This window comes from Gossypium arboreum, chromosome 10 (genome assembly GCF_025698485.1).
Source record: "Gossypium arboreum isolate Shixiya-1 chromosome 10, ASM2569848v2, whole genome shotgun sequence".
In the NCBI taxonomy this organism is placed as follows: Eukaryota; Viridiplantae; Streptophyta; class Magnoliopsida; order Malvales; family Malvaceae; genus Gossypium; species Gossypium arboreum.
Window position 1 is genome coordinate 43,662,086 of NC_069079.1, and position 72,089 is coordinate 43,734,174.

General features: G+C 34.7%; 1 protein-coding gene and 1 long non-coding RNA gene across 7 annotated transcripts; both read right to left on the bottom strand.

The window, feature by feature from the left end:
• Positions 1–29,685: 29,685 nt before the first annotated feature.
• Positions 29,686–43,510, bottom strand: LOC128282448 (uncharacterized). Of its 6 annotated transcripts, none has more exons than XR_008272717.1 (5): positions 43,015–43,510; positions 38,433–38,499; positions 37,601–38,335; positions 35,430–37,445; positions 29,686–30,086 (listed from the first exon to the last, which is right to left on the bottom strand). It is a non-coding gene; the product is annotated as an uncharacterized LOC128282448 (long non-coding RNA). The 6 variants fall into 6 exon arrangements; XR_008272719.1 differs by having other exon boundaries at positions 37,959–38,335; positions 43,015–43,504; XR_008272718.1 differs by lacking the exon at positions 37,601–38,335 and having other exon boundaries at positions 43,015–43,500.
• Positions 43,511–46,335: 2,825 nt separating this feature from the next.
• On the bottom strand, positions 46,336–51,248 carry LOC108486921 (peptidyl-prolyl cis-trans isomerase FKBP62-like). The gene is made up of 13 exons (XM_017791085.2): positions 50,764–51,248; positions 50,552–50,638; positions 49,313–49,573; positions 49,138–49,212; positions 48,972–49,052; positions 48,704–48,898; positions 48,495–48,581; positions 48,168–48,343; positions 47,958–48,080; positions 47,717–47,863; positions 47,508–47,635; positions 46,972–47,128; positions 46,336–46,685 (listed from the first exon to the last, which is right to left on the bottom strand). Exons 1-13 carry the CDS (start codon positions 50,954–50,956, stop codon positions 46,575–46,577), a joined length of 1,821 nt encoding a protein of 606 aa, XP_017646574.1. The 5' UTR covers positions 50,957–51,248; the 3' UTR covers positions 46,336–46,574.
• Positions 51,249–72,089: the final 20,841 nt, after the last annotated feature.

A 72,089-nucleotide genomic window follows, 5' to 3' on the forward strand; every position in this document is an offset into this window, starting at 1 on the left:
TGTCATAAACTTGTTGAAAATTTTGATACCATGAATTGGATAGTTTTGTGTAGTTTAAAGGTTGAGAAATTTTCGTAGGTGAATAATCAGATAAATGGAATTCATTTGAGGCAAAAAAGATTAAGTATGAACCGAGATATTTGAATCTCAAGTTTGCTATGTCGAAGGTTTCGGTTACAAGAAAACCTGGCTTAGGCTTATGTTTTTGATTGTTTGAGGTGAGTTTTTAGCTAATTGTTGGTTGTGTTGTTGTGTGATTTATTTTGTTGAAACTTTGGATTTGTTAGGACCTTCTATGAGTTAAGGAAAGACTAGTGTGAGCTTTTGGTGTCTAGGCAAAAACGTAATTGGTGAGTGTTTAGAATTGCTTCTTGTGGAAACGATTCATTGCATTCTTGGGAATTTAGAAGTAGCCTAAATCTGTACTCTAAATTCCAAGTGTAAGATTTCTCATAGTCTTGATTTAATATATGATTGTGTGTTGTGAATTATGGATTTAAATGTGATACTGTCATATGTGAAATAAGATTATGATAGCTATTGAGAAAGAATTGATTGTGGGTGTGTTATACATGCCAAGTGATAGTGATTATGTTGTGCTAATAATGTGAATATGCAGCGAAAAAGTACAGAAAATGGTAAGTAATATGTGTGTTTAATAACAAATGTTTTGGCCTTGTGATCTTTGAGACCGTTGGATATAGTTGGCATTCTATAGGATTGTGAGTACTCACTTATATGTGTTGTGTATTTTGGGCATTAAGGCTTGAGACAGATTTGGAGAGATAAAGGAATATGAGCTAAGCTCCATTCACCAAGACATGTTTGGTGTGTTGGAGAGTTTTAGCCATATACTTCATTTTAGGGATATGTTCAACTCTATGAGTCATTTGGTCTGTTGAAGATCTATGAATCCGATGTGTGGTGATAGAGCCCACTTTATGTTTCATAAGTCAAGTGTCAAATTATAATAAAATGTAAATATGTGTAATGTGAAAAATACCTAAATGAGTATGTGGTTACTATGTAAATAAATCAATGAATAATGCATGAGTAAGTAATATGGTATTAAAGGTTGAGATTTTGTAATTATGTTATATAGTTGTTTCAATAATGCATGGTGACATGTTTGCGTGGTAGTTATTTTGATCATTCACTAAGCTTGTAAAGCTCACCCACTCATTTTTAAACCATTGCAGATTAGTTGTGTTCTGGTGTGAGCGGTGTGGTTTCAAGGGAGTGATTCAAGTAAGACTTTAGCATTATTTCCTAGGTGTTTATTTATTAATTTTTTGTTTTGGGAAATAAAGGCAATGTGGTAGACTTTTTGCTGATTTTTGCCATGATATCTAAGATGTTTTCATGAATTTATTGATTTATATTTTAAGGACTTGAAATTTGTTGTGTTGATACTTTCTCGGACATGTTTTCGGTGTTTTAAAACTGTTATTTTAGTCATTTTGATGAAGGTTTGATGAAGTAATAGATGCTTGTTGATTAGTTTTTAATTATAATGGATTAAATGGCTTTGAATGTTGTATTTTTGTTGTCTGAAATAGAGGTATAGATATTCGGGTTTTAAAAATGATGCCTCCATGATTTTCGAAAGTGCAGGAAGTCAGTATTGCAATTTGGTATCGATACCATAACACAAGTATTGGTATTCAGGGTAAAATAATCGATACATTAAGAAAGGTATCCATAATTTCTTAGGTTTGAATTTTAAACGAGAAACAGAATGTTGTTTTGGTATCGATTTTGCAAACGGTACTGATATCATTTAGATAAATTATTGATACCTTAGTTTCAATATCGATACCTAAGTGAATTGTATTCAAATTTTGTTGAATGGTTCATATACATGTTATAATTGTGCAATAAGCTCAGTTGATGTTTGTATGGCTTAATTTAACCCTACTTGAGTATTCATGACTTAGGAACTTTATATATACTAAAGATTAATAATGTGACATTAAACGTATGTTTATTGAGATGTTTAACTATGATTATTGATAAGATAGTGGCGTGGCGTCTTAATATCCGGGCTCAAAGACCGGGTCTGGTATAGGGTGTTACATTTGGTGGTATCAGATCCTATGTTCATTAACACTTAGATCTAGGTGATTTTGTATGGATTGGGGTTGCAAAACCCAAGTGTTTAAGTTACTTTGACTGCTTGAACTGTTTGAAATATCTCTGATAGAATTGTATGCCTTTAGTTCTAAAGTTTGCTTGCAGGAACATGACTTGGATCATTTTCCTGCCACTCGCACCTTTGTTTGTGTATATTAGATTAGATTCGATATGCCTCATAGACGTGTTAATGTGAAAGTTAATGCTCAAGTGGATGGTACATCCTCTGTACATCTTGTGCCGCTGCATAAAGTAAACATACCTAATAAGGGTGTTGGCCCTTGGATAGAAGCTATATTGGAGCATTTCAACGGATTGCTAATGCTAACCCTTTTCCTCTACCTGTCAATCCTATACTTGTTAATTGAGGGTTGCCACTTGAGTACTAGTTTGAAGAAGTTGAAAAGATCCTCGAGCAGATGTCCTATTTTGACGAGGAGAAGTTGGGTTGTGCTATGTCCCTACTCGACGATGAGACTCATTGTTGGTGGAATACGATTAAGAGAGGTACTATTGCTGATCGCTTGACTTGGGATTATTTCCTTGAGTTCTTTTAGAGGAAGTTTATGGACGAGCAGTATATGAAGGCTCGTAAACATAAGTTTTTGGATTTTGTTCAGGGAGATTTGTCAGTGGCTGATTATGAGGAAAAGTTTGTGTAACTTAGTCAGTACGCTCTTGATATGGTTATTTTTTAGAGAGACTATTGTAAGAGGTTCCATTTTGCGCTAAATCACGAGATTCAGGTTTATTTGGTGGCCCACGATGAAAAACTGTTTGATGAATTAGTTGAAAAAGCTAAAGCAGTTGAGGAGACTTTGACCAAGCCACCTGTTCAGTGGTTGCTAAATCTGGCAAGAGGACTGTTGATTGTACATCTAGTCGACCATCTAAGAGAAGACGTGATAATCATAGTTCTGGTAGAGGTGCAAGATGTGGATCTCTACCGAGTTAGTCTAGATAGTAGAGCAGTGTTGTGAATAGTACTGGTAGTTTGATGAGTGGTTCCGGATAGCCACTTTGTGCATATTGTGAGAGTTGGCATCTTACTGAGTGTCATAAGATGATAAGTGGTAATTTTGTGTATGGTTCGAAGGAACATCTTTTGAGGGATTGCCTAAACAGAGTTGAGGTTTCATAGACTCAGAATTCGACACCTGCTTCTGCATCTGCTAGAGGTCGTGGTTGTGGTTGAGGTAATGGGAGACCAGTTGGGCAACGATTGTTGCACTTAATGTTGCTACACAGGTTGAGTCTAAAGGTCCAGCTTGGGTTTATGCTGTTAGGGAGCTAGAGGATCAGGATCTGACTAATGTTATCGTATGTACTTTCACTTTGTAGTTTAGTCCATTGTTTTCTTTGGTTGATTCTAGTTCTACGCATTCGTATATCTTGAGTGAATTGGCTTGTTAGTTAGGGATTCTTGTAGAAAATATTGATTTGAGTATGATAGTAATTAGTCTTTTCGGTGATAGTGTGGCAGTGAACAAAGTTTATCGTAGGTGCCTCCTTATGCTTCAAGGGCACGTTCTCTCTGTTGATATAATGGAATTGTTGTTTTATGGTTTTAACGTGATTCTTGGTATGGACTTGTTGACTGAGCATAAGGCTAAGGTAGATTTTGAAATGAAGCGAATTACTTTGAGGAATATTGGAAATTGTTGTTATGGGTAACAAACTAGGATTTATTTCTAATGTGGTTTTGGCTATGAAGGCTATGAAGGCTATGAAGTTGATTGGAAAATGTTGTGAAGCTTATTTAGCTTATGTGATGAATTTGGTTAGTAAGGAGTTGAGTGTTCAAGATATTCGCACCGTTAAAGATTTTCTTTATGTGATTCCTGAAGAGTTGTCGGGTTTGTCACCAAAACGTGAGGTTAAGTGTGGTATTGAGCTTTATCCTAGCATTGCACTGGTTTCTATTGTTCCCTATCGTGGTGAACCAAAAAATTTCAAAGAGTTAAAGATTCAGTTGCAAGAGTTGCTTGACAGGGGGTTCATTCGACCGAGTGTATCTCCGTGGGTGCATCATTTTTTTTTTGTAAAGAAGGATGGTTTGATGCGGTTTTGTATTGACTATAAGAAGTTGAATAAGTTGACTGTTAAGAACAAGTATCATTTGCCTCAAATTTATGACTTGTTTGATCAGTTCTGAGATGCAATAGTGTTTTCGAAGATTGATTTTAGATCTGCGGATTATCAGTTGAAGGTGAATGAGTCTGATATCCAAAAAATGGGCATTGTGAGTTTTTGGTCATGCCGTTCAGTTTAACTAATGCATCTCTTGCGTTGATGGATTTGATGAACCAAGTATTCCATTCGTACTTGGATCAATTTATGGTTGTCTTCATAGACAATAGCTCCGTGTATTCTTGTTCTGAAGAGGATCACGACGCATATTTGAGGATTGTGTTACAGATTTTGAAAGATAAGAACTTGTGCGCGAAATTAAGTAAGTGTGAATTTATGATAAATGCACGGATGGGGTGAAATTTATTAAATTTCAATTCACCGAAGCTGCCAATTTTCAAGATTAGGAAATCAGCAGAGTTGCGATGACTTTTTGGATGATATCCCGGAATTTCTGGGTTGAAATGTCTCATGGAGTTCAAATTTTTATCTCATAGCTTCGAAACACACTTTGAATCACTCGATTTTGAGTTCAGGAGCTTAAGTTGTGACTGTTTTAGTAAAGACTGAGCGAATAGAATTTCTGAATAGGATTATGATGGGTTTCAAGTTTTTAATTGGAGTTTAAATCATATCGGGCTTTTATTATATATGAGCCCAATATTTTATTTATCGACTCTTATTATTTTATTATTTTATTATTCCAAATTTTAATAATTATTAAGTAATTTAAGTTATTTAGGAGTTTTAGTCAATAAGAAATTTTAGTTTAAAACTACTTCTTATTTAAATTAATTAGAGTTCTAATATACTTAAGAGTTTTTTTTAAATTTATTTAACCAGCCTATATATAAGTCTTTGAATTGGACACAATTCAGACAATTGTTTTTATTAATAAAGTTTTCAACTCTTGAAGGTTTTTTCTTGTGCAATATTTTTTTTTTGTGATTTTTAGAAGCAGTTTTTTTCTCTATTTTCTTTAAGAAGTCGTGGGGATTCATTTTTCACCTTTCAATTTTCCAAGGATTATTTCTTGGAGGGTTGATTAGAGACATTAATTAAGTTTGTTAGGATTTATATCTAAAAAGGTTCAATAGGAAATTTATCCTTCTATCCATCATATCCATCGGTTTATCATTCCATCTTCTACTTTACTTTAATCTATCTTTTCTCTATTTAGTTATTTTTTTTAATATTTATCCTTTTTTTAAATTTTTCTTAATTTTCTTATTTCCTTTGTTATTTTCTAAATTTATTTGGTTTCTTCTTTTCAAGTCACATCCAAATCTTTCCTTCTTGAGTCAAACAACTTAAATTTGATCCTTCTTCTGCTTTCTCCACTCCAATTTCTTATCATTTGGTATCAAATTCGGGTGTTTTAGGTGTTCTTTGAATTCTTATAAACCGATTTCCAACAAACAATCTCAAAACAATTTTTTTCTTTTTACCTAGAAAGTTTTCAGAAAAAAATATTTTTCAGTGGGTAAACGCTTTTCAAACAATCTGAAATGTTACATACTGATTCTTGGCACTCTCATAGAATATAAAAAAATATTTCCAACAAAAAAAAAGTGTTTGAAAAAAGAGCAAAAACAAAAAAGAACGAAGAAAAAATTAAAATAAAAAAATATTCTGTGGGTTAAATTTTGTACCAAAAATTTCCAAATCCAATCTACATCATTTTAGGAGACTCCAGTTTAAATTTCACGATTTTTGGAAATTGGGTACACCTTAAACGAAAAAATTCAAGTTTTTTTCTCCTTTGTTTCGGGTTTTAAGTTGAGTAGTTTATTTTCTTTGATTCTAGCATTAGGGTTTCTTTTGTTTTAGTTTTTCTTATTTTATTACGCATCCAATTCATTTTCTTTTCTTGTGTTAATAGGTATGAAAAGAGTTGTCTCTCCTTTCTCCTCACAACTTACTTCATTTGGATTCGAGTTTTTCTTTGGGTTCTTAGAGCCTTAGGTCAACTTTGTTAAAGAATGGTCCCACATCTTTTCGAATATTATTGAGTTTGATTACTGTTTAAAAGTTATAAGTGAGAAAATCTTAATTTCTTTTCTTTGTCTTTTAGAGTTTTTTTTATTGCGAGTGTATAATGGTGAGTTTTAATTTTCTTTGATCAACATTTCTTTTTTTATTATTATTTTTAATTTCAACCTCTAATAATTATACATAGACATAGTATGCAAGAGGTTTTGGAATCTCCTATTGATGGGGACTATTTGCTTGACTCCCATTGTCTTGTAGTACGGCAATCCTCTATCATTCAAGTAAGGGACGATTCTAACGAAGTGAAAAGGACTAACATCTTCCACTCAGGGGGCTTGATTCAAGCAAAGCTGTGTTCTTTTATTGTTGATAGTGGTAGCTGTGCCAATGTTATGAGTAGTTGTTTAGTGGATACTTTATCTTTACCTTGTCAAAATCATCCAAAGTCATATCACTTACACTAGCTTCACGAAACTTCAAAAGTTAAGGTAGTTAAATAGTCCTTAATTACATTGAGAATTTGAAATTATTCTGACGAGGTTTGGTGTGATGTAGTTCCCATGCATATCACCCATTTGCTTCTTGGAAGACCATGGTAATATGATCGTGATGTGGAACACCATGGCAAATTGAACCGTTACTCCATTGTGTTTAAAGGGCCAATTGAAAATGATGAAATTATGTGAGATGGTTAAGGGGAAAGAAAGAATTGAAAAGATAGAGAAAAAGAGACTTTGAGTGATAAAAGTCTAATTGATGGTCCACTTTTGGTGAGTGAAAATAAATATGAGGTAAAATTGGAGAATTCTCAAATGGGAAAAGAAAATGAAAGGCAAGAAAAAATCCATCCAAAAGTGAGGAATAATTTGTTATAACTAACCATAGCTCGAATTTGTTTAGTAGTGTTTCTTTGTTACAAGATTTCAAGGATTCATTGACGAACTTCCAATTACATTACTCTACTATCAATAGGCAATTTTACTTGTGGGAGAAAGGTAAGTTCAATATTGATAATTTTCCACAAGTGCTACAAGGTAAAAAAAGTAAAGATACATTGGAAATTGAAACATGTAGACATACCTTGAATTTTTTTATAAGTATGCTATTGATTTTAAGTTTCCTTTTAACATGTTTTCTAACTGGTCAATGTTCAATAAATTTTGGTATAAAAATTCAATTAATTTTATGGGCATATCTAGATTTGTAAAGTTTAAAAATAGTAATTATGTTGCATTAAATAGGTTTATTAAAGCATTTTATACATTTACTCTTGCAACAAAATTTTCTATCTTAACCTTTAATGATGAGTTTTTACATAATAATCTTAACGTTTTTGATTTTTATTGTTATGTGAAATTATTGACTCATCATTGGAAATTCTTATAGATGACTGTGCATCTTCAAAGAAAAGTACAGGTTATTTTTTACTTGAACACTCATGTACTTAACATTTCTTTGTTTAGTTTGATACATTGTCTTTAAAGGAGACGTACATGATTGAAGCAGATTTGAAAGATCAAAATAATGTCTTTGATCCTTAAGATAGTTTTGGTGCACAAGAAAGCTTAGGTTAGTACTTTTTTTCATTTTATTTTTATTTATTGTAATCCTTTTTATTTTTGTTCAGCTAAAGATTCAAGGATGAATCTTTGTGAGGAAGGGGGAATGATGCGAGTCTCAGGGCCCAATTTCAGACCCATGGATTTGATGGGCTCACACTACCTCAAGGCCAAGAGCAATGTCAAAGGCCAAACAAATCAAATTAGGATTCGATCAAAGACAAGATTTGTTAAAGATTTGTAACTGAAATTCTTGTTAAAATAAAATACAATTGGTAAGGTACGGTATAGGCTGCATAAGTGAAATTTGTATAGAAGTATACTGCTTCTATTTTATGTTGAATAGAATAAGGTGTTTTAACCATACTATATTACTTCTATTTGAATTTTATTAGAATATGGTTTTACAAACCTATAAGTAGACATAGTCGTCTCTCTTCTTGTATCATTCGAATTCGACATAGTGAATTTTCTTCTCATCTGCCCATGGTTTTTTCCCGAAAGAATTTTCACGTAAAAATTTTGTGTTCTATTTTTCTTTCTTTTCTTTGCTATACATTGACATTATCGACACTCTATTTTAACAAGATTCGAGGATGAATTTTTTTGAGGAAAGGGGGAATGATACATGCATGGATGGGGTGAAATTTATTAAATTTCATTCATCAAAGCATCCAATTTTCAAGCTTGGGAAATCAATAGACTTGTGACGAATTTTTGGATAGGATCCTGGAATTTTTGGATTGAGATGTCTTCATGCATTCGAAGATCTATCTCTTAGTTTCGAAAAGCACTTTTAATCACTCGATTTCAAGTTCGGGAGCTCAGGTTATTACCATTTTAGTAAATACTGCGTGAATAGAATTTCTGAATGAGATTATGATGGGAATTATGAGTTTCAGGCTTTTAATTTGAATTTAAATCATATTGAGTTCGAGATTTAGGCTTAATTTTTTATTATATATGACCCCAATATTTTATTTATCATCTCTTATTATTTTATTATTTCGATTTTTTAATAATTATTAAGTAATTTAAGTTATTTAGGAGTTTTATGTCAACAAAAAAGTTTAGTTTAAAACTATTTCTTGTCTAGATTGATTTGTAACACCTCTATCTGTGTCCGTCGCCGGAATAGGTAAAGGGACATTACCGGACTTGAAACTCATATCAGAACAGTAAATTTTTTTTTTTTTTGAAATAAGGAGCATTCCTTTGGGTAAATACTAAAGACAGCTAGGAATACAATTTAAACTTCTATGAGTACACATTTAAAAGATGCCATTTTCACATGGCTTATATACATTAACCAAAATATTCTTCGGCCACTGGTCTATTCTTTACATGCCATAAAATAATTCAAAACGTAACAGTAACAAGCAGTGGATAATGATAGTGTGACTAATTGCTGACGATCCCCGAGTCTGTAGCTTCCAAATGAGATCTATAAAACAGAGGAAACAAAGTAAACGGAGTAAGCATTACAATGCTTAGTAAGTTTTAAGCAGTGTCAACAGATAACAATCAAATTATAACATAGTTGTTCGTATTTTTATTTCACTCTTCCTTTGGGCATACCATCCCTCTACCGAATATGCACATCTCATCATATACAATAGACAGATAAACTTTCACATGAAAGTGAGCTCATGTGACATAGATATATTGTATAATTTCACATAACCTCTCACGCCGATCCGATGTCACATAGTCATAGGAATAGTCTCATAGATTGCTCACGTATGCATCACATAACTATCTTATGATTTAGTTCAAATCAAGCTCACATATAAACTTGGAGTACATACCTGTTTATCCTTTCGCATTGAATAAATTTATAAGTAATTCTTATTGCGAAGTCTTATAGCTTTAAACTCTACTCGGATTATCGGCGGGACCTTTAGCTCAGATGAAATCTCCACACGAAGTCAGTGGTCTTAACCTGCACATAGTCACCACATATGGTCATCTGGTCTTTAATCCTGTGTTTACATCATAGAGTTTCATGCATATTTATTCACATGTTACAACATTCACATCGACTATCATATTTGTAATTCATTTACCTTATCAAATATCTAATAAAACACACCCTCCACCGTTTGTCATTTGGCCACAATATATATATACACATCTCATACATATCTCACATTAGCCATTTGGCTTTACCACATATCCATCTCATACACGTTTCGCATTAGCCATTCGGCTTTACCTCATATCTATCTCATAAACATTTCGCATTAGCCATTCGGCCTTACCACATATATACATGTTCACATTCATCACATTGGCCATTCGGCCTTATCTCATATATGCATGTTCACATTCATCACATTGGCCATTCGGCCTTATCACACATACACATGTTCACATTCATCACATTGGTCATTCGGCCTTATCTCATATATACACATTCACATTCATCACATAAAATCCTAAATCAAAATATAAATTTTCATGTATTCACTTCACAATTATCCAAATATACTTCACATACCACATATACTTTCATGTATACACTTTGTCTTGGCTGAATCTACATCTATCATTTTCCGATGAGTAATTCAATTTCAAGCCATACTATCATTTCATATTCGAATACTTATAAACTTACAATTTCACAAATTTTAATATCAAAGATCCATCTAACACTCATATATCATTTTATAACATCACAATTTAGAATTCACGTATGAGTTTAATCAATAGCTTATGAGCAACTAAAACAAGTTTTATCCATGTTTACAACATGACCACAATTTCTCTACAAGCTGTTTTCTGAGCAATAGTCGTTAAATTATTTGTAACTAGGGCTACGAAATTCCAAATTATGTGCCGTTAATTTTCCTGAAAATAGACTCGTATATCCTCTATCCACAAAATTTTAAGAATTTTGGTTTGGCCAATCAATACCAGATTTTTCTTAAAGTTTCCCTATTTTACCGCTTGACTACTCGACTACTCTTCACTAAGAATTTAATTTCTCATTGTACGAATTCAAAATATGTTTTCGTTTATTTTTTTTTGAAACTAGACTCATTAAGGAGTCTAAGCATAAAATTTTATCTTATAATCATTTTTGTACGATTTATAATGATTTTCCAAATCTGAACAGAGGATTTCGAGCCATTCGACTGTCTCACACAACTTTGAAAATCTCATTATCGACAACCCCTTTACTTACACGATTTATTTTATACGAAACTAGACGCGTCAAGCTTTAATTACATAATTTATCCAGCTTTTAACTCAACTCCCACAATTTATGGTAATTTTTCCAAAACACGCTACTGCTGCTATCCCTAGCAGATTTATACAATTTACTCCGTAAAGTTCTCATTCACATATTTAAAACATAATATCATATATGCCGTCATTTAGAAAAGTCATTGACCTTAACGTATATACATAATTCATATTCATCCCGTTTTAAAACTTAAGACTTACAAAGGAATCAAACTCAAATACTTAAGAACTTACCTTAAATGTCGTCGGACAACTACGAATCGACTATTCCATTTGTTTTGCTTTTCCCTTTTCCGTGTTAAGTTCCTTTCGCTCTTGAGCTAGGTAAAATAAATTGGTTTGTTTAATTACTTAACTAATTTATTTAGATTCAAACATTAATAATTTTTCTTAATAAGAAACATACGACAACTCATTAACAACTATTCATTCACATCTTTATTCTTGATTACAATCGGCCATTATAACATATACAAATGCATATTAACCACTTTGACCGATTGTCCATTAACCACTAATTCATATACATAAATTTTACAACTCAACTCACCCTTCTCCACATTATTTACCTTAATTCACATTCGAAATCATAGAACACATACTAACGATTTAACGTTACAATTCAAATTTTCACACACCAATAAACACATTCAAGCAAAACTTCATTTCAATTTACTTTACTAAATTATTTCTTGGCACCTTTATCACATTTTCACAATCGGCAAAACCGTGTTACCAATCTAATACATCAAAATTTACTTATCCAAGACTACATTCAGCATATATATATATATTCACATAAACACAATAGCCGATCGTTATTTATCATCTAATTCGACTTTCAATAACCTCAAATTATAAACAATATTCAATTCCCTAATTAAGATATCAATTGACAACTTCACAAACAAAGATTAACAAGCTTAGTGCTCATCTAATAACCATTTATAATTTAAAACTTCAAAAGTTCAAAATCTAACATTTTACTCACATGGCGAATACATGCTTTGCCTCGACTAAGGAAATTTATACACTCACAACTCCATCAATTCATTAACATTACACTCATTCGGCCATTATACAAGCAAATTTAACATCTAAACAACACCTTCCAAAAGCTATCAAATTATCACAATTTAAGAAATTGCCGAATGCACATATGTTCAATAATTCATGAATTTAAACCATGGGTTAACTATACAATACACTTATCAATTTAATTTCATAAACAATTACATAAAAATCACATTAACATACCTTTGATTTATGAAATAAGCATGGCCGAATGCCTTGGCTTCTTCTTCTTTTTTTTCTTTCACTAGTTACGGCAATGGGGAAAAGAAAGATGAACATACCTTGTTTCTATCACTCTTTCCTTCTTTTAATTATTCTTTCTTTCATAATATAAAGCCATTAACTATTATCATGCTAAAATAAAATACATATAATATCTATCAACCATCATTATGGCCGGCCACTAAATTAAAAGTGGTCCATTTGACATGCAAGTCCCTCATGTCAATAACTCATGCATTATTTGGCCACTTTAAATTTCACCTATCACATTTTCAAGTCTTATCACATGGGTCCTTTCTTATAAATTAACACCTAATTGATAAAATCAAGGCACGAAATATTCACACATACAAATTCCACATACAATAAGCATAGAATATAACATCTAATTATTTTTGTGACTCGGTTTTGGGGTTCCAAAACCACTTTCGACTAGGGTCAAATTAGGGGTGTCACATGATTAGAGTTCTAGTATACTTAAGAGTTTTATTTAGATTGATTTAGCTAGTCTGTATATAAGCATTTGCATTGTACATGTCTTCATCAATAAAGATTTCAACTTTAGGAGTTTGTTTCTTATGCAATATTTCTTTCTTATGATTTTTAGAAGTAGTTTTCTTCTCGATTTTCTTTAAGGAGTCGTGGGAATTCATTCTTCACCCTTCAATTTGCCAAGTATTATTTCTTGGATGGTTGATTAGAGCCATTAATTGAGTTTGTTGGGATTTATATCTCAAAGGGTTCAATTGGACATTTATCCTTCTATCCATCATATCCATCGGTTTATTGTTCCATCTTCCACTTTACTTTAATCTATCTTTTCTCTATTTAGTTATTATTGTTAATATTTATCCTTTATTTTTAAAATTTTTTCTTATTTTTGTTATTTCCTTTATTATTTTCTAAATTTATTTGGTTTCTTCCTTTCAGGTCACATCCAAATCTTTCCTTTTGAGTCGAACAACTTGAATTTGATCTTGATTTGCTTCCTTCGCTCCAATTCCTTATCAATTTTGGCTTAAAAAAGTGGCGTTCTTAGGTCATGTTGTGTCGGATGAAGGGATTCAAGTGAATCCAAAGAAGATTAAGGTGATTTTACAGTGGAAGTCACCTAGGAGTGTTACCGAAGTTCAGAGTTTCTTGGGTTTAGTTGGCTATTATCGTAGATTCGCTAAAGGGTTTTCCTTTATTGCTACACCATTAACGAAACTACTTTAGAAAAGCATGGTGTTTGAATGGACTAATAAAAGGTAGAAAAATTTTGAATAGCTTAAGGTAGTTTTGACTGAGGTACCTATGTTGATTCAATGAGAGTCCAGAAAAGATTTCGTGGTTTACAGTTACGCTTCATATACAAGTCTCAGTTGTGTACTGATGCAAAAGGGTAAGGTTGTGGTTTATGCTTCGAGACAGTTGAAGACTCGTGAGCATAATTATCCTACTTATGATGTAACAACCTGAATTATTTAATTTTGTTTTGAGAATTTTGATATAAATAAGTGTCTACTTCAGTGGTTAAGTGATTTGAGTATATGTTTGAGTCTTGGGTTCAAGTCCCATTTTTGGGAAAATATGTTATTTTTGGTCATAGCCTTATCCCTTTTTGGTGGGCTTATATTATATTCTTGGTAAACTTATATCAGAATGAGCCTGCTGGTTCAAGTGGTAAGGTGTTAGCTTACTTTAAGATCTCGTGTTTGACTCCCCATATGAGCGTGGATGATAATTTTTGCTCGGTTGTGTAAATAGAGTTTCGGTGGAATTGGAATTCTGAGGTAGTTGGATGAGGTTAGTGGTCAGATTTAATGGGATTGGTAGTCAATGGGGTTGTGGGGAGTTTGGATTTTGGTAGAATTAAATTTTAATTTTAATTCTTTTACTTTCCTAAAATTGTTTTTCCTTCTTTCTTTTCTCTGACGTTATTTCTTCTTTCTATTCTTTTTCGTCTCTTCTTTTTCTTTCCCAATTCTGGTCGTCTTATGTACTGTTGTATCGCACTTTTGGGGTTCTTTGATTTGTTCCAAATAGGTAAGCTATTGAATGGTTTTATTTTTCTATTTTGTGTTGTAAGGGATGGGGAATTTGACTATGTTTAAAGAAATCCATTGATAATGATCATATTTCTCAGTTAGGGGAAATACAAGAAGCGGCTATTGTTCCTCCAGAGATTTGAGTATTAAGTGGTTTCTATACGTTGGTGGTAAGTGTTTCGCAAGTAGTTTGGTTTTGAGAAGCCTTAAGTTGAGATAAATTCTAGTTTAAATGCTTTAATCAATTGCTAAAACGGTGTTTGGTATACTGTTTTTAGGTTTTGGAAGTCTCGAGATTGCTTTCACATAAAAAATGAACCAGGTGTGTAATGAATACACGAGAAAATAAAGTTTGGCAAAAGCCAGAAAAGTGGCCTATCGACAGCACACAGACATGTGCCCAGCCACGGCCGTGTGATAGGCGAGTGTGTAGCTATGGGGGCCATACAGGCTAAGCTAATTTGAGTACATGGGCCCACAGGGCATGGCACACAGGCATGTGAACTATGGGCCAGGTCGTGTAGGCTACACAGATAGGGCCAATTTGGGCATGTGGGCCTACAAGGACATGTGGGCCCAAAATTCTAAAATTTTCCCTAAGGTCACATCGTTCCAATTGACTATGGGCCTTCCATAGGGTCGGTAAGGGAAATACAAACCCTAGTGCATTACATCTGCTATTTTGATAGACTAGTTTGAGCATTTAGAAATTGATATGTATGATTTGAGTAATTCATAATAACACGTATGTTATCTGTATATAAGCATGTGGAAGATGTTAAGTCTGTTATATCTATTACCTGTTATTCGTATCTATGTATGGGGTGGGATCTGTTTATTGGAGGAAGTATTCTGAGGCAATAATTCACTGTTATTCTGGCAGCACAACTACAATTTTTTTTATAAGTTTCCTATGGACACTATGTGGTGTGTAGGGTTGGGTGGGTGTTTTAAACCCCACATGGTGTGTTGGGATGGTCAGAGATGGTGTGTAGAGGATGGGGTTAGGACTTTGTATATTTGTATGATTTTGTTGAGGACTATGTCTGTATCTGTATCTGTTCTGTATTTGAAAAACCTGAGTTTATGTGCATGTATGACTCTATTTAGTTGCACACTAAGTTTATGAAAACTCACATCTATTTGTTGGTTTTATTCAGGTAACCCTCAAACATAGGCGGGTCAATGCGACGGAGTCTCAATGGTAACCACTAGTTCATGAACTGGTTTAATTATTGGTTTTATTTAAATTTTGGATTATTTTGAGAGTTTGTAATTTTGGGGACTTTTTAGATTGTGGGTTCTAATTTCAGGATTTTAAAATGGTTTATATTATTATTCCCCAATTTTTAAACAACACAATTTACGAAAATAATGGTTTACGCAAACAAATATTTTTCTGTAATCAAGCTCAATTTTCAACTATAACGTCTTATAAACTCCCGCTACAAAATTTATGTTACACTTAAAAGGGAAATAAATAACGAATTTGTTAAACAGGATAATAATAAGTTTTTCTGAAAATGTGATATCTTTTAGAATAACTTATACGAGAAGTTTTAACATGAAAGTCATTGTTTCAAAACCCTTCTTCGTAACATTTCTAGATTCAGCCATAACGTTTGGGTCGGGTCTAGGGTGTTACACATGATTTGGAGTTAGCTGTTGTGGTATTCATGCTTAAGATTTGGTGCCATTATTTGTATGGAGATAAGTGCGTTATCTATACGGATCATAAGAGCCTTAAGTACCTTCTCACTCAAAAGGAGTTGAATTTAAGACAAAGGTGATGGATTGAGCTTTTTAAGGATTATGATTGTGTGACAGAGTATTATCTTAGCAATGCAAATGTTGTTGCTGACGCTTTGTGAAGAAAGTCGATGATGGAGTTGAGAGCTATGTTTGCACGCTTAAGTTTAGCTAGTGATTGTGGTTTGTTAGTTGAACTTCAAGTGAGGCCGACTTTGTCACAACAGATTAAGTAGAAACAACCATTTTATGGGGATTTGTTAAAGAGGATTCGATAGGTTGAGCAAGGGGTGAAGGGAGATTTTGATGTTGACAGTGATGGTGTATTAAATGTTCAAGGTAGATTGTATGTGCCGCGTGATGTAGATTTGAGGCAAGCAATTCTTACTGAGGTGCATAGTAGCCCTTGCACTATGTATACCAGTAGTGGTAAAATGCATCATGATCTTCGAGAGATTTATTGGTGGTCTGGTTTGAAGCTTGATGTTGTGGATATAGTTGGCGTGCCATAGGATTGTGAGTACTCACCTATATGTGTTGTGTCTTTTGGGCATTAAGGCTTGGGATAGATTTGGATAGATAAGGGAATATGAGCTAAGCTCTATTCATCAGGACATGTTTGGTGTGTTGAAGATCTGTGAATCCGATGTATGGTGATAGAGCCCACTTTATGTTTCTTAACTCAAGTGTCAAATTATAATAAAATGTAAATATGTGTAATGTGAAAAATGCCTAAATGAGTATATGGTTACTATATAAATGGATCAATGAATAATGCATGAGTAAGTAATATGATATTAAAGGTTGAGATGTTGTAATTGTGATACATGGTTGTTTTGATAATGCATGATGACATGTTTGCGTGGTAGTTATTTTGATCATTCACTAAGCTTGTAAAGCTCACCCTTTCCTTTTTAAAACATTGCAGATTAGTTGTGTTCCGGTGTGAGCGGTGTGGTTTCAAGGGAGTGATCCAAGCAAAACTTTAGCATTATTTCGTAGGTGTTTATTTATTATGGGAAATAAAGGTACTGTGGTAGACTTTTTGCCCGTTTTTGCCATGATATCTAGGATGTTTTCAGGACTTTATTACTTTAAATTTTAAAGACTTGAACTTTTTTATGTTGATACTTGCTCTAACATGTTTTTGGTGTTTTGAAACTGTTATTTTAGTCATTTTGATGAAGGTTTGATGAAGTAATAGATGTTTGTTGATTAGTTTTTAGTTAGAATGGATTAAATTCCTTTGAATGTTGTATTTTTGTTGCCTAAAATAGAGTTATCGATATTCGGGCTTTAAAAACGACGCCTCTATGATTTTCGAAAGTGAAGGAAGTTAGTATTGTAATTTGGTATCAATAACATAACATGAGTATCGATACTCGGGGTAAAATAATCAATACATTAAGGAAGGTACCGATAATTTCTTAGGTTTTAATTTTAAGCGAGAAACAGAATGTTGTTTTGGTATAGGTTTTGCAAACGATACCAATACCATTTAGATAGATTATCAATACCTTAGTTTCAGTATCAATACCTACATGAATTGTAATCAAATTTTGCCAAATGGTTCATATACATGTTGCAATTGTGTAATAAGCTCGATTGATATTTGTATGGCTTAATTTAACATTGCTTGAGATTCGTGACTTATGAAATCTATATATACTTAAGCTTAATAATGTGACATTAAACGGATGTTTGTTGAGATGTTTGACTATGATTGTTGATGAGATGGTGGTGTGGCATCATAATAATTAGGCTCGGTGATCGGGCTAATTATAGGGTGTTACACAACCCGGTTTGTGATATTTACAGCAATAAAACCTTAGACCGAAATCATACTTGTGTTTTCAGATAAACGGATCCTTGACGTTTTCCAACTTTCAACCAAATGATCTTCTCCGCTATTCTCATACCATGAACTACTTCGAGTGTAGGCTCGAACTAAAAGAATCAAAACACAAAACTAGAAAAAGTTTTCTTTTCTTTTAGAGTGAAAACGAAAATTCTCTCTTCTAAATAGAAACCAACATAATTGTTATTTTGGAAAAAAATATATATAATAGTTGAGAATAAATTCTCTCTATTTTTCGGCAGAGTAACAATTTCTCAAAGTTGTTTTAAATATCTCTACTGGTGCCATCTATTTATAGGAAGAGAAAGTAGAACCTTTGTTGAATTGTAAAGGATTATTTCAAATATAAAAACAACTTCTTAGGCCAACTAGGAGAGAGAAAGGGGCTAATAGGGTATACTTCCCCTCATATGTGCTTTGAAAAGGATTCAGGTCTCTCTCACATTGGGTCCAATTACGAGTACTTCCTCAACCTTTTGACCAAGTACTCTATAATGTGATCTAAGCCCATTTGATTTTTTTATTTTCCAAAATAAAATTTAATATTCTATATTAAACAATTTTCACATCCTTATTTTACCCCTAGTAAAATTTTGATGATTTTACCCTCGGTAAATTTTTTGAAGAATTTACCTCTAGTAAAAGTTTGAGAAAATATGTTCAATATTTCATAACTCAACATGTTCACTGTGACCGAATAGTTTATTTTCATTTTTGGGCTTCAAAACAGCTCAAAACTATAAACTCATTCATTCGATCTTTTTTAAGTAATTCATATAGAACTGCAAAAGGATCTTTTCCATTTTCATTACCATTTTTGGAAACCTACGTTCATTTCCAAACCATTTTTCCATTTCGAGAAACACCATAATCATTCCTGAATGTTTTCCATTTCTTTTTTCCTATTTATTATGTTCATTTCTATTCAAACTCGCAACTCATTTCAGTAAAATCTTTATTAATCTAAACTGGCTCAGATTTCAAATTTTCAATTTTCCACTATGATTAAAAACCGTTTTCTAAGCCAAATTTTTCCAAAAGCTCAAGTGGTAAGGTAGTAAATATTAATTTTGTTAAGCTGTCACCTAGGCGACACAACCTGTGACTCAGGCAGTATTGAAACTATTCACAATTTTGAACATTCTTCAACTTTAACTAATTTCTTAAGCCTTCACCAACTACACTATAAGAAAAACCAAACGTTTAGATCTAAAAATTCACTTTTTATTAGTGTAGAAAAATGCCGAATCACCTGCAAATAAAAATTTTACAAACCATGTTCAAAAAATAGATTAAAAAACATAATCTATGCTCATGTAACGTGTTCAAAATGGGGTATAACATATCATCACAACCAAGATATTAAACTAGCCTATTAAGTCGATATAAAATCGCCCAAAAACCAATATAAAGCATGGAAATCCAAGGCTTGTAAAGATACATTCAAAAGATATAGAATTTGGCTTGAAACATTACAACCAATAGTTATATGAAACATTTATATATGAATCCCTAGATGACTTTTCTAGTATATTACATTAGGTACCAATTGAAAATACAAAACTTTAATACCTTTCGATGTTGAAAATGTTGTTTGCTTGCGATCCTCAAAAAAGAACAAAGCCTTGATTTAAAAGACTTACACGTAAAAACAATAGCGCATTAAGCATAAAGCTTAGTAAGATAATATAGAAATTTCCTATATACTTACATTTTATACGATGATTCAAACTTTATACAATAGTTTGTAAAGCATTTGAAAATCAATACTCATAACATCTAATCAACAATTCAAAAATCAGAAAAACTAATTGTTTGGTAATGTGTAAATAGTAACATTTGTCAGCTTCAAGAAATCATTTATACAATGACAGAAACAGTTTAAGTTCAACCCATAATAAGTGTAGATGAATAAAGAGGGGATACTAGGGCCTAGTGGGTCAAAGCCAAAACAATAGCAATGCTGGAACATGGGTGTTTAAAACAAAAGCTACTAAAGTACTAATAACAGAAGTATCATATTACTAGTAATAGATGTCCCCTATTGGCATGTCATTCATATTCAAACCGTTAAACTAAGCTACTAGGGTCTTGTTTCAAAATCTCTAAAATGTTAATGTTAAAAATCTTCGAGCAAGTTTATAGTTTGAAATAATTTCTGAGGCAATAAACACTGTATCATGGTATAATGATTTCAGTCATAGAATTAAGCTACTAAATCAAATTTGAAACTCATATTCACTTCTCTTCAAGAGACTTAACTTGACAATCATTTATAAAATTGTTTTATTTTCATTAACCACACTTTCATAGCATTAGGACATCAACATCCCATAACATATTCAAACTGATAATTATAAAAATTCAATTAGAAACAATATTAATTCAAAGTAAGTAAATTAATGGATTTTCTAAATACTATACCACACTAGATATTCAAAAGTTGTTGGAGAAGTCTATATCTACCTCAATCCACTAGTTTTTTTATTTCCCCTTTCTTCTTCTATTTCTTCACAAGCTATCATAAGTACCACAACATCAAAAAACCATTAATATGGCTCACCAACACCTAAAACTTGTAATAAATATGCTTTCATGCATGAATGATATGAAAACTACAAAACTTATACATTAACCACATCCCTTTTCTCTCCTAACAAACTTTCTCACATCAGGGCTCAAACCTTAAACACTTGGATGATGGAGATGATAAAGGATTATGCTCAAGAAAGGTATTAATGATGGTTTTACAAGGAATTTATAGGAAGTGATGAAAAATGGTGGAGATGTGGGAGAGAAATGAGTAGAGTTGAGAGAAAGATGAAGAAAAAAAAAGTTTCTCCACACTTTTTGACCGATCACTTTTGAGGAAGAAGAAGATATATTTATTATTTTATTTAAATTTTTACAATATAATATTCAATTGGAGAAGTCAACAAGTTAAAGGTACTTTTATCATGTGTTAAAAATTTCATTACAACACTTGAAAATTTCAATAAAAATGTCTCATCATCATCTCATCACCACAAATCACAATTTTTTTCTAATACTTAATCTCATGTTCCTTTTAAATGTATAAAATACCCTTGATGGAAACAATTATTACTTTACCCTTACTCTCATATCTTTACCTGATTCTGCCAGTAACACTTAGATTAGCTAAAATTGTCTTTTAAAGGCTTCCCAATAAATTAAAAATAATTCAATCCCTCATAAATTCTAATTTTTTCGCATCAAAATTCTAATTAATTTCTCGGTATGTCGGTATACGATAAATCATAAATTTTGGGGTGTTATAGCTCTCCACTCTTTATAAAAATATTGTCCTCAAAATTTACCTGAATAAAAAAACTGGGGATTTTGTTCTCCCATAACTTGCTCACTTTCCCATCTAGCATATTCAACCTTATGATTGTGCCAGAATACTTTCGCTAATGAAACCCTTTTATTCCTTAGCTCTTTAAGATCTCGAGCTAAAATTTTCACTAGTACCTCTTTATACGACAAATCAGGCTAAATTTATATCTCCTCAAGGGTGGTAACATGCGAAGGATCAAATCTATACTTCCTTAAACTTCCTCAAACATAAAGACATGGAAGACATTATGAATCTTTAACAGCTTAGAAGGTGATGCCAGACGACATGCTATCAGTCTTACACATTCCATAACTCATACGGTCTAATAAATCTTGGGCTCAAATTTCCCATTTGTCCACGCCGAAGTACTTTCTTCCAAAGGGACACTTTCAGGAACACTTTGTCTCCCACATTAAATTCAATATCCTTTCTCTTCAAGTCTGGATAGGACTTTCGGCAATTCGAAATAGCTTTCAGAAAGTCACGAATGATTTTTACTTTATCCTCGATTTCTTGAACCAAGTTAGGTCCCAGTACTTTACTTTCATTCAATTCAATCCAACACAACTACCATCTATATAACGCTTCATAAGGTGCCATCTAAATGCTAGACTGATAACTATTGTTGTAGGAAAATTCAACTAGCAGTACATATTTTTTCCAAATATCTTAGAGAATTCGAATCACACTTTTTAATTAACCATACATTTGAGGATGAAATACAATACTATAATTTAAACGTGTAACAAGAGCCTCATGCAATTTGCTCCAGAATCTTGAAGTAAATCTTGGGTCCCAGTCTGAGGTAATAAATAATGGCACATCATGTAGTCTCACAATCTCAAGAATATATAGTTAAGCAAGTTTTCTTGAGTATTCAACTCTTATAGGAATAAAATGAGTTGGCTTAGTTAATCTATCAATAATAGCCCAGATTGAATCCTTTTTCTTTTGTGTCAAAGGTAGTGTAGACACAAAATCCATGGTGACTCATTGCCATTTACACTGAGGAATCGAGATAGGTTGCAATAGTTTGGAAAGAACTTGATGTTTTACATTGACTTAGTGACATACTAAACACTTCGATACAAACTCTATTATGTCTCTTTCCATACTTGGTCACCAATAATGTGACTTCAATTTGTTATATATCTTGCTTCTTCCAAGGTGTATTGCATAAGCACTACTATGAGCTATCATTGAGAATGACTTGCTTCAACTCAACATTGTTTGGTACACATAATCTTCCTCGGAATTATAAACTTCCATCCTATGTTGGGTAGACATAGTCTCCATTTTTGCTTCCAACTTAGCATCCCCTAATTGATTCTCCCAAATCTATTAGTTGAATGTTGGTTTAACCCTTAATTCGGTTAAAATTGCACCATCTTTTTCCATCACCAAATGTGCATTTATAGCTCTTAATGCTACCATTGATTTCTGCCTCAATGCATTAGCTATTGTATTAGCTTTACCCAGATGATAGTCAATAACATAATCGTAATCCTTAAGCAAGTCAATCCAATGCTTTTTTCTCAAATTCAAATCCTTCTGATGTGATCTATAAATATGTAGGATTGTTCTCCATATAGGTATTGCCTCTGGATCTTTAAGGCGAAGACAACTGCAGTTAACTCTAAATCATGAGTAGGATAATTCCTTTTATGTGACTTGAGTTACCGAGAAGCATAGACCATAACCTTACCTTCTTACATTAATACGTATCCTAATCCATTATGAGACGTATCATTGTAAACTACATATTCTTTCCTAGTTCTAATTTTGTCAAGATCGAAGCTTTAGTCAATATAGCTTTCAATTTATCAAAACTCTACTAGCACTTATTTGTCCACTCAAACTTAACGTTCTTTTGAAGCAACATAATCAATAGAGAAGAAATTCTCAAGAATCCATTAACAAAAAAATCTTTGATAGTATCAATGATCTTGCCCAAATCCATTCGAATATAATTAGGAATTTTCTTATAATGTGTAAGTCTACACAATCACTCACAAGTAATATAGTAGTAAATGCTAGAACTATCATCCCTATAGGGATTCATTTTAAAAAATAAATTGCAAATTAACAAATGAAAAATTGGAAAGTAAATAAAAAATTTGCTTGGATTCAAATAAATATGCAAAACAATTTAAAAATTGCAACACAAATTAATAACAATGAATTGAAGAGCTAGAATAATTATTTCCCCCTAATATGCAATTATCAATAGTGATGTTGCAACAATGAGACAGTTTATAGGCTTCTCTCGAAGTCACGAAGTTCAATCCTATCACTAATTTAACATTTGTCTATGCCAAATTAATGTCAAAATATAATTTCAAGCACCATTCCTATAGGATTATGCATGGTAACAATATATGTCAATATCATTACACATTTAAAATCAAATAAACTAAACATGCAACATTCAAGTTTTACGTCCATTAATCACAACCTTCTCAGAATTAAAAATTAACTCAATTACCCACTAATTTTGATCAAGAAAAAGCAAGTATTAAACATTAAAAACATTTGAATGATTAAACCTCATATTGCAACAAGAATCCTTAACAAAGTACCAATAATTTTATATTATGGTTCCATAATTATTCTAGCTAATAAACGTTTAGCCCATAATTATCAAATTAAAAAAATTAAGCAAAACTCAATCATGGTTCAAGATAGCAAAGGAAAAGAAATAAAAGGAAAAGAGAAAGCTGAAGAGATAATGAGTTGAATGAGATGGTTCTCCTCCAGTCGTTCTTCTCTCTTTCTTCCTCTTCAAATCTTCTTCTTCTCTAACTTGCTTCCTCCTAAAAATTGATGTTCTTTTCTGTACTAGGCGGCTTTCTTCTTCTTCTTTTTTCTCAAAGTGTGATTTATATATTCCCCTAAAAGGCTGTGGACTAGGTCAACTCCTTTTCTTCTTTTATTTTTGTCCTCTTAAGTGTGTTCGGACATTTACATTTTCACATAGCCTATTCTTTTTTTATTCTTGGTAATTATCAACACTTGATTAAGAGATGGGTTAGGCTTAAAACCTGATGTAATGTTCTTTAAATGTGCTTCCCAATCTTGTCCCCTCAGGCTTGATGTTGCGGAATTGCTACAGCATTGGGGTTTAAGATGTCAAAATTTAACATATTGTTTTCTCCACATTTCCAATGTTCTATTAGCCATCTTCAAGAATAAATTTTCACATTTTCAATATCTAATTTGGAAAAAATATATATTATTAAAATAAAAGCTTTAAAACTTAGCTACTTAACATAAAAATAACTAAAACAATTACGAAAATACTTTAAATCACTCTTAACTTGATTGACATATAAGCTTAAGACTAATGAAATAACTCTATATCCTAGAGTTATCAAATACCTTCCATTGATACTACATGACCTAAAAAGGTCACCTTACAAAGCCAAAATTCACACTTACTAAACTTAGCATACAATTGCCTCTTTCTCAAGGTCTACAGTGCAATCCTCAAGTACTTATCATGTTCTTCCTTATCCTTTGAATACACTAAAATGTCATTTATGAATACTATTACGAGTCGATCTAAATAAGGTTGAAAGATCTAGTTCATGAGGTCTATAAAAGTGGTTGGTGCAATTATGAGCCCAAATGACATCAATAGGAACTCATAGTTATCATACCTTGTCCTAAAAGTTGTTTTAGGAACTTCAGACTCCTTAACTTTCAGTTGATAGTAGCTCGATCGAATATCAATTTTAGAGAACACATCGACTCCTCTCAACTGATCAAACAAATCATCTGTCATTGGAAAATGGTACATATTCTTGATAGTGGCTTTATTAAGTTATCGATAATCAATACAAAGTTTAAAATTCCATCTTTCTTCTTGAAAAAAAGTATCGGAGCTCCTTAGGGTGATACGTTACGCCATATGAACCCTCTGTCTAGTAGTTGTTGTAGTTGAGTCTTTAGTTCTTCTAACTAAGTTGGTTTCATCTTGAAGGGTGCAATAGAAATCGGTGTTGTACCAGGAGCAAACTCAATAACAAATTCTACTTCCCTATTAGATGGCAAACTAGGTAATTCCTCAATGAATACATTAGGAAATTCTCGCAGTGTAGGCATTTCCTCTAATTTTGATTCAACAGTTCTAATATCAAGTATGTAGGCCAAATATGTTTCACGTCCTTTTCTCACCACTTTTTGAGCCTCAAGAGTTTATATCACACTACCAACACAATTTGCTCTAATTCCCAGTATCACCACTTCTTCACCATTGGATATATAAGAGAAATTCTTTTTCGTTTACAATCAACAACGGTCCTTTGTTTAGATAGCAAATCCATACTCAAAATGGTATCAAATTCTTGAAATAGAAATGACATAAGATCGATAAAGAACTCATGGCCTTGCACTTTCAGTGGAGACTTGTTAAACACTTGGTTTACTACAATACTTTGCGCCAACAAGTTAGTTACTAAAACATCAAACTCAATAGACTCTATCGGCAAGCCCTTTTTCTCTACCAATGTAGTGTAAATGTATGAATGAGTTGACTCAGGGTCGAATAATGCATGAATGGGCAAGTCAAATAAAGAAAATAACAAATAATGACATTTAGGGTAACCTGCTCCTCCTTCATACAATATTTTGTAAAACATTTGAAAAACAATGCTCTAACATCAAACCAAGAATTCAAAAACCAGAAAAAAATAGTAACAATTTTTCAGTTTCAAGAAATAATTTATACAACAAAAAAAACAGTTCAAGTTCGTCCCATAGTAAGTCTAGATAAATAAAGAGGGGATACTAGGGACTAGTTGGCCAAAGCTACAATAACAGAAATGCTAAAACGTGGGTTTTTGGAGACAAGATCAGAATCTCATCAAAGTGTCAATAACAAAAGTAACGAAGTACTAATAACAGAAGTAATGTATTACTAGTAACAAAAGTCTGTTATTGGCATGCCAATCGTATCCAAACCATTTAACTAAGCTACTAGTGTCTTGGAACGATGGAAATGTGCAAGTGTACACAATTGTATCAAGTAATAAAGTGACAAGTAATGTCGAGTTATCATACCCATAAAAACTGTGCAATAAAATATTTATGAAATGCAAGTTTAAACAATTTGGTGATGAAAATTTTGAAGAGGTGTTGTAAAAACTAAAAATTAACCAAGTAATTTAACTAAGAAAAATAAAAAGTAAAAATATTCCAATGCACGATTTCTAAAAGATGAGTTTAACCAATATGACGTAAATGTGTTAGATCAATTGTATTCTTTAACTTAGAATAATTAGAGTTGTGTTCATGTTGTTACAAATAATTTCACGACAACTCGATAAATTGCTAACTAATTAACATAGTTACCTATTAGAACCATTTAATCTCTTGACCATATCTCTATATCTAAGCAATCGATTAATCAAATTTTAATAAGAAAATAAAAGATTACGTGAGATAACAATATATCTTTATATTGAAACAATTTAATCACATACAAGGTTAATTTATGTTTAATACTGTCGCTAATTTAACCCTCAGCTACGTTAGAAGATTAAACATGTACCAATTAAATATTGCGTTCATTAATTACAATTTCAATCTGTTTAAATAATTAATTCAATTGTTGTCTTACAATTAAAATTCAAGCATAACATAAGCATGGTTTTATTTAATTGAACAATTTACTGAGACCTAATAACAACACAAACACATTTTTAATAATCTAAACGGATAGAATGCAATTAATCTAACACGAAAGAAATTTAAGTCATTTTAATTAATTGAAGAACAACAACACAAAATGTAACACCCCAAACCCGGTCTAGACGTTATGGCCGAATATAATGATGTCACAAGGATTGAGTTATGAAAGCAGTGTTGTTTCAAAAAATCATCCAAGTTTTATAACCAAAACGTCGCCATGCCTACGTCGATCACACGCCTGTATCTCGTACACGGCCTACCACACGGGCAACCACATGCTCATGTGGCATCGATAGAACAGGTTTTTGGCTTTCACCGAAACTCAATTTTTCGCGATTCGGGTACACACTTGATATCGTTTTTATGCAAAAACCCTCCCAAGACCACCAGAACCTATAATCGACATACCAAAGCTCAGAATCAGACTTAATCCACGATTAAATCGAAACTACGAAACCGAAAACAATTCCAATCAAACAACCAACACTTACCCCTACACTCCGAACGGTTTTGATTACAATTCTACAAAAGGAGAGCCTCGTACTTCACGATTCGCTGCTGTGAAAATAGAGAACTAGGCTTTAAACGATAATTTCAAAAATGAAAACCTCATAAACACAAACCCCATTTACCTATCAATTGAAAGAAGGTAGGACAATGAGACACAGAGATTTGTTGACAGACTGAATAATAGAAAGAAGTAGCAAAACAGATGAGAAGCAAAAGAGTAGAGCAAGGCCAAAACGAAAAGTGGACGTCAACTTTTACTGGAAAGAGAGGGGATTTTTTTGAAAAAAAAGAATAAAAATAGATAATACCAGATTAGCTCCCCAAAATCCCTCAAATCTCTCTCCACTAACCCATTAACAACCAACTTTCTCAGAAACCCAACTCCACCGGAACTCTCACATGCAACTAAGCAAAAATAATACCTACGCTCGCGTACAGATTCGAACACAAGACCTCCAACACACCACCTCCTTACCATTTAAACCAACAAGCTCATTCTGATATGATTTTACAGGAAATTTAATATAAACCACTGAACAAAAATAAGGCTTGGATAAAAAATAGCCAAATTTGCCAAGGGTGAGACTTAAACCTAAGACCTCTCACACATACCCAGAACACTAAACCATTAAAACAGATACACAGTTGTGTCAAATACTTAAAAAACAGAAATAAGAAAGTCAGGACATTACAACTCTACCCCCTAAAAGAAATTTTGACCTCGAAATTTACTTGATCAGAACAGATGAGGATACTACTGGCGCATCGAATCCTCAGGCTCCCACGTGGCCTCCTCAGTACCATGATTCCATCATAAAACCTTCACTAAAGGAATAGACTTCCTCCTTAGAACCTTAACATCTCAATCCTGAATCTGAATTGGCTCCTCTTCAAAAGTTAAGTTCGGCCTAACCTCGATTTCCTCAATAGATACAACATGAGATGGATCCGATCGGTACCACCTCAACATCAAAACATGAAAGACATCATGGATACGATCTAACTCCAGAGGTAACTCAAAATGATAAGCAACTGGTCCCACACGCTTCAGAATCTGATACGGCCCAATGAACCTTGGGCTCAACTTACCCTTACAACCGAATCTCAGAACTTTCCTCATAAGAGAAACCTTAAGAAACACGAAGTCCCCCAAAGAGTACTCAATATCTCTCCTCTTCAGATCCGCATAAGACTTCTACCTATCAAAAGTCACTTTAAGATGATCCCGAATCAGTCTAACCTTGTCTTCAGTCTCAGAAACCAACTTACGACCCAGAACCCGAGGCTCTCCCAACTCAGTCCAACATAGTGGAGTATGAAACTTACGACCATATAAAGCCTCGCAAGGTGCCATCTGAATGCTGATTGGAAACTGTTATTGTAAGCAAATTCAGTTAGCGGCAGATAATCCTTCCAACTTCCTCAGAAATCAATAACACAACTCCGAAGCATATCCTCCAGTATTTGAATCACTCTATAACACCCTTTACCTGTGTCCGACGCCGGGACAAGGTACGATGCATTACCGTTCTTAAACATACACATACATGTAAAAACCAAGCCATAAAATTTCTTTTAATTTAAAATTTTTCAAACACATGCATGTCGTCCCTTATTTGGGTCTACGAAGCTCAAAACATACATCGGGATTGATTCAGGACTAAACTGAGAACTTTGAGAAGTTTCAGGAAAACTTAGAAAACTTTCCCATGAGACAAAGTCACACGCCCGTGTGGACTCAGGAACACACCCGTGTGCCTTCTACACGCCCGTGTCCTCTAGTCGTGTAACTCTCTGACGATGATGTCATCGACTAAATTAAACCACACGGCAAGCCACACACCTGTGTGCTAGGGCCGTGTCCCCCACACGGTTGAGACACACGGCCGTGTCTTAGCTCATGTGGCTAACGCTTAGGCTATTTTCCAAGCCTTTATGTTACCCTTAATCCTTCACATCTTTATACCCACCAAGGACACATATCATGACATCATTTTAATGATTTAGCATTCTATATTAAGACACATTCATAACATTAACATGTTATCGTTCACACATTTCACATACTCATATAATATCAAGTCAAGACACAACAATACCTAGTCATTAGCCTTGTCATTTAATGACCACTTTTACCAAATTTTCATAATCATCATGTTATTTCCATAGTACACATTTAATTCATGGCCATGATCATTTCGATTGGTCATAAAGCATTCATCATGCACATAATTCATAACACCAACCATATATGGCCAACAAGCATAATCACATCATCACATCACAAGCATTAGAACATAGCATAGATAGATAAGTTCACAAACCATAATCAATATGAGTCACACTTCATGGCCATATACAAATAACTCAATATAGGCCAATACATTTGGCTAACCAAAATAACTCATATCATAAAACTCAGCACCTATACATGCCTCTCACTTGAAAACGCTAACATATGTATCAATGCCCCAAAGGTGATAGCTTGATAGTGTGATGATGCCTCCAACGATCTCCAACCCCGAGCTAACCTGACAACACTAAAGAAATGGAAATGAGAGGTAAGCTTTATAGCTTAGTAAGACCATATGAAAATAATAAGCAATTTATCAACTTGCTTCTCAAGGTAATTCAACCCTATTTACATTTTTACTTATGTTCTAGTCAAGTTGTTTTCTCGAGTCATAGTTAATAAATTATTTATATATAGATCTACAAAACCCTAAATTAAGATCCACTAATTTTTCCTGAAACTAGACTCACATATCTTCTTACCACAAAATTTTCAGAATTTTTGGTCCAGCAAATAAGTACATTTTATTCCTTAAAGTTACCCATTTTTCGTTGTCTGATAGTTCTAACCCCACTTCACTAAAAATTAATTATCTCATAATACGGGACTCGAATAATGTTCCTGTCTATTTCTATTCAAAATAGACTCATTAATAATTCTAAGCATATAAATTATAACCCATAACTATTTTTTACAATTTTTAATGATTTTCTCAAATCAGAACAGGGGATTTCAAAATCATTTTGACTCTGCCACACAACAATTTAAATATTTCATAATATGAAACTCCTTTACTTACACGGTTTCTTTTATGTGAAACTAGACTCATTAAGTTTTAATTTCATATTTTATTCAGCCTCTAACTCAATTTCCATAATTTCTGGTGGATTTTAAAATTTGGACTGCGGCTGCTGTCCAAAACTGTTTTAGTGTAAATTAATGATACTAAGTTTATCACACCTTATTAATTCATTTTCACCACCTTGGGAGAAATGCACGTTTATACATCATAAGTACAGACTTATAATCACAAGGTCATCAAAAAATCATTCTCATAGGCATGACTTACCTATTTACATCCTCACCAAATGTGTATCATAAACCGAAATCATTTTTCATGAGTTTGATATACATACCTATGTTACTCAACATGCTCATATTCATTCCTTATTAATCATACAACATGAATTGAATTCACATCTCATTAATTTCATGTAAGTACCTGTACTACTCACAACATAGCCATAAGTTTTATCATTTCGACTTAAATCGTAAATTTCCCTTTGAACCATTTGGAATACCACAGTATAATCACTAAGCCTCAAACATAGTGTACGATACTAATGCCATGTTCCAAACATGGTCTTACACTGGCTCACATATCTAAGTCGATGCCATGTCCCAGAGAGGTCTTACACTGCCTCTCATCTATCGGTGTCAATGCCATGTCCTAGACAGGTCTTACACTGACACATGTCAAGCCGATGCCATGTCCCAGACAGGTCTTACACTAGCTTGCATATCTCGAGGCCGATGCATGTCTCAGACATGTCTTATACTGGCTCTCGTCTCAATGTCGATGCATGTCCCAGACATGTCTTACATTGGCTCTCATAATGTGGCCGATGCATGTCCCAGACATGTCTTACACTAGCACACATATCACCCAAATGTTATGGCATGATTATTCAATCTATTCCTAAGGTTCAACTTGGAGTTTATCAAGATAAGTCTCATCATACCATTACTCATAGTCACAATCAAACAATTTATGCTATATCAATTTAATCACACATAATAACCGTGTAGTTGTATTATTTACACCCAACTTACTCGTTTCAATGGAATATCATATTCCATCAAATTTCCAATGCATTCAATCATCACATACATGTTATTAACATTTGGCATCACTTTCTCATATACAATACCTTCAACATAAAATTCAATACAATAATAGCAAGATAAATTTCAAATATATTAACAATAACATGGATATCATACTTATTTAATCACACGGACTTATCTCGAATGCAATTTCAGCTAATTACTCCATTTTAGTCCATAACCTCGTACTTTCCGATTTAAGCTCAAATCTAGATTTTCTTAATCTAACATGATGAAATTCACTCATTTAATCATTACATTAATTAAAACATTCTATAATTCATAATTTGGCAAAATGACCGTTTTGCCCTTAGACTTTACAAAAATAACGATTTTGCCCTTAGGCTCGTAAATCGATTTTTATCGAATTTCCTCCTTTACCAAGCCTAGATAGCAACTCACAATTTCAATCATTTCATACATTTACAACTTATTTTACGAACTTTACAAAATAGCCCTTTTTAGGTGTTTTCATGCAAGCTCCTTTCACAAAAGTTGTTTATTACACAACCAATACTCATTTTCTTCCATAAAAATTCAGTAAAAAAACATAAATACTCTCATGGAAAAACCCTATACTTTCAACCATTTTGCAAAATGGTCCCTTCATTAGTTAGCTCATGCTTCAAGGGTCCCAAAAGTACAAAAATTACCAAGAATGGCTATGAAATTTTAAAGCTTCAAAAACCCCCTCTTTGCTGGTATTTTCGATGGAGAAAGAGATGAGAAGAATATGATATCATTCCCTCTTTATTTTATTTTATTTTTAGTCAAATAAGCCACCAAATTCCACCTAACTTTGAAAATTTTCTTATCTTTGTCTCTATGGCCATCCAGCCTATATTTAAGGGTATATTTGCACTTTAAAGACCTCCAATTATGGTTCTCTAGCTATTTAACACATTTGGCTAGCAAAGCAAAACTTTTGCCCCTTATACGATTTAGTCCTTTTTCGTAATTAAGCTCACAATCGCTAAAATTAATTCACCAAAATTTTCATGCACTTATATAATCATGCTATGACACATAAAATAATATTAAAATAATTTCTCCAGCTTCGGAATAGTGGTTCTGAAACCACTGTTCCGACTAGGCCCAAAATCGGGTTGTTACACACTCTCTCAAATTGACCATCGATCTGAGGATAGAACGCAATACTGAAGTCCAACCTCAAACTCAGAGCCTCATGCAACTTCTTCCAGAACTGCAAAGTGAAGCGAGGATCCCTATCAGAAATAATAGACATAAGAACCCCATGCAGTTTAACTATCTCGGAATATAGAGCTTCGCTAACTTCTGCAGAGAATAATTAGTCCTAACTGGAATAAAGTGAGCAAACTTGGTCAATCGATTCACGATGACCCAAACAAAATCCTTATTAATGGGTGTTAAGGGAACCCACTAACAAAGTCCATCATCACTCCTTCCCATTTCCACAAGGGAATCTTAACTGGCTATAATAGACCTGAAGGCAACTACTGCTCAGCCTTAACTTACTGGCACGTCAAACAACGAGCAACAAAATCAGTAACTTCATGTTTCAAACCCGGCCACCAGTATAGCTCACGAAGATCGCGATACATCTTATTACCACCAGGATGCATAGCATAAGGGCTACTATGTGCCTCCCTCAAAATTGACTGGCTTAAATCAGAATCATTCGACATACAGATTCAACCTTGAAAACACAGAACACTATCATTATTCAGCCAAAAATTCAAAGTCATGCCACTCTTAATATGACGAAACCGTAAAGCCAAAGACTCATCTCTTAACTGCTTATCTCAAGTCTGATCAATCCTAATCGGTTTAACTTACAACTCGACTAACAAACTCCCATCATCAAACAAACTAAGGCCAGCGAACATCACCCTCAAATCTGATATCGCCCTATTACTTAGAGCATTGGCCACCATATTGGCCTTACCAGGATGATATTCTATCATGCAATCATAATCCTTGAGCAATTCAATCCATCAGTATTGCCTAAGATTTAACTCCTTCTGAGTAAGGAGGTACTTGAGGCTCTTGTGATCGGTGTAGATGATACACCTCTCACCATATAGATAGTGCCTCAAGATTTTCAATGCAAAGACCACAACAGCCAACTCGAGATCATGCATCAAATAGTTCCCTTCGTGTGTCTCAAGCTGACGGGACGTATAAGCCACAACATTTCCATATTGCATCAATACACATCCCAAATTAACATGTAATGCATCACTGTAAACCACAAACTCCTTACCGGATTCAAGATGTATCAAAATAGGAGCCTGATTCAGAACAGGCTTAAGCTTCTCGAAGCTCGATTGTTGCAAATCAGTCCAGACAAATGGAACACCCTTACGCAGAAGCCTTGTCAAAGGACCTGCAATCAAAGAGAACCCTTCGACAAACCGCCGATAATATCTTGCCAAACCCAAAAAACTACGGATCTCAAATATGTTTTTAGGTTGTTTCCAATCCAGTATAGCCTCTATCTTCCTTGGATCAACACGGATCCCCTCAGAAGAAACCACATGCCCCAAAAAAGTCATTTCATGCAACCAGAACTCACACTTGCTCAACTTAGCATAAAGTTGTTTCTCACGTAGAAACTGAAGCAGTACCCTAAGATGCTCATCATGTTCATCCTCAGTCTTAGAGTACACCAGAATATCGTCGGAAGACTATGACGAACTGATCTAGATACGGTTGAAACACTCGATTCATCAATTTCATGAAAGCAGCTGGAGATTCGTCAGACCAAAAGGCATAACTAGGAACTCGTAATGTCCTAAATGTAGTCTTATGAACATTAGCTTCCTTAACCCTCAACTGATGATACCCAGAATGAATATCTATCTTAGAGAACACTGAAGCCCCTCGGAACTGATCAAATAAGCCATCGATCCTCGGAAGTGGATACTTATTCTTCACAGTCAACTTATTCAACTATTGATAATCGATGCATATCTTTATGATCTCATCCTTCTTTTTAACAAATAGAACTGGTGCCCCCCACGGAGACAGACTAGGACAGATGAAACCATGATCCAGAAGTTCTTGCAGTTGAGCCTTAAACTCTGTAAGCTCTTTCGGTGCCATACAGTATGGAGCGATAGACACCAAAGCTGTACTGGGAAGGAGCTCAATGCCAAACTCAACCTCTCGATTCGGAGGTAAACCCTATAACTCATCAAGAAAGACATCTAAAAAATTATTCACCGTTCTGATATCTCTGATAGAAGAGTCCCCATAATAAGAAACACTGACGTAAGCCAAGTACGCCTCACACCCTTTCCGAATAGTTTTTCAGCCACAAGAGTGGAGATCACATTGGACAAATAATCTCGACACTCACCAATAACAACCACTTCCATATCATCCTTGGTCCTCAGAATGACCCTCGTAGATGCGTAGTCCAAACTGACCGGTGCTCAACCAACCAGTCTATACCCAAAATTAAATCGAACTCTCAAATGGAAGCTCCATCAGATTTGCCAGAAAAATAGCCCCTTGCACCACTAACGAAACCTCCCTTAGAGTTTACTAACCCGAACAGACTGCCTCAACAAACTTAGTACAGTAATCTCACTAGAAGTGCTCTCAACAAAAATCCCCAAGTTTTCAAATACAGTGCTAGCTACATAGGAGTAAGTAGAACCTATATCTATCAAAGCAATATAAGGCACATCAAATATAAAGAACGTACCGGTGATGACATCAGGAGCACTCTATCCTCTCGGCGTTATGTAGTATAAACCAATGCAGGCTACCTTGCCTCAGTCTGACCAGTACCTCTGCCCGGTGCTCTCTGCCCACGACCCATATCATTACCACCCCTAGCCTGTCCACGACCCCTAGGTTGCTGCTGATCTGCCCTCTGAGACTGCGCAGAACCCGGTCCCAAAGCTTGCATTTGATCAGCCCTCTGTGGACACTCTCGAATACGGTGCTCTAAATATCCACACCTCAAACAAGCCCCTATCTTCCTCCAACACTCGCCCGGATGGCGTTTACCACAATCACCACACAATTGAATCCCAGTAGGAGCAACAGGAGCCCCCACTCTAACCGGCCCATCAGGTCTGGCCTTTTTCTTAGGCCTCTGCACAAAACTAGAGGGCTCTGAATCCCTCTTATTCTTTACCCTCTCTCAAACCCTATTCTGGTGCTCTACGGGCTTAACATCCTTGGCGATCTCCGCCTTCTCAACTAAAACTGTGAACTCCCGTTCCCTCTATGGAGTAATCAAAACCCTCAAGTTATCACTTAGACCGTCCTCAAAGTAGACACACCTCTCATATCAGAATCTACCATGTCTCGAACGTAGCGACTCAGGCTCAGAAACTCGACCTCATACTCGGTCATAGATCTATCACCTTGCGTGAGATTCATGAATTCACACCTGCGAGCATCCACATAGTTCGCCCCCACGTACTTACTCTGAAAGGTGGTCTTCAAGTAATCCCAATTCAAGCGATCAGGCTGAGTACCCTCCTCAACCATCAACCACCATTGATAAGCCTTATTGCGAAACAAAGAGACTGTACCCTTCAGTTTCTACTCAAGAGTGCAGTCTAGATCATTCATGATCCTCTCGGTGGCCTCCAACCAATAATCGGCCATATTAGGGGCGTCTCTAGTGACACCTCTAAGTAGCTCATCACCATTAAACCGGAGTCATTTAGTTACCGACCCTCAGCCTCCAGCTCTAGAATGGGGTCCAGCGACCCTCTCCAAGATCCTCAACATGGCTTTGGACAGTGCGTCATCCCCAGCCGAATGACTTTGAGACCCAGTCTCAGTAGCAGGTGAAACTGGTGTCTTACTCATATCTAAGTTTGACATACTACCCAGAGAGGAAGACTCAGCTCAAGCCCCCTACGGCCTCGAATGCCACGTCCGGGAGTTCCACGAGCGCTCATTGTAAATTTTAAATTTTATCTACATTAAAAATTTTATGTATCAGTTCCAGTATTTATTAGCAGATGTTTTATGTATAAATTATCAGATGTTTTATGTATAAATTATCAGAAGTTCAAAATCGTTTTAAAAGGTTTCAGTCTCTAACTACTCAGTACAATTCTAAAAGGTACCATCTATAGTGTTTCAGAGCAGTTCTAACTAAGTTAGAAACACTTATAAGATCGGTGCCAGAAACTCGATGTACCACATACCTTCTCAAATTATTCATATTATTTAAATGATTTCAAAATCAATTCTTTTTAAAACATAACTTTGGAGCCTAAAATTCACAGCCGAATTTTGCAACCTAACTCTGATACCACAAAATGTAACACCCCAAACCCAGCCTAGATGCTATGGCTGAATATGGTGATTTCACAAGGATTGAGTTTTGAAAGTAGTGTTGTTTGGAAAAATAATCCAAGTTTTATAACTATTATTGAAAATGTTATTTAATTATTTCATTTTCCAAAACATAACTTATAGTAGAGGTTTTTAAAACCATTATATTTTGGAAATCTAGTTCGAATTTTCATAAAAACCTTTAATTTCGTAAAACTGTCATTTTAGTCAAACGTCGCAATAAAAGTTAAAACATAACCAAAACCAAATAAAAATTTAAACAGTCCAGAGAGTCTAATAATTACAAAACTTCTAGAAATAATTCGAAATTAAATAAAACCATTTTTTAAAGTCAATTCACAAACTTGTGGTCACCATGAGACTCCGTCGCACCGATCCGTCTAAGTCTGTGGATTACCTAACAAAATAGACAATAGATGTGAGTTTTCGAAAACTCAGTGTGTAAACCAGTAGAATTAAGCATGCAAACATATAGAATTATAAGCACAGTCAGAAACAGATACAGTTTTAGATTCAGAATCAAATTCAGAAGCAAATATGCATAAATCATACCCCCTCCTCTACACACCATCTTCGACTGTCCCATCACACCATGTGGGGTTAAAAACACCCACCCATCCTTACACACCATATTGTGCCATTAAGACACATATCATAATATATGTAGCTAAGCTGCCAGAATATAGGCGATTAACGCCGAACAAAATACTTCCTCCTTATATATAAATCCCACCCCAAATCAAATACAGAAAATCAGATATAGATTTATCAGATTAAACATGCTCAACAGGCTTTTATATAAATAACAGATATACATATGGCAGTACAGTCAGGCATACATTTAGTATCCTATTCAGATTAGTCTATAAGAATATCATAACATTCAAAATAGGGTTTAAATATCTCTCACCGACTTTATAGTAGGCTCACGGTCTATATGAGCGACCCATACGACCCTAGGGAAAATTTCATAAATATGGGCCCACATGCAGGTGTGGCCTGCCCGTGTGGGCCCACACGCCCGTGTGGCCCATGTGCCCAACTTGGCCTAGCCTGTGTGGCCCACATGGCCACACTCAAGCCACCACATGGCCATGTCTTGTGCACTGCCATGCCTACATTGATCACACGGCTGTGTCTCACACACGGCCTACCACACAGGCGACCACTTGCCCGCGTGGCATCAACAGAACAGTTTTTTGGCTTTCGCCAAAACTCAATTTTTCATTATTCAGGTATACACTTGGTATCATTTTGATGCAAAAACCATCCCGAGACCACCAGAACCTATCTTGACATAGCAAAGCTCAGAATCAGATTTAATCCACGATTAAATCGAAACTACGAAACTGACAACAATTCCAATCAAACAACCAACACTTACCCCTGCACTCCGAACGATTTCGATTATAATTTCGCGAAAGAGGAGCCCCATACTTCACAATTCACCACTGCCAAAACAGAGAATTAGGCTCCAAAAGGCAATTTTGGAAACAAAAACCTCATAAACACAAACCCCACTTACCTATCAATTGAAAAAAGGTAGGACAATGATACAGAGATTTGTTGACAGACCAGAATAATAGAAAGAAGTAGCAAAATAGATAAGAAGCAAAAGAGTAGAGCAAAGCCAAAAAGAAAAGTGGATGTCAATTTTTCCTAGAAAGAGAAGGGATTTTTTTGAGAAAAAGAATAAAAATAGATAATACTAGATTAACTCCCTAAAATCCCTCAAATCTCTCCCCACTAACCCATTAACAACCAATCTTCTTAGAAACCTAACTCTATCGAAACTCTCAAATGCAACTGAGCAAAAACAATACCTATGCTCACGCACGAATTCAAACACAAGACCTCCAACACACCATCCCCTTACCATTTGAACCAGCAAGCTCATTCTGATATGATTTTACAGGAAATTTAATATAAGCCCACTAAATAAGGATAAGGCTTGGATAAAAAAATAACCAAAATTGCCAAGGGTGAGACTTGAACCCAAGACCTCTCACACACATCCAGAACACTAAACCACTGAAGTAGATACACAGTTGTGTCAAATACTCACAAAATAGAAATAAGAAAGTTAGCATTACACAAATATTCATGTTCATGATCAAAACAAAACTAAAACAAAGATTAAGAGAAAGAAACTAGAAAAACAAATCTTAGTAGTTTTCCAAAGCCAGACTAGTGCGCTTCTCTCTTCTCTGCTCGTTCTACTGATCCAAGGCCTTTACGAATACTCAATTTCTACTACTCCAAGAGGTTTGCAAGCTCTTTTTCAAGAGGATAAATCAAAAAGAGAAGAAAGGAAGTGAAAGACAATACAAAGGGAAAATGAGAGAAAATGTGTGTGAGAGATGTGTGAAGTGAAGGATGAGAAATGAGGGAGTGAATGGGACTTTTTATAGATGGAGATGGCTGTTAAAAATAGAATCCAATCCCCTCATGGTAGGAGGGGTGGTTTGACTTGAATTAGCTATTTTTAGCTTGTGGCTAAAAAAAGAAAGCTTGAAAAGAGGAAAGGTTTGAATGGAATTAAAGACAAGTTCAAGGGCTGATTTACAATTATAAAAATCAAGTAAAATAAGTTGATTGGGTCAGCTACATGGGACAATTTGGGCTGCCAAATTTCTTGGTGGATCATTCCTCTTCACTTAGCACAACTGCACCTCTTTCTCTTCATCAAGCTTGAAATTAATTTTAAGCCAATTTGTGTTGGATAAAAATTAATTATAAATTTTTTTCAATATTTATTATTCGACCATCCATGGCTGGAAAAAATAACCGGCCATACTCTTGGGTCACTTGATACAAAAATTGCCTCAACGGTTCAAGCTTCTCAAGGTGACCGCCAAGTCCATTTTCACCCTTTGTGCAAAACTATCGAAAAGAAATCAAATTTGTGTAAATTTATTATAAAAATAATTAAAATTCAATATGTTCTTAATTTGATTATAATTTAATTATTTTATAATTAAAACATGAATTTCAACAAAAATTAAAAAGAAATTGCATGAATTAGAACTCAAAAGGTGCTGAAAAAGTCTATATATTTTTGTGTTTCCAAGCCTTGTTTCATAATCTCTAGAATGTCAGTGTTAAAAATATCCAAGCAAGTGTATAGTTTGAAACAATATTTGAGGCAATAAACACTATATCATGGAATAATAATTTCAATCATAGCATTAAGCTATAAATCAATCTTCAAACTCATATTAACTTCTCTTCAAGAGACTTAACTTGAAAATCATTTATAAAATTATTTTCTTGTCATTAACCACACTTTCATAATATTGAGACATTAACATAGCATACCATAAGATATTTAAATTGATAACTATTACAATTCAATTAGAAATGATATTAATTCAAAATAAGTAAATTAATGGATTTTCAAAATATCTTACCATAATATATATTCAAAAGTTGTTGGAAAAGTCTATATCCACCTCAATCCAATAGCTTTTCTTTCCCCTCCCTTGTTCTATTTCCTCACCATTAACAAAAATTTCATAAATACCAAAACATTAAATGGCCATTAATATGGCTCAAAAACATCCATTTTTTTTTAATAAGTCTGCATGAATGAGATGAAAACTACAAAACCTATACCTTAAACACATCCTTTTTCCCTCCTATCACACTTTCTCACATTAGGGCTCAAATCCAAAACACTTGGATGATGGAGACGATGAAGAATTATGCTTAATAAAGGTTTATTAATGATGCTTTTACAAGAAATTGATAGTATCTGATGAAAAATGGTGGAGATTTAGGAGAGAAGTTACTAGAATTAAGAGAAAAATGAAGAAAAATAAAGAAGCTTCTCCACACTTCTTGACTGGTCACTTTTTGAAGAAGAAAAAAAGATATTTCTTCTTTTATTTAATTTTTTAGAATATAATATTCACTGGGAGAAGTCAACAAGTCAAAGATAATTCTATCTTGTGTTAAAAATGTCATTATAACACTTGAAAAATTCAATAAAAAGGTCTCATCATCATCCCATCACCAGAAGTCACAATTTTTTTCTTATACTTAATCTCATGTTCTTTTTAAATGTCTAAAATACCCTCGATGGAAAAAGTTACTATTTTTCCCCTACTCTCGGATTTTTACCCAATTGGGCCAATAATAGTCAAATTAGTTAACATTGCCTTCTAAAGGCTTCCTAATTAATTTAATTTAATTTAATCCCTCAAAAATTTTAATTTCCTCATATTAGAATTCAACTAAATTTTCGGTGTATCAATATATGATAAATCGAAAGTTTCGAGCTATTACACTTACATTCCCATAATCCTATTACGAAACATAATCTTACATTCCTCCAACCAAACACCCTATTAAGTAATAATGAAAGGGGACTTTCCCAATTTTCCCATCTTATTACTCACAAAAAAAACCCCATCTTTGGGGGAACCCATGAACCACAGAAAATTCATCTCCTTCTTCAACAAGGCATCATTACACGGGCTCCACCAAAGGCCCTTTATATACACATTTATGGAATAAGGACAGTAGACTGAATCTCTACCACTTTTCCCATCCTATTACTCATGGGAAAACCCCATCTTAGAGGATCTAATAAACCATGGAGATCTCATCTTTGTCTCCATCAAGCTATAGGCTTCCTTTTCCTTTTGTGCACATTATCAAGACCCTTAATCATATAACTCTCTTTATCTTTCCTCAAACCCCTAAACCCAAATCTTGTATTAACAAGTACCAAAATTAATATCAAAGGCAAATATAAGTAGCAAAAAGTATATTTACTCTAATGGATTACATGTTTAGATGTTAATATGGAATAAAAATAGGTTTAAGAATCAAGTTGAAAAAGAAATTTATCAAGTTTAACGACTTAATGTTACTTTATGCCTTTAAAACCATAGTATTTTATATTTAAATATTATCATGTGTAGATACTTCTAAGTTTCAAAAGGCATAAACATTCTTATAATTAATTCTTAAGTTCCTTGTGTAGGAAAAATCCGATTAAGAAAACAGTTTAAAGTTATAGTGAAAGTATAGTATTGTTCAAAATTGAGCCAATTTGTGATATTTATAGCAATAAACTCTTACCAAAAAGTACATGTACTTTGTGCAAGACAATTTTATCGCAGGTTTAATAAACATGTGCAAGTGTACACAATAGATCACAAGTAATAAAGTAGTAAGTATAGAGTATCGTCTCTACAGTGACTAAATTTAATTCAATAATTGTAAAATTAACTAATGGCAAAATGGAAGTAAATCAAATTATAAATGAAAATATGTAATTTGAATCTAACTAACTATGCAAACCAACTTTAAGACAAAACCAAAAAAATCAATAACAAATTAAAACAGTGATGTGAGAATAAAGAGCAATAAGATGACAAGTTAAAACGATTATTTCCACATAACATTCAATCATTGGAAATGATGCTAAAGAAATGTTGCAAACAATCTGCGTCAATGTGATCATTTATTAATCCAGACTCCATAAGTTGTAGGCTTCTCTCAAAGTCACTACATTTAATCTATTGATTAATTAAACATATGTCTATGCCTATTAACATTAAATTACTATTAACCATCCCGATCCTAAGGATTATGAAAGGTAGCAATATATGTCTATGCCGTTACAGAATTAATATTAGAATATTAAACATATACCACTCAAGTCTTTTGTCTAGTAATTATCGACCTCCCAGGTTTAATAATTGCCTCACTTCCTCACTAATGTTAGCTACGTAATAGCAAGAGTTAGACATGAATTATACCTGAGTGAATAAACGACCAATTGCACAAACAATCATAGCAACATACTAATAATTAAATAATAGGTTTCCATAATAAATCTAACAAATGTATTTAAGCAAACATTGTCAAAGGCCACAGTGAAGCTAGTTGCAGACATGGTTTTGAACAATAGAACAAGTGAAATAGCAATTAAAGAGAAAGATTAGATGATTAACCAAATTTCAGTGGTTCTCTGTGGCTTGCTCAAGTCGTGCTCCTCCTCCTTGCTTCATCTTCCAATGTTTGAATGCTCTCAACCGCTTCTTGGTTCTCTCCTCTTTTTGTGCTTCTTACAAAGACTCACGCACAATTGATTTTCAACTGATGCCAAAATCGATGTCCTTTCCTTTTACCAAGCTCTCCCTTTTATAGTGTTAAATCCCTTTAGAACCACCCAACTTCTCCTGGATTTCCTAATATGTTCCCTAATTCTCTCCCGTTGATATTTCTTGATTCTCTCTAGGTGGTTCCTTCATTTTCTCTTCCTCCAAGCTGCTAGTCGGCTAAGTTCTCTATTGAAGAGTGAATCGGGCCTCCTTGTATATCTTAGCCCACATTGTCTGATTATGGGTCATTTATAGCACTGGTTTGAGAGGTGATCGATGCCCAATAGATGTTGTGGTGCTCCTAGGATGTTGGCTAGCTTGTGACATTGTTGTGGCATTGAGTAAACTTCAATAGCCACCTTCAAGGACAAAATTGCCTATTTTAGCATGGAGGTTGACCAAAAATATAATATTCAAGTAAAACCTTTCAAATATCGGATATTCAATAGAAATATAACAACAATAGCTACTAAAAAGTTATCAATCCCTCTTAACTCACCCAAAATATAAGCTCAAAAGTACTTAAATAATGTTATGTATTAGAGTTATCAAAATTTGAGTCGACCGTGACTTTCAACCGAATGATCTTCTTCACTATCCTCATACCCTGAATTGCACCAAGTGTGGGATCGAGCAATACAATCCAAACACAAAACAGGAAATGATATTATTACTTTCAGTACAAAACTCTCAATAGAAACTGGTAAAGATTGTAATTCCTAAAAAATAAAATTTACTCCAAGTAAATAAATTACCATTGTTTTCTGGAAAAATAATGATAACTTAACAATCAAAAAGTGTATGTTTTAGGTCAACCGGTACCATCTATTTATAAGGAGAGATAGAACAATCCTGATTGAATAAGGCTTAAATAAATAATATTTATTTAATAGAAAACACTCTCCTAGTATAACTAGGAGAGGGGTGGGTGACACACTCTAGTAAATATTATTGGGGTTGCAACCCCTCACTTATCATATAAGAGGAATTGGGTCTCTCATATATTGAGTCCAATTATATGTGCTTCTTAAACTTTTGACCAAAGACTTTATAATTTAATCCAACCTAATATTTGTTTTCTATTTCTCAAAATAAATATTATTAATTAATTAATTAAATTAACTAAATTAATTTTCTAATTATATAATTTTCTCGACCTAATTCTAATTATGTTGAAGTCATGAAAACTTTATCGTAAAAGAATCTATGAAGAAATATATTTAATTTTCATATTCAATGGATTCATAATGACTAATTTATTTGATTATATTCTCAAACTTCAATTTTTAATTATAATTAATTAAATAATAATTCAAAACCTTAAATTAGTTCTCAAGTCATTTTTATACTTAGTAAGAAAATGAATTCAATTGTGAATGCGACCCATTTCTCTAACTTCACCATTTCCATTAATTTCTATTCATTTGGTTCCACATGTAATTCATTTCTGGTTTCAACGAGCTAGCAAAGAGACCTGTTGGACATATATAATTAAGGCTCAAATAATTTATTATTAAGTTTCAATTTTTTGTCTATTAATTATAAACTTATTTAATTATGAAGTCATTCCATTGTAGTATTGTGATTGAGCTCTCCCTAATTACATACCATTACAAAAGCAACTTAATAATTGTTTGTCTAATGACCTTGTGATAAGTTTGTTACCCTTATAAGATATTCTTAATCTCTTTGGGATAAATTCGTTTTCCTAATAAGATCAAATTTTATCTTATGATAATCATTACATCTTCCTTCTTAAAAAGTTAATCACTATCAAATAGTAATCAAGTCATTTATCATAAAGACAAATGACTTGTGGTCACGTTTACTTTTCATCTATCATGTAATGTCAATTAGAAGATACCATTTACTCATTAGTTAGGCTAAGAATTTCATTATTGTGGAATAATGTTACACACTGGAGAAGTTATATACCTAATGCACCAACTTTCGATTCATTATTTATTTGAACTCAGACTTTTACATACATCAAAGTATACGAGTCATACATATATAGTCAATCACCCACTCAAGATTAAGGTATGTCACACTATGAACATCACAAGTGAATAGATCTATAAACGGGTCTAGGATCTATTTTACTTGGGCCTTTTCTGATGTACTGCTACTCCAAACAATCACATATGTGTCTATATCTTTTTGGAATCAATCACTCCGATACTCAAGATAAAACATCTCCGCAATTGGACTTGATGGACGATATATTAGTCTTTCAATTGATTTGGTGATTTTCGATAAGATTAAGGAAATGTTTAGATTTATCTACTAATACAAGTTGTTTTTCCTATTACGATTCAACCACGTAATACCGCTTAGTATTAGTTAAACATTAGATAACCAATGAACCAATCTATTTTGCTTTGCATGCAAAAACATTGGGGATAATATACAAAGAATATTAATGTAATCAATGGATATTTTATTAAACCAATTTATTCGAAAAATAAAAATATACATAGATAAAAAACACTACACTTAAAAATACTAAATCCAACACTTTAAGCTTTAACCCTCAAATCCACGATCTTGACAATAGTAAGTTGACCCAGAGCAAGAGGAACAACATACCTCAAACTCACGACCATCCAACGTCGAAGCTAAGGCTTTGATTCAAGTTCTAGAAAGAAAAATATGAACTATAAAAGTTGAAGAGGAGAAGATGGGTTATCATTTGGTGTCGTGGTAGAGCGACAACAATAGCTTATGAATAACTTTTTAACCATTTATTTCTAGATTTGTCGAAGAAAAAGTAGAAAAAGAAAGAAAGAGACTAAAAAAGGAAGGAATTTTTTTTGCAAGGTCGTTCATGCCTGCTTAGACCTTTAGATTTGACCCACACTACTTCACACCTTTTTAACTGTCCACCATTAGATCGAAGTATCTAAAAGTTGGTTGAAAAAAAATACAAACAGATTTTTTGCCATCATTACAAATAATAATAATCGATTCAATAAAATAATAATAACGATGTAAAATTGTATTAATAAGAAATATATAATTAATGCATTGTTTTTAATTATATTTAAAGAAAATAGAAGTGCATATTTAATATAAAAACAAAATGATTACAATTACAATCTTTAAATTTCTCACAAATCCCAAATACCTAAATTAGAAAATATTACAAAATTAAGCGCACTCAGAACCCGCTTTGAATAAAAATTGTTCATTTTATAACAGTGGGGGCTTAATTACAATCGTCATCAATTTCATCACATAAAAGTTATCCAAACAAATTCTTGGGTCATGATACAATATTATAAAGTACGACTCCTTATCTTTGAACTTGAACATGTTTACACAAAGTGGTTTAAGACTTTTGAGATCATTTTATCTTTGGTTATTTTCAGCTGCAAATACATGCACTTAAAGGGCGCTATCTTTGAACATCACATAACTACCCGATCGACAAGGGGATCTGACCATTTTTGCCAAATCACGGCGGCAATCACAGGAAGTATCAGAAAGATGCAAACCAAAAGAACCGGCAATCTGCAAACCTGCTAGGAGTACAAAGGCAAAGATTCTTCATTAGATGCATCAGAGACCATCATCAGCATCATACATGACTTTTCACACTCAATTCTTGCCACTATCTGAACCCTTTTAGTCTTTTATGGTTGTTTGTGTGTGTGTGTATGTGTGTGTGTGTGTCTGTGTGTGTTATGTCAGAACAAAAACTTCACCTTCACTCTTGTATAACATGAAGAAGGAAGAAAGGGAGGAGGGATGGGGGATGGGGGATAGGGGAGCAGAAAGGGGATTTTCAGGCAAATGCTATCAAACCTTTCTACCAATGGTTATGTGCCTTGACTCCTTTTTGGTTGCCTTTGCTTGCTCTAACTTGCTCATCTTTGCAATTATGTTGCCATAGAACTGTGCATCCTTCTTGTTGTACTGTCTAATTTTCTCCTGTAGAACTCGGTACTCAAGTTTCACATCCCTGTTACAAACATGACAGTAAATTAGCTTCAACTGCAATAATAAGTCCATATTGATTGGAATAAAACAAATCGTGGGAGAAAATACGAGAAAAAAATATACTGCAACCCTGCAACATGATTTCTTATCCAACATCTACTTTCCACTTCAGTTTTTGAGTCCTTGTTTCTACAACATCTCAAGTGCAAAAAGGCACATATTCACCTAGAACATTTGTGCAAGATAAATTCTTACCTGGCTCACATCCCACCACTCATAGAGGTAGGATGCAATGACTATCAGCTAAGATAAATCATAGAAGTAACATATTCTGGATGCTATGTTCAAAAAAAAAAAAAACATATTCTTGGTACAACCAACATTTTGCAGTAGACAAATACCTGTTGTCGGGGTCAATCTCCAGGGCCTTTTTGATATCTGCCTCAGCCAAATCGAAATCAACAAGTTCCATATATGCTTGAGCCCTCCTATATAGTGCTTTCACATTTCTATCATCAAGTTCTAACACCTACAAAATCATACATGCCTAATTGTCAGCATGAGTGCATTAACATTTACAGTTCATCAAAAATGCCATTAAAGATGCAACCTCAGTACACAGTTTCTTAGCCTTCTTGTAATCTTTGAGTTTCAATTTGCAAGCTGCATTGTTGAGATTGCAAGTTACTTTTAGCAACTTAGCTTGCTGCTTCTCCTCGTCACTGAAAGAAGAGTCATATTCTATGAACCTAAAAGCCTGCACAAAGGAATTGTTGCGAAATAGTCAAATCACTAGTAAAAACAGTCACAACAATTGCACGAATGACAAGGTGCATGTTACATAAGCATACCTTCTCATATCTTTTCGATGCTCTTTCATATTTACCTGCCTTGAATAAAGCATTCCCTTCTTCTTTCTTCTTCCCAGCAGCTTCAATCTTTTCCTGAGCATTCATGTCCCAAGATTCTTTCTCCTGCAATCAGTAGGCCTGTAGTCACCACTACACCCACATGCGGTGGACAGATCTACTAAGGGGGTAAAATGCGATATAAGCACTAACCTTCACAAAAGAGACCATCTCAACCTCATAATACACAGTTGAGTTTGCAGGAACAACAGCCAACTCCTGCTGTGATTCGGACGAACCAAACGCGTATTCTGGCTGAATAGTGATAAGTGCAAGTTCTCCTTTCTTCATGGTCTTCACAGCTTGATCGAGCCCATCAATAACTTGTTCTGTAACAAGTGTCATCTACATTAGAAACAACTTTCAATGAAGACAAAGTATGAAACAAATGCCATTATGTCATAAAATCTTATTGAGAAAGAAAGATAAGAAGACACAAGTCCAGAAAGAAGCAAATCAGGATCACAAAACTATTATTACCTTCATCAATTTTGAACTCAAAAAGTTCATCATCATGTCCCTTCTTCACAAAAATCTTCCCATCCTCCAGCTTTCCAATAAATTTAACTAGCAAGCAGTATTAAAATGAGCTATAAATACACTGAAAAAAAATAGATAAAATGGAAAACCTAGCAACCAACCGAACAATTATAGACTATAATGAAACATAAAATTCCAAGCCATCTTACCTTGAACTATTGTTCCATCATCCGGTCGTTCATAACCCTCTCCCTCCTTCAAGATCTTCTTCAAGACCTTTTTGTTCTTTGTGACATCCGAAACACTCTTCCAAGAAACCAGCTCAAGAGTAACATGAAGGGTAGCATTTGGAGGAACAGCACCTTCACTGCCCAATGCTGGCCTACCATCCTCACCAAATGCATCTATAAGCAAACAGAAGTCAATTAGGTTTCATAGTCTGCCATAACCAATGAAGCATAAAGGAATCTAACTTACACTGTGGCTTCACTATCAAAAGAACTTTCTCCCCTTTCTTCATTGTTTTGACTGCCTTCGCCAATGCAGGGCAGAAATAGCCTGCATGGTACAATCTCATTGTCATATTTAAGCTAGCAGAGATCATTCTAGACAAGTGAGTATAATAGAGGGGAATAATGCTAACCATCTCCAACAGTGAACTCCAGTCCACCAGATTGTGAAATCAGTGTGCCATCTTCTAAACAAGCTTCATACTTAACTGTCACAAAAACAGAAATTCACAGTACACATTAAGCACACAGTCACATAAGATCTCTGAATAATTAAAGCAGCAAAAGAGGAAATTAATTTATATTTACCAAATACTTCATCCAAGTCTTTAGGATTCTCCCATTTCTCCCCTTCAACAAGTATTTTCTTGAAGATTCCTCCATCTTTGCATATGTCCTTGAAGCTAGTCCAAGAAAGCAACTCCACATCAAATTGAAGTGTTGCATTAGGAGGAATAGTTGGAGGTGATCCAGATTCACCATATGCCAACTCAGGAGGTATGGTGAAAATGGCATTTTCACCCTTCTTCATTGTTTTGATACCCTCATCCCAGCCCTTGATTACTTGTCCTGAAGTTTAAGGAGAGAAACAAGTGAGCAAATCCCAGTTCATGCTATTACAGACAGATACTCCAGAAACAATAATAGTTGACAAAAATGTCTGTTGAAATTTGGAAAAATTCACTTATTATTTCATTGAATTAGGTAGCTATACCACCCTTTACTCTCTCTTTTTTCAGATGAAAAATCTCCCTGTTTTCTCAATGCTTCCAGAACACACATTCAGTATCATACCATTTCACTTATTATTTCATCAAATTTGGTAGCTATAACCTTCCTTTTCTCTTCTCTTTGAGGACAACTAACCTTCCTGTTCACTCAGTGCCTCCATGAAACACATCCAAATATCACACTGGTCAGTAACCCTTTTCTCTTTTCTCTTTGGACAGGTAACCTTCCTGTTCTCTCAATGCTTCCATGAAACACATACAAATATCACACCAGACAGTGCTTTATTTTCAAGGTTATGATTTGAAGTCAGACCTTAGGTATCATACACCAAGAAGGATCTTAACAGGTCACACCTATGACCTAACTACAGATTTTTATTAGAAAGCATAGTTAATGCCAGCATTTTTCCTAGAAAAGAAGCACTTAAGTAATCCACGTATCACCAATGAGACCTTGGCCGTGTTAACAAGGTAGAGGCTGGAATCTTGAGTGCCAAGGTTCGAATCTTACCCCATATATAAAGCATTTCTGGGCTCTATCTAGACTTATTCATAATTAAATCTGCCGCATTTGTAATGATTAATTCTGCTTGAAGTGATTAAAATATATTCTCTTAGTAATTTTCAAGCACTTCTATACCTTCTCAAAGAAATAAAAAAGTGATTCACATGTCATTCAACTCAATGTTTCATGATTACCATGAAATTCAACGGTCTTATTAAATTCATTACATTGTTATTATTATAAAAACACCAGATTTAACAGAGAAACTAACTAAATTCATCAAAAAATGAAGCTGAACATACAATTATTTACCTAGGCCAAGCTTGAACTTAAAAGGAGTCCCTCTATCGCTGCTGGAATCAAACTTGGTTCCATCAAGCAAAGTTCCAGTATAATGCACTTCAAAAGAAGGAAAACAATAATCAAAATCAACAAACCCAACAACTAAAAAATCTCAAAGAAAGTCAAACAAAAGAATAACCAAATCAAGGAATGAAGAAGAAGAAAAAGAAGAAGATCATTACCTTCAACTTCATCACCATTGGAGGGAGTCTCCCATCCTTCACCTTGCTTAACCAGTTTTTTCTTCAACCCGTTTTTCCCAATCTCTTTCTCCTCGCCGACTTCGAGAAGTGAGTTGACTGGGTCATCTCCTAAGATGCCCATCTCGTCTTCCTCCACGTTGTTGGCTGTTGGGAAATCGAAGTCGTCTTCCATGGGGGCTTTTTGCAAGACTACTGGCTAGCTGAGATGAAAATGAGAGATTTTTTATGAATTAAGAGAAGGCAAATTGTCAAATTCTTGAAGGATTTCGTTGGTTTTGCTAATTTGATTGATGCAAAATAAGTCTTGAGACAAAGGAAATTTTAAAATAGCGAGACAGAGTCTAGAGAGTTCTAACAGTCGGATATAGTATACGCGAACACTTATTCAGCTTATTTTATTTTCTTTAAATGTGCTTCAATAGATCCCGCAAACAATGTTACTGAACCACATTCGACTGCCTACTCATACAGCTTGGATTGAAAATCGGGTAGTAGTTTCAAACCTGTTAAAAAATTAGTTGAATTGGTGCATTCATTTTTAATAACTTTTTAATTTTTTTATTAAATTATTTAAATTTATTTGATCTATTGCATGAACGAATTAATGAGTTGACCAATTCGATTATTTTCCAGCTTTAAAAATTTTGCCCACAAAGATTTTAGCGTGCATTCTTTACAAAGAGCTTCCCATAAGCTCCCGTTCACATTTAATAGAAAAGAAAATTTTAAAATGGTAAGTTATGAACATTTCTAATAATTTATTAAAATAATTAAGAATTTAATCAAATATTTAAAGATTTATCAAAATTTTTAAGGTTATACAAAAATATGTGAGGATTTACCAAAATTTTATATGTTTACCAAAATTTATAAAATTTAACATTTTCGGATACTAATATTTCTAAGGATTTACCAATATTTCTAGGGATTTACCTAAATTTATAAAGTCTTACCAAAAAAGTATAAGAATTTACCAATACTTTTAAAGATTTACCAATATTTTTAAAGATTTTCTTGGTGCCTCAAACTCGATTAACTCAACATTTTGGCATACCAAAATTTCTATGGATTTATCAAAATTTATAAGGTTATACCAAAATTTCTAAGGATTTACTAGACAATACCTAAACACACTCCATAAAGTAATCTCAAGCGAGACCACTAGTATACCCTTCTAATTCATCAATTTGTACTATTGAGTGTCATTCTGAATGTCTGTCAGTCACGGTCGGAACATGCATTTAGCGGTAGAAGGTCATTTCCACTCGATTGGGAAATCAAGCTTTCTACCAAATTTTAATTCTACGAGTATATATTTATGATAGTCAATACTAATCATAATCTTTTTACTAAAAAAATATGTCCTTTGCCTTCGGGTGGGTTTCTCATGGATAGAATTTGAGCAACCTGAGAAGCTTATTTTTATCTATCTCTCTTAGGTAATATATATAGAGAAAAACAAGAGTGGAAGGATGAAAACCTCTTTTACGAAGAAAAATTAAATATCTAAATATCAGCCACCAAGAGATATGCATCAATTGCCTAGGTGCTACATTAAAGTCATAAAGTATGTCCTGCATAAATTCAGGGAGAAGGAGTTAGAACCCTACTTCAAACAAAAATAATGAGAGACAGAAGTTGAATCTCCGTTGGTATAATTAGAACCAAATACCTTACTTAAGTGATGAGATCCCTCTAGGATGCTAAAGTCAAAATGATAATGGTTATCAAGTAGCCTCCGACACTTCAACATCTTTTGCTTTTCAAACTTTGTTATGCTACATAGATAGTTAAGGCTCACCACTGGTTCATCTTCTACCCTTTTAAGTTGCTTGATAATAATCCTCTACTCCCTCATTGTCTCCTTAGGTGGCACATCTCTAGATCGACCATCACTTCTGAGTTAAGTTCTATTTGATCTTCCATCTCCTTTAGCCATGTCTCCCTAAAAGACATTAAAAATTGCTAAAATGATGGTGAAAACAACATACCGCGACATAAATCGAAGTAGAGACGCCTTCCCAAAATGAAAATCACCACAAAAATCAAGCACGAAATTTAGAAAGAGAAAGGGGCACAGTTGCAAAACAAAAGCATAAATAATATTTCAAAATTGCAAAAACAAAATGGTCTTAAAGGAAGAAAGCTGAAGATTATATAGAGTTATTCATCAAAACACATTGTTTTATTACCAGATCAAAGCCTAATCCAACTCAGACATGCTTGAATCATTATCACATTTCCCTAGAAATAGCCCTAGAGCGTATTTATGGTAGAATTCTAGGAGCTTCATCATGACCCTTCATTTTCTGTTGAAAGTTGTGTCAACTCTATCCACCATTCTCTTTCGATACGTGGCAACATGAAAAGCCAATTGAAGGATATACTTCACCCACTGTAGATTAAGAAGTCACCAAAAGCCTCACTTCCTGGCTCAATCATCCAATCAGGAGAAAGGCGACTATTCAAGGAAGCTAATCACCTGCCCTCTAGAATGTACCTACCATTCGTTCCTCCAAGCACCTAACCTTCTGTTCAGAACGTGATCCTTTTGGTCACCAAACCCTATGTGGATTCAACTACTTCATACCTCGAATCAGAAGGAATAAAAAAATGTATATTATCACATACATCCTCGTCCCTTCAAGGACATTTGTCCCTTGATAGCTCGTCGCTGTGTGCATGTACTGAGGCTAATTGAGAATCAACACTACAACAATCAATAATATAATGTTATATACAAGTGTAGTAGGCCAACTGTAATATTTATAGAGTTCAATGGAACACTCAAGTATTCTAAGGATCGAACCCATACGTGTCAATCATTAAGCAAATTCTTAGAATAAGGACATGTGAATCAAGGAATCTAATTAACTACTCACTAAATACTATAGTACGACAAACCATTCAAGAGTTTGATTATAGCAATTAATTACCTAAAATTAGCAAAAGACTAAATTGTAAAGAACATAAACTACACAACTATCAAATACAAGCAAATACAATAACAAAGAGCGGTTAGTTGATTTCCATGTGGTTGGTTGAATTTTGAATTAGGGATCTAAATTTCTATTACTCCTAAATTGGCTCCATTTTACCTATCTACCTCAACTTTACCAATTTCGACAAATTAGTCCAGTTTATCTCTTGACCTCACCAAAAAACCCAGGACTTAACAAATTGATGCCCAATAGGATCTTCTCTTAGTCTCAGTTATCTTCATTTTCCCTTAGGGGCATCAATCCTAAGTTTATAAGCCTATTCGATTTAGTCTAGTTTTGCAATTTAATCCCAAAACCCAAAAATTAATTACCTAACATTTCCATTAACCAACCCCTAAATATTTAGCCACTCGTGCTTGTATTAAAAGTTATTAACTGCAAAAAAAAACTAAATAAAAAAAATTAACTTAAACCCTAAGCAAATCAATAAAAACCCAAGCTTTCTTACAAAAGTTTGGATTGAACAATAATGATAGTAAGAAAAGTCAACAAGAGTACTAAAAAAATGGTTTTTAACAGAGGAAATGTAACAAAGTTAAATGGCATTCAATTAATGGATTAGATTATAACTATAAGAGCATTTGAAGGACTAAATAAGTAAATAAATCCTAGCTACAGTAGTAACTAACTTAACTAACTACAAGATACTAAGACACTAGAAAAAGAGCAAGAAATTAAACCCTAAACTATGAAAAAGAGAACTAAACCCTAAAAGATAAAGAGAACAATCCTAAAAACTAAAAAATGTGTAGTGTGTCCTTTATCTCAACCAATTTGGCCTATTTTAATAGAGTTCATGTACAAAAATATTAACCAAATTGCCCCTAATCGTCTAATTTTGTTGGAGGACATGTTAGACAATGACTACCCCTATGGTCATTTTTTGTTTCCCTCGAAAGTGACATCGCGATACCTAGAGTCCTATATTGCGATATCAGTATCAATATTGAAATGGGGGTCCTTGGAAGTCTTGGGTATCATGATACCCTATGGTCGATATCGTGATACCACTGTTGGTGGCTCAAGCTTCCTTATTTCAACATTCTCAAGGGTATCACAACTTTCATGCTTCAATATTGTGATACCCTCATTCTTAGTGATGTTCTCGCTCTATTTGGGCCACCATGAGCTCCTTACATCATCCATCAACCTCATTAGATGCCCCAGATGCCAATTGGTCATCTTGGGTCTTAACATAACATAAAATACACACTAATCACTTATTTGTGCAAAGAACTAAAACTAAGTAAAAGCATGAAAAAAAACATATAAATTGCCTAAAAACAAGCTCTTTAAGCATATTAGGAAGCCTAATTTGACATATCAAATTACGATAGATTACCCCACATGTCCTATAATGATGGCTTGATAACAAGTCTGCCACGTTAATGCTACCTAACACAAGACATCTCCCAAATAGTCTCCAAGACAATGAAGAAGGGATAGACTTTCTAGCACTTACCTACACTTTGCCAACTTACCCTCAACTTTCACCTCCACATCTTTACTCTCTTTACTCTTTGGCTCTCCGCCCAAACATGATGAACCAACCTTCGTAAGTGATGGTCGCAAAACTAACTAATAATTTGACTTAAGGCAAGCGTACCTGTCGAGCAGTAGTATAGTTATGGTGAGACCGGAATATCGTATCCACGAGGACTAAAAGTACTAGTAGTTACTCTCTTTTTATTATCTAGCCTAAGAATTTAAGGGTGTTTTTAAACTAAACTAATTTTCTAATTTATCTAAGATCACGACAGATGCGAAAGTTGGAAAATACTTTAGGAAAACCAATTAAGAAGACAATACCCAAGAAAGAATCCACCTAGACTCACTTATTACCTTTGACTTAGACGATTTATTCACTTGACTTATTCCGTAGAAATCCTTAATTTATGTTAATATCTCTCTCGAGACTAAGAACAACTGACTCTAGGTTGATTAATTGAAATCTCTTTCTAATTAAAACCCCTATTGTCACATTAACTCGATCTATGGATTCACTTATTAGATTTGACTCTAATCTGGCAGATTTATGTCGTCCTATCTCTGGGATTGCATTCAAATCCGCTTAATTATGAATAATCTACTCTTAAACAAGGACTTTTGCTCCACTGAATAAGCACATCAAATACCTGGATTAATATCCTGAAATATTAAAGCAAGAATTAAAATTCATAATTAAGAATAAGAACAAGTATTTATCATATAAATCAAAGCATAATAGGATTCGTCATAGGGTTCATCTCCCTTAGGTATTTAGGGAGTTTAGTTCATAATAATAATGGAAAACATCTCAAAGTTTGGAAGATAACAAAACATAAAGAAAACCCAAGAACTTCTAGGATGGAAATCTTCAGTCTTGATGTAGATCTTGGCTTCGAGGTGATTCCGATGGCTAATCGTGAGGATTTTCTGCCTCCAACTCTATGTGTCCCCCTCTAATCCCCTTCTAGGGTCTTTATATAGACTTTCAAATGCCTAAATTAGCTCAAAACAAGCTTTTTTAGAGTAGAACTAGACTTGGGCTCGACAAGGACACGATCGTGTGCCACGCCCGTGTAAAGATGCTCAGGCCTTGTGCAATTTTGACTTGGATTAATATCGACACGGCCAAGACACACGGGCGTGTGCTCTACCCGTGTGTCACACATGGGCATGTAGATCACCCGTGTGAAAGTGCCTAGGCCGTGTGAAACACTAATTTAAGCCAATTTGTCTGATTTTGGCCCGTTTCTCGCTCTTCTAGTTATCCTAAGCTTTCCTGAATATAAAACATGAATTTAAGGGATTAGGAGCATCTAATTCAATAAAACTAAGGAAAAACCATTCATAAACATGCGAAGCATGGGGTACAAATATGTATATATTATGGTTTATTAAATATCCCCACACTTAAGCATTTGTTTGTCCTCAAGCAAAATCCTCAACTCACAGTTAAAATAAATCCTTCTTAGCTTATAATTCTCATCAATGATGTTCGAACTAATCCATAAGTAATCATACATTATGAGCTGAACTATAAGAACATCAAAGTTTCAAATAATCCAAATCGAGCATTTCAATCATAAAATTATAGGTATCCCCATTTATTTAAGTAATCACCTTTAATTCCAAATCGACGAGGTTGACATCCTCACTATTGATTCACTCAAATCACTCAGGGTGTTTAGGGTTTAATAATTAAGCACTCAATAGTCAAACATGGAAAGTTATTACCATAGGCTTGCATGAAAATCAAATCTCCACCACTATAATGAAATGATACACAAATCAAAAGGCCTTTAACAGGGTTGTAATGGGGCTTGGGTTAAAGTTGTGGATGAAGGCTGAAAAAAGGGGGGTTAGAATCGAGATTAATTTAACTAAATTGCCAAACTTAAAAGAGTGAGGCTAAGTGCTGAATTACAAGAAAGTGCCAGAAATTGGACAATCTAAAGCAAATAATGTGAGCTTCTTTTTTCATAACATAACAACTTTAACTCATCCAAGCCCAATATGTAACTATATGAATATAAATATACTTTTTTTTAGAACAAGTATACATAATGGAGAATACATCATAAGGATAAATTCAGCAACTAGAATGAACGATCATAAATAGATAACTAATCAAATTAAATCTCGACTAAAAAGGGAGTCAATAAAAGGGAGAAATTCTTAACGAATCAAAAAGGGTTAAGTTATGGGTTAATATTAAGGGAAAAATTCAAGAAATAATAGTTAAGGCTCAAAGGGGTTCACTAGTGGTCAATTGTGTGGGTAGGCTTTTATGGGGTAAATGGGTTAGAACCTAAGTGTCTTTATCATTTTCGCATATCAAATCAAAGGTGTGGTCTTGACATGCATAATCGAAGCAAGTTCTAGAATAACAAATCAATATTGACACACTCATAATCAATAAAATAAGTGAGCAAGAAAGATATATGCTCTAAAATGCTCAAAATCTCACGAAAATTATGTGTATTTGATGTCAATCCTGTAAATTCAAAACTTCAAGATAATACCTCAATTCAGGGAAACAACCTAGCAATTTTATTTCTCAAAAGCCAACTCATTATTCTTGATCCCCTAATGTCTTAAAGTTTAAACAATTAATGCACACTTACCTATAATTTAATTCAAAACATATCAATAAAAATCATAGATCAATGAGAATTTACTCTAATAATGATATGAGAAAATTATTTAAGAATAGATAAAAATTCAGGGATTTTCTGATAATCACATAAATATCCTCCCCACACTTAAGATGTACATTGTTCTCAATGTACAAAGATAGATAATAGCAATATAAGCAGTATATCAGAAGAGAGAAAGAGAAGCGAAACTGCCCTGAATTTGAATGTACTCTATGAAAGAGCGAAAACAGGTTTAGAGGCATTGAAAGTGATATGTATGTAGACAGAGGTGAAGATGGTGGTAGAGGTTGGGTTCCACAACTACAGTGTCCAACGAAGAGGTTATCGTGGTGGTCGGTGTCATGGTGGCTATGGTCGTGGTCAAGCAAGACATGGCAGTCGTAGAGGGGTGTTTGTTTATTCCTGAGTAGCTCCCATCGACTAAACCTTTTGAAACTGTGATACCATCAGTAATGTTTAAGGGATTTATATTTATAGGGTTGTTAGGGTTAGTAATAATGAAATAACTAGATAAAATAAAATTCAAATTAAACTAATAAAAGTCTTGGAAGAAAATGATAAATAAAGTCCAAAAGAAATGAAAAAATAAAAATAAACTAAAAAGAAAAACAATTTAAAAATTAAATGGACTTAAAAGTCCTCGTTGACAGCTGGATCCTGCGGTGGTGGTGGTGGAGGTGATATGTGAAAATGTTGGTAGATTTGTTGTAAAGTCACCTCGATGCTATCGAATCGCTGAGTGCAATATTACTCAAAGTGATGAAGGTAGTCTGAAACTTCAGACAGTGAAGCAGCCGTATGAACTAGTTGGTGTCTCGGTGGTGGCTAAAAAGGTGGCTCGTCCTAAACTGGAAGGATATTATCAGGAATATCCTCGTCGTCATCTTTATCGGTGGCTCGTGCAAGTCGATACTGAGGAGGGTCAAACCCCATGCCGACGCTCAATCATTCGTATATGGAGCATAGTTTGGATGCTCTGTGGGCATATTTGGCCAATGAGAGTGAGCGATGAAGACTGCGCTATCGTATTCAGGAGCCCAAAATAGTGCGCCAGACGAGTCACATATGGGCCGATACTGATGACTCCTTTTTGGTATCGTTCTACCTGATGGCGAATAGCAAGGGAGACAAGGTACGCAAGATCAAAGGTGTACAATCTCCTCATGCTCCATAAGAAGTAGGCGTCGTGAGTGTTGACGACGCCATTGCTCTCTCGCCTCCCCGTTAATGTGTGTGCTAAAAGGACATGGAGATAGCGCAAAGTTGGAGGTAGTGCCGATGCCTTTGAATGACTAGGATCATAAACACCTGTAGCAGGTTGGAGGTCATTCCAGCACACTGAAGGTGAACGATGAATGTGACGGTAGAGGTTGAGAAAGATTTTAATATTCATGAACTCATCCGTATAGAATCCCAAGGCAGCTCCAAATTTGGGGACACTCAACTGACGTACTAGACCGTCAAGGCAGAATTGAACTGTCACTGGGTTGTCATGTTCTGCCATCACCATCTGTAACTAGAAAGTCGAGTTAGTTCCAAGGTAAATTCAAGATATGTCAGCTCGATGATGTCAAAGAACCGATCCCTTGGAGTAGCGGCTAAGAGGGCTCGAACCGAATTGGCTAGATGGACCTACTCTAGTGCGGTCCAATAAATGCAACGGCCCACACCTAGGGGTCGAGCCCGTAGTATCTAGAATAGTTCCTTCTGGGGTCCCGGTGGAAATTAGAGGAATGGGTGTCGTATCTCGTTAGTAGGACCCGAGGAGGATGCTGCTCCTTTTCGCTTCTTCGAGGAGGGGACGGAAGTCTTCTTGCCTCTAGTGTTTGTCATAGTGTGCCTGCGAATAAAAAGACAAAGTTATTAATAGAAATAATCCCCAATAATAGCATGGATAAGTAAGCAAGTAGGTTGAAACTAAACAGAAATACTTTATAACCACATCCCAATTGGCAGACATATCAAATCATTTTTAACAATAGGAATACGAGAATAGTGCCAAACGAAATACCTAGTGAATAATATAGACAACTTATATTAGACATAAAACCAGTAAATTAGTGAGGAAACAATGCATATGGGGATGATAATATGGAATATGGAGTGGGTAAAGCATGAAGGTATGAAATCCATAAAAATACAAGAATGATTGAATGTATTATAATGCATAGGGTAAGTTCGACTAAAATGGTATATTACTAAACAAGAACAAAGAGCATAAACAATAATATCATTAGAAGTGTGAAGATTAATCAAAAACAGTCAAATAAAATAAGAGATAACATAAAATTAGTAAGAGAAATAAAGATAATAGAGAGGAAAGAATTGACAAACGCAATAGTGCTTGGTAGAGGGAGGAGGTTGGTCGTCCAAGGAATGGATGAGGAAGTGGCCAGCGACTTGTGGTGGTTGTGCGATGGTGGGGTGTGGAGTGAGTGGTTGGGGTTGTTTTGGGAAGAGGATTTTAGAGGGGGAAGTGAAGGATGAGGGGAAAAGAAAAGAAAAGGGGAGTTGTGGATGAAAGGAAAGGGTTTGAATAGTGAGAAGGGGAAGAAAAAAGAAAGAGGAAGAAGGGTGGCTGGAGGAAGAAGATGATGAATAGTAAAGAGAATAGGGAAGGAATTAGGGTTAGAGGTAATTTAAAAGGGGGCCACGATTGTGTGAGCCCCGTTTTGGGCCACACGGCAGTAGCCCATGCCCGTGTGGTAGTCTCTCAGCCCGTGTTTTTCGTGTTTTCGTAGTCAGGTTCGCACATAGGCCATTGGACACTCCCGTGTGCACGGAGGAATCGCACGGCTGTGTGCACGTTCGTTCGGTTCTCCCAAGCCCGTGTTAGATCCTCCACGCCCATGTCTCAGGTTTAAGCTTATGGGTTGATGTTCAAGTTAGTGTCGCACATGGCCTGAGGACACGCCCGTGTCCCTGGCCAGTATGACCTACACGGCCACATTGCATGGTCATGTGGTGCTCCGTTCATTTCTCTCATGCCCGGGTCCATTAGTCAGGATTGTGCACGGCCTTTAAGCACGGTCATGGCTTTCACCCATGTTCTATCCTGACTTCGTTTATTGATTCAATTTTTGGGCAAGTCCTCACAGGACCTCACGCACGCCCCTGCCTCAGGCGGTGTGTCTCTCACGGTCACGTCGCACGACCATGGTATTTTATCGTAGACCGTGTCTCTGCTAAATTTTTATGAAAATTAAGGTGCAGTTTTACAACAGTCGGGGACATGTCTGTGCCCCTTAACCGTGGGATCCACACGACCGTATCACAAGGCTGTGGCTCCTTTTTCGTAGCCCGTGTGCCTCTGTTTGGGAAAAAATGAAAGTCCTGTTTCAGCACAGCCTTGGCCACGCTCGTAGGCCAGGCCGTGTTCACCCTTGTCAAATGTCAAAATTTCCTGCAATTAAACTATGAACAGTTAAAAAAATTAAACCCTATTTAGTGAGGTTAGTGCTTGGGTTGCCTCCCAAGAAGTGCTTATTTAGAGTCTAAGCTCGACTCTACCTTATGGGTATATTTAGGGAAGTTCGTGGAGCCGTAGCTCCTCTTTATCTTCTTTAAAATTCTCACAATTATAAAGTTTGAGATGATGTCCATTTACCTTAAAAGTGCCTTGTGATGGGTGATTTACCTCTACTGTGCCATATAGAAAGACAGTTTAGACTACGAAAGGACTTGACCATCGTGATTTAAGCTTCCCAGGAAATAATTTGAGCCTCGAGTTATATAACAGGACAAGATCTCCTACTTTAAATTGCTTACGTTGCCTTAAACAATCGTCGTGGCGGCACTTTGTTGCTTCCTTTTATAGGCGTAAATTTTTATATGCATTGGTTCGCCACTCATTTAACTCATTTAACTGTATCAACCTATTTTCACCTACAAGTTTGATATCAAGGTTTAGAAACTTTATAGCCCAGAATGCCTTATGTTCTAGCTCAAATGGTAGATGACAAATTTTTCCATAAACAAGTCTGTAAGGTGATGTCCCTATGGGGGTCTTAAAAGCAGTTCTATAAGCCCATAAAACATCATCTACTTTCATCGCCCAATCCTTCCTATTTGATTCTACTATCTTTTCTAGGATACGTTTAAGCTCTCGGTTTGCTACTTCGACTTGTCCACTAGTTTAAAGATGGTAAGGGGTAGTTGTTTTATGGTGAACTCCGTATTTCTTAAGGGTCTTATCAAATTGGACGTTACAAAAATGAGTACCCCTATCACTGATAATTGCTTTAGGTGTTCCAAATCGAGAGAAGAGTTTCTTAAGGAATCGTCCTACCACTCTAGCATCATTAGTAGGTAAAGTGTAACACCCCTATCCCGTAACCGTCGCCAGAATAGGTAAGGGGCATTACCGGACTTGTAACTCATGTCAGAACAATAAAATTTTGAACTTTTTCTTGAAATAAAGATCGTTCATTTAAATAAGTACTAAGCACAGCCAGAGGTAAAATTTAAACTTCACTAAGTAAACATTCAAAAGATGCCATTTTCGCATGGCTTATATACATTAACCAAAAATATTCTTCCGCCACTAGTCTATTCTATACATGCCATAAAATAATTCTAAACATAACAGTAACAAGCGGTGGATAGTGATAGTGTGACTAGTTGCTGACGATCCCCAAGCCTGTAGCTTCGCAATGAGATCTATAAAATAGAGGAAACAGAGTAAACGGAGTAAGCATTACAATGCTTAGTAAGTTTTAAGCAGTGTCAACAGATAACAATCAAATTATAACATAGTTGTTCGTATTTCTATTTCACTCTTCCTTCGGGCATACCATCCCTTTACCGAATATGCACATCTCATCATATACAATAGGCAGATAAACTTTCGCATAAAAGCGAGCTCATGTGACATAGATATATCGTATGATTTCACATAACCTCTCACACTGATCCGATGTCACATAATCATAGGAATAGTCTCATAGATTGCTCTCGTATGCATCACATAACTACCTTATGATTTAGCTCAAATCAAGCTCACATATAAACTTGGAGTACATACTTGTTTAACCTTTCGCATTGAATATATTTATAAGCAATTCTTATTACGAAGTCTTATAGCTTTAACCTCTACTCGGATTATCGGCGAGACCTTTAGCTCGCATTTAAATCTCCACACGGTTATCGGGTCTTACCGGACAAAATCTCCACACGTAGTCATCGGGTCTTACCCGGACATACTCTCCACACGTAGTCATCGGGTCTTACCCGGACATACTCTCCACACGTAGTCATCAGGTCTTACCCGGACATAATCTCTACACGTAGTCATCGGGTCTCACCCTGAATATATTTCCAAGTTTCATGTACATTTAATCACATGTTACAACATTCACATCGACTGTCATATTTGTAATTCATTTGCCTCATCAAATATCTAATAATACACACATTTCACATTTGGTCGTTCGGCCACAATATACGCACATCGCCTACATATTTCACACTAGCCATTCGACTTTACCACATATACATATCTCATATATATATTTCACATTGACCATTCGGCTTTACCACATATATGCATGTTCATATTCACCACATTGGCCATTCGGCCTTATCACACATATGCATGCTCACATTCATCACATTGGCCATTCGGCTTTATCACATATATGCATGTTCACATTCATCACATAGGCCATTCGGCCTTATCACATATATGCATGTTCATATTCACCACATTGGCCATTCGGCCTTATCACACATATGCATGCTCACATTCATCACATTGGCCATTCGGCCTTATCACATATATGCATGTTCACATTCATCACATAGGCCATTCGGCCTTATCACATATATGCATGTTCATATTCACCACATTGGCCATTCGGCCTTATCACACATATGCATGCTCACATTCATCACATTGGCCATTCTACTTATCACATATATACACATTCACATTCATCACATAAAATCCTAAATCAAAATATAATTTTTCATGTATTCACATCACAATTATCCAAATATACTTCACATACCACATATACTATCATGTACACACCTTGTCTTGGCCGAATCTACATCAATCATTTTCCAATGAATAATTCAATTTCACGCCATACTATCATTTCATATTCAATACTCATAAACTTACAATTTCACAAATTTTAATATCGAAGATCCGTCTAACACTCATATATCGTTTTACAATATCACGATTTAGAATTCACGTATGGGTTTAATCAATAGCTTATGAGCAACTAAAACAAGTTTTATCCATGTTTACAACAAAATCACATATTCACTACGAGCTGTTTTCCTGAGCAATAGTCACTAAATTATTTATAACTGGAGCTACAAAACTCCAGATCACTTGACGTTAAATTTCCCTGAATATAGACTCGTATATCTTCCATTCATAAAATTTCCAGAATTTTAGGTTTGGCCAATCAGTACCAGATTTTTCTTAAAGTTTCCCCTGTTTCACTGTTTGACTAATCTGACCACTCTTCACTACGAATCAAATTTTTCATTGTACAGAATTCATAATGTGTTCTATTTGATTTCATTTGAAACTAGACTCATTAAGGAGTCTAAGAATATAAATATTATCTTATAACCATTTTTTACAAATTATAATGATTTTCCAAAACAGAACAGGGATTTGAGTCATTCTGACACTGTCCCACACAACTTTAAATATCTCTTTATAGGAAATTTCTTTGCTTCCACGGTCTCTTTTATAAGAAACTAGACTAACTAAGCTTTGATTACATATTTTATTCAGCCTATAATTCCACACCAACAATTTATAGTGATTTTCTAAAATCACGTTACTGTTGCTGTCCAAAGCAAATTATTACAATTTGCTCTTAAATTTCCAAGTCCAAACACTTATGAACTTACCATTTGAGTTTAAGACATATCATGGCCACATCATATCTTATTAAATCAACTCATTATGTCCTATTATGATTGAATTTACTCAACGTTTAATCACTTAAAACTTACCTCGAAGTGGTCGACGATTAGATGTCCACGGCTATTCGCTTACTTTCTCTTTTCCCTATCCCACTTTGATCCTCTTTGCTCTTAAGCTTAAGTAAAACAATAGATTTGCTTAAGTACTTAACTAATATTATTCACTTAACAATCACATTTGGCAATCACATATCATTTAATCTTTGATTAACCAATTTAACACATACCAAAATCCAATCATACATCTAACCTTTATCTCAATACCAAACCGAGTTATAAGATCATACATTATACTAAGCATATCATTAAACATACCTATTCAATTTAGCTAATTTCATAGCCGATTAATCACCTTACCCCACATTACTCAATGCCGAATATTAACCCAACATCACAAGCATAATCACCATGAAACTTACCTTAATACACATTTTATCCCATTGCCGAATACATATATATATATATCATCAAACAAATATTTATTCACATAACAACAATTCATTCACATCTCTATAAATGATCATAATCGGACATTATAAACAAATCAACTAGTTTAGCATTCAAATTCTTCTAACCATTCCTCAATCATTTACTCAATGAACAACAATCCAAGCACATCAAAGCATAGTCGAATGTATCGTTCTTCTTAAATTCAAAAATAAATACATGGGCTAACTTCAAAATCTATTTAACAACTCAACTTTATAAACACATATTCGGCTAGGAAGAAAGATTGATAATTTAACAACCTTAGCTTAACATATAATTTGTTGTGACACATCTTTAAGCATTCTTTTATTCCATCAACTCAAAACACATTCATCACTCTCAATAACTAAATTCATATTCGCAATGGCCTCCAATATAGTGACCGATTCTTCTCAACTAGCACCTAGTGTACACACATGATCATTTGTTTGATTCAAGCACCTATCCACCAAAAATTCATCCAAATTAACAAGAGCAACAACCACATTCTTTGTTATCTACCATGACCGAAACCCATATTCATTCACCAAATATCAAAATTTATCATCAATTTGACATATAAGGACATAACCAAATGTTTCTTGCAACACAAACTCAAAAATTAACACATGGGTCATGTTATGAGCACCAAAACAAACTCAACTTCACAAAAATTCCAAAAGAATCACATGATATCATACCTTAATTCCCACACAAGATGGCCGAATGCCTTAGGTGTGCTTTCTTCCATTTCTTGGTTAGTTTGACTTGAGAGAGGTAGGAGAAGAAGATGAACATTTTTTCTTTTCTTTTGTTTTCTTCCTTCAATTCACGACAATGGAGGGGGGGCATGGATGAGAAAACTTTGTTTTCATCACCCCTCTCTTTTCATTACTTCATTACTAACCTCTTATTTTATTCTTTCTAACATAACACACTAACACAACATGTTTCCAACATGTTTCACCCCATAGCATGGCCGGCCACTAGGTCTAATTTTGGGTAATTTGACATGTAAACCCATCATTTTCATAACATGCATTAATAGGCCACTTTACAATTGCCTAGCACATTTTTAAATTTTCTCACATAAGTCCTATTTAATAAAATTCACTTACAATTAACAAAATTCAAACATGAAATTTTCACACATGCATATATACATATAATAAGCATCAACTATGACGGTTAATTATTTTTATGACTCGATTTTGTGGTCCCGAAACCACTTTTCGACTAGGGTAAAATTAGGGGTGTCACATAAAGCTTGGGCTTCCGCCCATTTGGACATATAATCAACGGCTACTAAGATGTATTTATTCCCAAATAAGCTAGGGAATGGACCCATGAAGTCGATACCCTAAACGTCAAATATTTCACATGAAATCATATATGTTTGAGGCATTTCATCACGTTTGGGGATATTACATGTTCGTTGGCATTTATCACAGGTAGCAACATACCTGTTGGCGTCTTTGAATAGTGTAGGCCAATAAAAACCTGATTCAAGTGTTTTATGTACGGTCTTATTTCTACTGTAATGTCCTCCAGTCGGTCCTGAGTGGCAATGTTCCAATATTTTAATTGCTTCTAATCTTCTAACGCATCTCCTAATGACTTGATCTGTACATATATAGAAAAGGAAAGGGTCTTCCCAAAAGTAGTTTTTCACATCAGTAAAGAATCACTTCTTTTGCTGATGTGTCAACCCTATTGGGATTGTGACAGCCCAAAATTGACCCTAGTCGGGATGTGGTTTCGGGACCACAAAATCGAGGAATAAAAATAATTTAAAATTTATTTTGATGCCTATGATATGTGTTAGTTTGTGTGTGACATTTTTGATGTTTCGATTTAGAGTTATAAAGGTGAATTTCACTAGAAAGGACCTAGTAGTAAACTTTGAAAGTGTGATGGGGAAATGTGTGATGACTAGTTAATCATGCATGCAAAAATAAGGGATTTGCATGTCAAATTTCCCCAAAGGAAGCTTAGTGGCCGGCCATGACATGGTTTATGGGCAAAGAAAACATGTTGAAACATGTTTTGTTGGTGCACTAGGGTGAAATAATAAACAAAGGGGTATGGGTGATAAAAGAATGAAAAAAAAATGTGTGTGAGTGTGTATCCCCCCCTTGCCGTGAGTTGAGAAAGAAGGAAGAAAAAAAATTGTTGTGTTCATCCTTTCTCATCTTCTTGGCCGAAAATCATAAGGAGGAAGGAAGGGATTTTTGCTCCATTTTTTGGTTTAGAAGAGAACTAGAAGGAGATTTGGCTATACTTGCATCAAGATTAAGGTATGTTTAAGGTTGTGTCATGAGATTCATGCATGTTTTAGTTGCTAACTTGATGTTCATGTTAGCCATGGTTCAAATCCTTGTTATGCCATGGAAATGGTATTTGGCCAAGGTTGTTATTGTGTTAAAGCCATTGCATGCTAAATGTGAAGCTTGCTAATGATGCATGCAATGATGGATGGACTACTCTTGAAATTTCTTTGTAGCAATCTTGAGTAAGACATTGAATTATTTGTTTAACCATGACAAAAAAAAATTAATTAAAAGGAGTATGGTGTGTGATGTATTCGGCCATGGTATGCTCATGAGCATGGTTTATGCTTCTTGCATGATAGTTAAAATTTGTGTTTAGGATGGTTATGAACACCTTGAAATTCGGCCTTGCACCTATATGTGTAAATATGTTTGTTTAAAGAAGAAATTGTTGAAGAATGTTTGTGAAATTGCATGTACATTCGGCCTAGTACATATATGGTGTGAAAATCTTGGAATTTGTTGTTGATGTGGTGCAAGTATGACTAAGTATAATCGGCCCATGAAAGAGTACCTAAGATGTTGTGTACTTTCGGCCATCGCTAAGCATGTTGATGGCTTTATATCGACTTAGAACAATCGGCCACATGAGTAAAATGAGTACTTGATGCTATATTATAATTACTGAGCTTAAGTATGTGAATGTAAGAGTGTGCGGCCTCATAAAGGCTAAGTACCTTGGATTCCCCTTTTGATATGCAAAACGATTAAATTAATTTATTTGTTAACATAAAGCTCAAGAGCAAAGGGGAACTAGCTCCAATAAAGGAAAGGAAAAGGTGATTGAATAGCCGTTGGAATCGTTCGACAACATCCAAGGTAAGTTTTCGAGTATCGAAACTTAGATTTTGATTCGATTGAATGAAGTAATGAGCAATCGAAATTGTGCCCTTGTATGTGGCCATTGAGCCGAAATGATATCTTTGATTAAGTAAATTGTGCATAAAAGTTTGTTATGAAATTGAAACAAAGATGTGTATGAATGTGCGACCAGATATCAAGCTAAGCCCAAGGCAATTGTGCGAAGCTATGATATCGGGCTAAGCCCAAGGCAATTGTGCGAAGTTATGATATCCGGCTAAGCCCAAGGCAATTGTGCGAAGCTATGATATCCGGCTAAGCCCAAGGCAACTGTATGAAGTTGTGTTATCCGGCTAAGTCCCAAGGCATTTGTGCTGGTCACCATAACCGGCTATGTCCCGAAGCGTTTGAACGAGTAGCTATAGCCGGTTAAACTCCGAAGGTATGTGTTTTGAAAATTATAAGCTTGCTGGAAATTTTCAGTTAATGCACTTGTGAACTCCCCAACAACAAGGTATGGTTTGTGTGTGCTTTGCACACTATGAGTAAGTGCGTATGAATATTCGCTCCAATGATAAACGAGCTATCGGCCTTAACTAAGCCGTTATTTATGTATGAGTATAAGAGTTGGGATTGTGAAGTAAGCATGTCTTTGAGAAATTGTGCATGTGAATTATTGTTTAGCTACTTGAATGCTATGCTTTGGTTGTGTGTATATTATGGCTCGAAACTTACTAAGCATAAATTGCTTACTCCGTTCCTTTGTTTCTCAGCTTTTATAGATTTTGCTCGTTAGCGATCGGATTCGGGATCATTGAAGTGAAGTCATCCACACTATCAAAGCCCTTTTTGGTACTCCTTTAGTTGAGTTTTGGATATGGCATGTATAGGATTACCCTCGGTTGTTTTTCGGTACTTGGTGATGTATATGTGTGCGGCCATGCGAAAATGGTTCGTAAAAGCGGAGTATGGAATTTGACCATATGTAGTTTGTAATTATATTTGGTTTCATGATGTGATTATGGTTTGGAATGAGAGAGTTGGTCACATGATCAGCCATTGGAATGGCTAATTATGATCATATGTGGACCTAAGCATGACTAGACTATAGTTGGTCCATGGGAACTACAAAATAGGTAAAGCCTACCTTAAAAACAGATGCTGCCAGCTGCAGTGACGTGGATGTGAAAAATCACCAAAATTTGTAGGTGTGGTGTTAAATAGTGAATAAATTATGTAATCGAACCTTGATGAATCTATTTTTATATAAAAGTAACGAAACGATCATATGAACAGTATACCGAGAGATATTAAAGTTCTCGGGAGACAGGGCCATAACGGTTTCTGGGTCCCCTGTCGCGACTTTGAAAATTTACTATAAATTCTCCAAAAGGAATTAGAAGTCATTCCTTATATGTGAAGATTCCATTTTGAGTCTAGTTTCATTAGAAACAAACTCCACCAGTATTAAAGCCCTGTACAGAGAGATATTCAAGTTGTAACGCACGAAGGTCAGTGTAGTCGACCCCTGTAACATGGGTGACTTTAACTAATAAACTGGACCAATTGGCCCGACCAAAAATTCCAGAAATAAATCCATGGATGGATATATGAGTCTAAATTCAGGGAAAATTTACGGAATCAGTTTCTGAGTTTTGAAACTCGAGATATGATTTTTAAGGCGACAGTGACGCAGATTTCCAGCTTGTCTGGAAATGTCAAATTGGTCGGTGCGATAAGTGGATTTGGCCCGTTAACCCCTCGTGTCCGACACCGGCGACGGTCTCGGGTTCAGGGTGTTACAGGGATAATGTTAGCGGCTAAAAAATTTGCAATGTCTGCAAACTAAGGTACCTCAGAATCAGATATAGCAAAAAATTGTTCTTCAGAAAACGAATCATTTATTTCAACTTCATCTAGCTCTTTGGTACTTGAATTTTCAAGCCTAGAAATATGATCAGCCGTGAGATTTTCAGCTCCTTTCTTATCCTGAATCTCCAAGTCAAATTCTTGCAATAATAGAATCCATCGAATGAGTCGAGGTTTTGCATCAGTCTTAGTCAAAAGGTAGCGAAGAGTAGAATGGTCAGTGTAAATGACAACTCTAGACAATATTAGATATGACCTAAATTTATCGAATGCAAAAACCATAGCTAGCAGCTCTTTCTCTGTGGTGGTGTAGTTTTCTTGTATGGCTGTCAAAGTTTTGCTGGCATAATAGATTGGTCGAAAATGCTTGTCTCTTCACTGTCCCAAAGATGCACCTACTGCAAAACCACTCGCATCGCACATTAGTTCGAAAGGTAAATTCCAATCAGGTGCGATTATAATTGAAGCATTAATCAATTTATCCTTTAAAGTGTTAAATGCTTCTAAACATTCCTGATCAAAATTAAAGGGCACATCTTTTTCTAGTAATTTAGTCAAAGGCTTAGCTATTTTAGAAAAGTCTTTAATAAATCTCTTATAAAACCCTATGTCCTAAAAAGCTTCTAATAGCCTTAACCAAACTAGGGGGAGGTAGTTTTTCAATGGTTTCAATATTGGATTTATCAACCTCAATCCTTTACTAGAAATTCTATGTCCTAAAACAATACCTTCTTGAACCATAAAATGAAATTTTTCTCAGTTACGTACAAGGTTCATTTCCTCACATCTTATTAGAACTCGTTCTAGATTTTAAAGGCAAAGATGGAAAGAGTTATCGAATATCGAGAAGTCATCCATAAACACCTCTATGATGTCTTATACGAGTTCGTCAAAGATGGCCATCATGCAGAGCTGGAAAGTAATAGGAGCATTACATAATCCAAAAGGCATTCTACGATAAGCAAACGTACCATATGGACATGTAAATGTCGTCTTTTCTTGATCTTCAGAAGCTATTGGGATTTTAAAATAACCAGAGAGTCCGTCTAAAAAGCAAAAGTACATGTGCCCTTATAATCTTTCCAACATTTGGTCAATGAATGACAGGGGAAAGTGATCTTTTCTCGTGGCATCATTCAGCTTTCTATAGTCAATGCAAACTCTCCAACTCAGAATCGTCCTTGTTGGGATTAATTCATTCTTCTCATTGGCTACAACAAATCATGCCTCCTTTCTTAGGAACAACTCAGACCGGACTTACCCAAGAACCGCGAAATAGGATAAATAATTCTAGCATTTAGGAGTTTAATTACCTCAGCTTTAACAACTTCTTTCATGTTGGGGTTCAGTCATCTTTAAGCTTGCACACATGGTTTATATTCATCTTCCATTAAAATTTTATGGTGCAAAAAGAAGGGCTGATCCGTTTAATGTCAGAAGTTTTCTAAGCTATGGCCTTTTTATGCTCTCTTAATACTTGGAGTAATTCCTCTTTCTTCTTGGGTTGCAAGTTAGAAGTAATAATCACTGGTAATATAGAATTATTTCCAATGAATGCGTATTGTTTAAGTTCCAGTTTAGGAGGTTCTTCAATAGAATGTTTTTGCTTAAGTTCATCATTTACCTTAATACCCTCATATTCTGCTTGTCTTGGGAAGGGTTCATTAGAATTTAGTTCATTTTTTATCTTACCTATCTCAGAATCATCATCATGCACCTCCTCTCCTTGGGCAAGACATAAT

Coding starts and splice junctions, on each gene's coding strand:
- LOC108486921 (XM_017791085.2), bottom strand. CDS start 50,956: ATGGAAGACGACTTCGATTTCCCAACAGCCAACAACGTGGAGGAAGAC. Junction 49,053..49,137: donor GGAGTTCACTGTTGGAGATG/GTTAGCATTATT, acceptor TGTACCATGCAG/GCTATTTCTGCCCTGCATTG. Junction 48,899..48,971: donor TTTGATAGTGAAGCCACAGT/GTAAGTTAGATT, acceptor GTTTGCTTATAG/ATGCATTTGGTGAGGATGGT.